This window comes from Schistocerca piceifrons, unplaced genomic scaffold (genome assembly GCF_021461385.2).
Source record: "Schistocerca piceifrons isolate TAMUIC-IGC-003096 unplaced genomic scaffold, iqSchPice1.1 HiC_scaffold_1542, whole genome shotgun sequence".
Taxonomy (NCBI): domain Eukaryota; kingdom Metazoa; phylum Arthropoda; class Insecta; order Orthoptera; family Acrididae; genus Schistocerca; species Schistocerca piceifrons.
In genome coordinates this window covers 180,830-252,918 of record NW_025727394.1, presented here as the reverse complement: position 1 = coordinate 252,918, position 72,089 = coordinate 180,830, and positions in this window count along the sequence as shown.

Here is a 72,089-nt window from a genome sequence, read left to right as displayed (position 1 = left end):
TGTTCTTGTACTTAAGTCGGCATTGTGCCTTTTGTATTTAATTCCGATGCAATTTCTGTGTTTCTTCGTCAATAAGAAGGTCAGAGGCATACAGTAAACCTGAAGTGAAGCATCGGATTCTATAACTAGTGTCACAGGAATGGTTCAAACATAGAGAAGTAAGAAGAGTCAGTTTTCTTGTACTTAAGTCGGGATTATGTCTTTTGTATTTAATTCCGATGCAATTTCTGTGTTTCATCGTCAATAAGAAGGTCAGAGGGATACAGTAAACCTGAAGTGAAGCATCGGAATCTATAACTAGTGTCACAGGAATGGTTTAAAACATAGTCAGTAAGAAGAGTCAGTCTTGTTGCAATTAAGTCGGCATTGTGCCCTTTGTATTTAATTCCGATGCAATTTCTGTGTTTCATCGTCAATAAGAAGGTCCAAGGGATACAGTAAAACTGAAGTCAAGCATCGGAATCTATAACTAGTGTCACAGGATGGTTCAAAACATAGCCAGTAAGAAGAGTCAGTCTTCTTGTACTTAAGTAGGCATTGTGGCGTTTCTATTTAATTCCGATGCAATTTCTGTGTTTCATCGTCAATAAGAAGGTCAGAGGAATACAGTAAACCTGAAGTGAAGCATCGGAATCTATAACTAGTGTCACAGGAATGGTTCAAATCATAGACAGTAAGAAGAGTCAGTTTTCCTGTACTTAGCTCGGCATTGTGCCTTTTGTATGCAATTCCGATGCAATTTCTGTGTTTCATCGTCAATAAGAAGGTCAGAGGGATACAGTAAACCTGAAGTGAAGCATTGGAATCTATAATTAGTGTCACATGAATGGTTCAAAACATAGACAGTGAGAAGAGTCAGTTTTCTTGTATTTAAATCAGCATTGTGCTTTTTGTATTTAATTTCGATGCAATTTCTTTGTTTCATCGTCAATAAGAAGGTCAGAGGGATACAGTATACTTGAAGTGAAGCATCAGAATCTATATCTAGTGTCGCAGGAATGGTTCAAAACATAGACAGTAAGAATAGTCAGTTTTCTTGTACTTAAGTCGGCATTGTGCCTTTTGTATTTAATTCGGATGCAAATTCTGTGTTTCATCGTTAATAGGAGGTCACAGGTATACAGTAAACCTGAAGTGAAGCATCGGAATCGATAACTAGTGTCACAGGAATGGTTCAAAACATAGACAGTAAGAAGAGTCAGTTTTCTTGTACTTAAGTCGGCATTGTGCCTTTTGTTTTTAATCCGATGCAATTTCTGTGTTTCATCGTCAATAAGAGGGTCGGAGGGGTACGGTAAACCTGAAGTGAAGCATCAGAATCTATAACTAGTGTCACAGGAATTGTTCAAACCATAGGCAGTAAGAAGAGTCAGTCATCTTGTACTTATGTCGGCATGGTGCCTCTTGTATTTAATTCCGATGCAATTTCTGTGTTTCATCGTCAATAAGAAGGTCCGAGGCATACAGTAAACCTGCAGTGAAGCATCGGAATCTATTACTAGTGTCACATGAATGGTTCAAATCATAGACAGTAAGAAGAGTCAGTTTTCTCGTACCTATGTCGGCATTGTGCATTTTGTATTTAATTCCGATGCAATTTCTGTGTTTCATCGTCAAAAAGAAGGTCAGAGGGATACAGTAAACCTGAAGTGAAGCATCGGAATCTATAACTAGTGTCACTGGAATGGTCCAAAACATAGACAGTAAGAAGTGTCAGTTATCTTGTACTTAAGTCGGCATTGTGCCTTTTGTATTTAATTCCGAAGCAATTTCTGTGTTTCATCGTCAATAAGAAGGTCAGAGGGATACAGTAAATCTGAAGTAAAGCATCGGAATCTATAATGAGTTTCACATGAATGGATCAAAACATAGACAGTAAGAAGAGTCAGTTTTCTTGTACATAAGTCGGCATTGTGCTTTTGCATTTAATTCCGATGCAATTTCTGTGTTTCATCGTCAATAAGAAGGTCAGAGGGATACAGTAAACCTGAAGTGAAGCAACGGAATCTATAAATAGTGTTACATGAATGGTTCAAAGCATAGACAGTAGGAAGAGTCACTTTTCTTGTATTTAAATCAGCATTGAGCCTTTTGTATGTAATTCCGATGCAATTTCTGTGTTTCGTCACCAATAAGAAGATCAGAGGGATACAGTAAACCTGAAGTGAAGCATCGGAATCTATAATTAGTGTCACATGAATGGTTTAAAACATAGACAGTAAGAAGAGTCAGTTTTATTGCATTTAAATCTGCATTGTGCCTTTTGTATTTAATTTCGATGCAATTTCTGTGTTTCATCGTCAATAAGATGGTCAGAGGGATACAGTAAACCTGAAGTGAAGCATCGGACTCTATAACTAGTGTCACAGGAATGGTTCAAAGCATAGACAGTAAGAAGGGTCAGTTTTCTTGTACTTAAGTCGGCATTGTGCCTTTTGTATTTAATTCCGATGCAAATTCTGTGTTTCATCGTCAATAAGAAGGTCAGAGGAATACAGTAAACCTGAAGTGAAGCATCGGAATCTATAACTAGTGTCACAGGAATGGTTCAAAACATAGACTGTAAGAAGAGTCAGTTTTCTTGTACTTAAGTCGGCATTGTGAATTTTGTATTTAATTCCGATGCAATTTCTGTGTTTCATCGTCAATAAGAAGGTCAGAGGGATACAGTAAACCTGAAGTGAAGCATCGGAATCTATAATTAGTGTCACATGAATGGTTCAATTCATAGAAAGTAAGAAGAGTCAGTTTTCCTGTATTTAAATCAGCATTGTGCCTTTTGTATTTATTTTCGATGCATTTTCTGTGTTTCATCGTCAATAAGAAGGTCAGAGGGATACAGTAAACCTGAAGTGAAGCATCGGAATCCATTACTAGTGTCATAGGAGTGGTTTAAAACATAGACAGTAAGAAGAGTCAGTTTTCTTGTACTTAAGTCGGGATTCTGCCTTGTGTATTTAATTCCGATGGAAATTCTGTGTTTCATCGTCAATAAGAAGGTCACAGGTATACAGTAAACCTGAAGTGAAGCATCAGAATCTATAACTAGTGTAACAGGAATGGTTAAAAACATAGACAGTAAGAAGAGTCAGTTTTTTTGTACTTAAGTCGGCATTGTGATTTTGTATTTAATTCCGATGCAATTTCTGTGTTTCATTGTCAATACGAAGGTCAGAGGGATACAGTAAACATGAAGTGAAACATCAGAATCTATAACTCTTGTCACAGGAATGGTTCAAAACATAGACAGTAAGAGGAGTCAGTTTTCTTGTACTTAAGTCGGCATTGTGCCTTTTGTATTTAATTCCGATGCAATTTCTGTGTTTCTTCGTCAATAAGAAGGTCAGAGGCATACAGTAATCCGTAGGTGAAGCATCGGATTCTATAACTAGTGTCACAGGAATGGTTAAAACATAGACAGTAAGAAGAGTCAGTTTTCTTGTACTTAAGTCGGGATTATGCCTTTTGTATTTAATTCCGATGCAATTTCTGTGTTTCATCGTCAATAAGAAGGTCAGAGGGATACAGTAAACCTGAAGTGAAGCATCGGAATCTATAACTAGTGTCACATAAATGGTTCAAAACATAGACAGTAAGATGAGTCAGTTTTCTTGTACTTAAGTCGGCATTGTGCCTTTTTTATTTTATTCCGAAGCAATTTCTGTGTTTCATCGTCAATAAGATGGTCAGCGGGATACAGTAATCCGGAAGTGAAGCATCGGAATCTATAACTAGTGTCACACGAATGGTTCAAACATAGACAGTAAGAGGAGTCAGTATTCTTGTACTTAAGTCGGAATTGTGCCTTTTGTATTTAATTCCGATGCAATTTCTGTGTTTCATCGTCAATAAGAAGGTCAGAGGAATACAGTAAACCTGAAGTGAACCATCGGAATCTATAACTAGTGTCACAGGAATGGTTCAAAACATAGACAGTAAGAAGAGTCAGTTTTCTTGTACTTAAGTCGGCATTGTGAATTTTATATTTAATTCCGATGCAATTTCTGTGTTTCATCGTCAATAAGAAGGTCAGAGGGATACAGTAAACCTGAAGTGAAGCATCGGAATCCATAACTAGTGTCATAGGAATGGTTTAAAACATAGACAGTAAGAAGAGTCATTTTTCTTGTACTTAAGTCTGGATTATGCCTTTTGTATTTAATTAAGATGCAAATTCTGTGCTTCATCGTCAATAAGAAGGTCAGAGGGATACAGTATACTTGAAGTGAAGCATCGGAATCTATATCTAGTGTCGCAGGAATGGTTCAAAACATAGACAGTAAGAATAGTCAGTTTTCTTGTACTTAAGTCGAGATTGTGCCTTTTGTATTTAATTCCGATGCAAATTCCGTGTTTCATCGTCAATAGGAGGTCAAAGGTATACAGTAAACCTGAAGTGAAGCATCGGAATCTATAACTAGTGTCACAGGAATGGTTCAAAACATAGACTGTAAGAAGAGTCAGTTTTCTTGTACTTAAGTCGGCATTGTGCCTTTTGTTTTTAATCCGATGCAATTTCTGTGTTTCATCGTCATTAAGAAGGTCGGAGGGATACGGTAAACCTGAAGTGAAGCATCGGAATCTATAACAGGTGTCACAGGAATAGTTCAAAGCATAGACAGTAAGAAGAGTCAGTTATCTTGTACTTATGTCGGCATTGTGCCTCTTGTATTTAATTCCGATGCAATTTCTGTGTTTCATCGTCAATAAGAAGGTCAGAGGGATACAGTATACTTGAAGTGAAGCATCGGAATCTATATCTAGTGTCGCAGGAATGGTTCAAAACATAGACTGTAAGAAGAGTCAGTTTTCTTGTACTTAAGTCGGCATTGTGAATTTTATATTTAATTCCGATGCAATTTCTGTGTTTCATCGTCAATAAGAAGGTCAGAGGGATACAGTAAACCTGAAGTGAAGCATCGGAATCCATAACTAGTGTCATAGGAATGGTTTAAAACATAGACAGTAAGAAGAGTCAGTTTTCTTGTACTTAAGTCGGGATTATGTCTTTTGTATTTAATTAAGATGCAAATTCTGTGTTTCATCGTCAATAAGAAGGTCACAGGTATACAGTAAACCTGAAGTGAAGCATCAGAATCCATAACAAGTGTAACAGGAATGGTTCAAAACATAGACAGTAAGAAGAGTCAGTTTTATTGTACTTAAGTCGGCATTGTGCCTTTTGTATTTAATTCCGATGGAATTTCAGTGTTTCATCGTCAATAAGAAGGTCAGAGGGATACAGTGATCCTGAAGTGAAGCATCGGAATCTATAACTAGTGTCACAGGATTGGTTCAAAGCATAGACAGTAAGAAGAGTCAGTTTTCTTGTACTTAAGTCGGCGTTGTGATTTTGTATTTAATTCCGATGCAATTTCTGTGTTTCATCGTCAATACGAAGGTCAGAGGCATACAGTAAACATGAAGTGAAGCATCAGAATCTATAACTGGTGTCACAGGAATGGTTCAAAACATAGACAGTAAGAGGAGTCAGTTTTCTTGTACTTAAGTCGGCATTGTGCCTTTTGTATTTAATTCCGATGCAATTTCTGTGTTTCTTCGTCAATAAGAAGGTCAGAGGCATACAGTAATCCTGAAGTGAAGCATCGGATTCTATAACTAGTGTCACAGGAATGGTTAAAACATAGACAGTAAGAAGAGTCAGTTTTCTTGTACTTAAGTCGGGATTATGCCTTTTGTATTTAATTCCGATGCAATTTCTGTGTTTCATCGTCAATAAGAAGGTCAGAGGGATACAGTAAACCTGAAGTGAAGCATCGGAATCTATAACTAGTGTCACAGGAATGGTTCAAACATAGACAGTAAGAAGAGTCACTTTTCTTGTACTTAAGTCGGCATTGGGCCTTTTGTATTTAATTCCGATGCAATTTCTGTGTTTCATCGTCAATACTAAGGTCAGAGGGATACAGTAAACCTGAAGTAAAGCATCGGAATCAATAACTAGTGTCACAGGAAAGGTTCAAAACATAGTCAGTAAGAAGAGTCAGTTTTCTTGTATTTAAATCAGCATTGTGCCTTTTGTATTTAATTCCGATGCAATTTCTGTGATTCATCGTCACTAAGAAGGTCAGAGGCATACAGTAAACCTGAAGTGAAGCATCGGAATCTATAACTAGTGTCGCTGGAACGGTTTAAACATAGACAGTAAGAAGAGTCAGTTTACTTGTACTTAAGTCAGCATTGTGCCTTTTCTATTTAATTCCGATGGAATTTCAGTGTTTCATCGTCAATAAGAAGGTCAGAGGGATACAGTGAAACTGAAGTGAGGCATCGGAATCTATAACTAGTGTCACAGGAATGGTTCAAACCATAGACAGTAAGAAGAGTCAGTTTTCTTGTACTTAAGTCGGCATTGTGCCTTTTGTATTTAATCCGTTGCAATTTCTGTGTTTCATCGTCAATAAGAAGGTCGGAGGGATACGGTAAACCTGAAGTAAAGCATCGGAATCTATAACTAGTGTCACAGGAAAGGTTCAAAACATAGACAGTAAGAAGAGTCAGTTTTCTTGTATTTAAATCAGCATTGTGCCTTTTGTATTTAATTTCGAGGCAATTTCTGTGTTTCATCGTCAATAAGAAGGTCAGAGTGATACAGTATACTTGAAGTGAAGCATCGGAATCTATATCTGGTGTCGCAGGAATGGTTCAAACATAGACAGTAAGAATTGCAGTTTTCTTGTACTTAAGTCGAGATTGTGCCTTTTGTATTTAATTCCGATGCAAATTCTGTGTTCCATCGTCAATAGGAGGTAAAAGGTATACAGTAAACCTGAAGTGAAGCATCGAAATCTACAACTAGTGTCACAGGAATGGTTCAAAACATAGACAGTAAGAAGAGTCAGTTATCTTGTACTTATGTCGGCATTGTGCCTCTTGTATTTAATTCCGATGCAATTTCTGTGTTTCATCGTCAATAAGAAGGTCCGAGGGATACAGTAAACCTGAAGGGAAGCATCGGAATCTATAAGTAGTGTCACAGGAATGGTTCAAAACATAGACAGTAAGAAAAGTCAGTTTTCTTGTACTTAAGTCGGCATTGTGCCTTTTGTATTTAATTCCGATGCAATTTCTGTGAATCATCGTCAATAAGAAGGTCACAGGCATACAGTAAACCTGAAGTGAAGCATCGGAATCTATATCTAGTGTCGCAGGAACGGTTTAAACATAGACAGTAACAAGAGTCAGTTTACTTGTACTTAAGTCAGCTTTGTGCCTTTTCTATTTAATTCCGATGGAATTTCAGTGTTTCATCGTCAATAAGAAGGTCAGAGGGATACAGTGAAACTGAAGTGAAGCATCGGAATCTGTAAGTAGTGTCACAGGAATGGTTCAAAACATAGACAGTAAGAAGAGTCATTTTTCTTGTACTTAAGTCGGGATTGTGCCTTTTGTATTTAATTCCGATGCAAATTCTGTGTTTCATCGTCAATAAGAAGGTCAGAGGTATACAGTAAACCTGAAGTGAAGTATCGGAACCTATAACTAGTGTCACAGGAATGGTTCAAAACATAGACAGTGAGAAGAGTCAGTTTTATTGTACTTAAGTCGGCATTGTGCCTTTTGTATTTAATGCCGATGGAATTTCAGTGTTTCATCGTCAATAAGAAGGTCAGAGGGATACAGTGAACCTGAAGTGAAGCATCGGAATCTATAACTAGTGTCATAGGATTGGTTCAAAACATAGACAGTAAGAAGAGTCAGTTTTATTGTACTTAAGTCGGCATTGTGCCTTTTGTATTTAATTCCGATGCAATTTCTGTGTTTCATCGTCAATACGAAGGTCAGAGCGATACTGTCAACATGAAGTGAAGCGTCGGAATGTATAAGTGGTGTCATTGGAATGATTCAAAACGTAGACAGTAAGAGGAGTCAGTTTTCTTGTACTTAAGTCGGCATTGTGCATTTTGTATTTAATTTCGATGCAAAATCTGTGTTCCTTCGTCAATAAGAATGTCAGAAGGATACAGTAAACCTGAAGTGAAGCATCGGAATCTATAACTAGTGTCACATGAACGGTTCAAAACATAGACAGTAAGAAGAGTCAGTTTTCTTGTACTTAAGTCAGCATTTTGCCTTTTGTATTGCATTCCGATGCAATTTCTGTGTTTCATCGTCAATAAGATGGTCAGAGATATACAGTAAACCTGAGGTGATGCATCGGAATCTATAACTAGTGTCACAGGTATGGTTCAAAGCATAGGCAGTAAGAAGAGTCAGTTTTCCTGTACTTAAGTCGGCATTGTGCCTTTTAGTATTTAATTCCGATGCAATTTCTGTGTTTCATAGTCAGTAAGAAGGTGCGAGGGATACAGTAAACCTGAAGTGAAGCATCGGAATCTAAAACCGGTCTCACAGGAAAGTTTCAAAACATAGATAGTAAGAAGAGCCAGTCTTCTTCTACTGGAGTCTGCATTGTGCCTTTTGTATTTAATTCCGACGCAATTTCTGTGTTTCATCGTCAATAAGAAGTTCAGAGGGATACAGTAAACCTGAAATGAAGCATCGGAATCTATAACTAGTTTCAAATGAATGGTTCAAAACATAGACAGTAAGAGGAGTCAGTTTACTTGTACTTATGTCGGCATTGTGCCTTTTGTATTTAATTCCGATGCAATATCTGTGTTTCATCGTCAATAAGAAGGTCAGAGCAATACAGTAAACCTGAAGTGAAAAATCGATATCTATAACTAGTGTCACAGAAATGATTCAAAACATAGATAGTAATAAGAATCAGTTTTCATTTACTTAATCGGCATTGTGCTTTTTCTATTTAATTCCGATGCAATTTCTGTGTTTCATCGTCAATAAGAAGGTCAGAGGGATACAGTAAACCTGAAGCATCGGAACCTATAACTAGTGTCACATGAATGGTTCAAAACATAGACAGTAAGAAGAGTCAGTTTTCTTGTACTTACGTCGGCATAGTACCTTTTGTTTTTAATTCCGATGCAATTTCTGTGTTTCATCGTCAATAAGAATGTCAGAGGGATACAGTGAACCTGAAGTGAAGCATCGGAATTTATAACTCGTGTCACAGGAATGGTTCAAAACATAGACAGTAAGAAGAGTCAGTTTTCTTGTACTTAAGTCGGCATTGTGCTTTTTGTATTAAATTCCGATGCAATATCTGTGTTTCATCTCCAATAAGAAGGTCAGAGGGATACAGTAAACCAGAAGTGAAGCGTCGGAATCTATAACTAGTGTTACAGAAGTGGTTCAAATCATAGACAGTCAGAAGAATCAGTTTTAATGTACTTAATCGGCATTGTGCCTTTTCGATTTAATTCCGATGCGATTTCTGAGTTTCATCGTCAATAAGAAGGTCAGAGGGATACAGTAAACCTGAAGTGAAGCATCGGCATCTATAACTAGTGTCACAGGAACGGTTCAAAACACAGACAATACGAAGAGCCACTCTTCTTGTACTTGAGTTGGCATTGTGCATTTTGTATTTAATTCCGATGCAATTTCTGTGTTTCGTCATCAATAAGAAGGTCAGTGGGATACAGTAAACCTGAAGTGAAGCATTGGAATCTGTAACTAGTGTCACAATAATGGTTCAGATCATAGATAGTAAGAAGAATCAGTTCTCATGTACTTAAGTCGGCATTGTGCTTTTGTATTTAATTCCGATGCAATTTCTGTGTTTCATCGTCAATAAGAAGGTCAGAGGCATACAGTAAACCTGAAGTGAAGCTTCGGAATCTATAACTAGTGTCGCAGGAACGGTTTAAACATAGACAGTAAGAAGAGTCAGTTTACTTGCACTTAAGTCATTAATGTGCCTTTTCTATTTAATTCCGATGGAATTTCAGTGTTTCATCGTCAATAAGATGGTCAGAGGTATACAGTAAACCTGAGGTGAAGCATCGGAATCTATAACTAGTGTCACAGGTATAGTTCAAAGCATAGGCAGTAAGAAGAGTCAGTTTTCTTGCACTTAAGTCGGCATTGTGCCTTTTGTATTTAATTCCGATGCAATATCTGTGTTTCATCGTCAATAAGAAGGTCAGAGGGATACAGTAAACCTGAAGTGAAACATCGAAGTCTATAACTAGTGTCACAGAAATGGTTCAAAACATAGATAGTAATAAGAATCAGTTTTCATTTACTTAATCGCCATTGTGCTTTTTCTATTTAATTCCGCGCAATTTCTGTGTTTCATCGTCAATAAGTAGTTCAGAGGGATACAGTAAACCTGAAGTGAAGCATCGGAATCTATTACTAGTGTCACAGGAATGGTTCAAAACACAGACAGTAAGAAAAACCAGTTTTCCAGTACTTGAGATGGCATTATGCATTTTGTATTTAATTCCGATGCAATTTCTGTGTTTCATCATCAATAAGAAGGTCAGTGGGATACAGTAAACCTGAAGTGAAGCATCGGAATCTATAACTAGTGTCACAGGAGTGGTTCAAAACACAGACAGTAAAAAGTGTCAGTTCTCTTGTACTTAAGTCGGCATTGTGCTTTTCTATTTAATTCCGATGCAATTTCTGTGTTTCATCGTCAATAAGAAGGTCAGAGGGATACAGTAAACCTGACGTGAAGCATCGGAATTTATAACTAGTGTCACATGAATGGTTCGAAACATAGACAGTAAGAACAGTCAGTTTTCTTGTACTTCAGTCGGCATTGTACCTTTTGTATTTAATTCCGATGCAATTCCTGTGTTTCATCGTCAATAAGAAGGTCAGAGGGATGCAGTAAACCTGAAGCATCGGAATCTATAACTAGTGTCACAGGAATGGTTCAAAACATAGACAGTAAGAAGAGTCAGTTTCCTTGTACTTAAGTCGGCATTGTGCCTCTTGAATTTAGTTCCGATGAAATTTCTGTGTTTCATCGTCAATAAGAAGGTCAGAGGGATACAGTAAACCTGAAGCATCGGGATCTATAACTTGTGTCACATGAATGGTTCAAAACATAGACAGTAAGAAGAGACAGTATTCTTGTACTTAAGTCGGCATAGTACCTTTTGTTTTTAATTCCGATGCAATTTCTGTGTTTCATCGTCAATAAGAAGGTCAAAGGGATACAGTGAACCTGAAGTGAAGCATCGGAATTTATAACTAGTGTCACAGGAATGATTCAAAACATAGACAGTAAGAAGAGTCAGTTTTCTTGTACTTAAGTCGGAATTGTGCTTATTGTATTTAATTCCGATGCAATATCTGTGGTTCATCTCCAATAAGAAGGTCAGAGGGATACAGTAAACCAGAAGTGAAGCATCGGCATCTATAACTAGTGTCACAGGAATGGTTCAGAACACAGAAAATAAGAAGAGCCAATCTTCTTGTACTTGAGTTGGCATTGTGCATTTTGTATTTAATTCCGATGCAATTTCTGTGTTTCGTCATCAATAAGAAGGTCAGTGGGATACAGTAAACCTGATCTGAAGCATCGGAATCTGTAACTAGTGTCACAGAAATGGTTCGGAACATAGACAGTAAGAAGAATCAGTTCTCATGTACTTAAGTCGGCATTGTGCTTTTGTATTTAATTCCGATGCAATTTCTGTGTTTCATCGTCAATAAGGAGCTCAGAGTGATACAGTAAACCTGAAGTGAAACATCGGAATCTATAACTAGTGTCACGGGAATGCTTCAAAATATAGACAGTAAGAAGAGTCAGTTTTCTTGTACTTAAGTCGGCATTGTGCCTTTTCTATTTAATTCCGATGCAATTTCTGTGTTTCATCGTCAATAACAAGGTCAGAGGGATGCAGTAAACCTGAAGTGAAGCATCGGAATCTGTAACTAGTGTCACAGGAATGGTTCAAACATAGACAGTAAGAAGAGCCAGTCTTCTTGTACTTGAGTCGGCATTGTGCCTATGTATTTAATACCGATGCAATTTCTGTGTTTCTTCGTCAATAAGACTGTCAGAGGGATACAGTAAACCCGAAGTGAAGCATCGGAATCTATAACTAGTGTCACAGGAATGGTTCAAACCATAGACAGTAAGAAAAGTCAGTTTTCTTGTACTTAAGTCGGCATTGTGCCTTTTGTATTTAATTCCGATGGAATTTCTGTGAATCATCGTCAATAAGAGGGTCAGAGGAATACAGTAAACCTGAAGTGAAGCATCTTAATCTATAACTAGTGTCACAGGAACGGTTTAAACATAGACAGTAAGAAGAGTCAGTTTACTTATACTTAAGTCAGCATTGTGCTTTTTCTATTTATTCCGAAGGAATTTCAGTGTTCCATCGTCAATAAGAAGGTCAGAGGGATACAGTGGAACTGAAGTGAAGCATCGGAAACTATAACTTGTGTCACAGGAATGGTTCAAATCATAGCCAGTAAGAAGAGTCAGTTTTCTTGTACTTAAGTCGGCATTGTGCCTTTTGTATTTAATTCCGATGCAATTTTTTGTGTTTCATCGTCAATTAGAAGGTCAGAGGAATACAGTAAACCTGAAGTGAAGCATCGGAATCTATAACTAGTGTCACAGGAATGGTTCAAATCATAGACAGTAAGAAGAGTCAGTTTTCTTGTACTTAAGTCGGGATTGTGCCCTTTGAATTTAATTCCGATGCAATTTCTGTGTTTCATCGTTAATAAGAAGGTCAGAGGGATACAGTAAACCTGAAGTGAAGCAACGGAATCTATAATTAGTGTCACATGAATGGTTCAAAGCATAGACAGTAGGAAGAGTCAGTTTTCTTGTGTTTAAATCAGCATTGTGCCTTTTGTATTGAATTTCGATGTAATTTCTGTTTCATCGTCAATAAGAAGGTCAGAGGGATACAGTGAACCTGAAGTGAAGCATCGGAATCTATAACTAGTGTCACAGGATTGGTCAAAACATAGACAGTAAGAAGAGTCCGTTTTCTTGTATTTAAATCAGCATTGTGCCTTTTGTATTTAATTTCGATGCAATTTCTGTTTCATCGTCAAAAAGAAGGTCAGAGGGATACAGTGAACCTGAAGTGAAGCATCGGAATCTATAACTAGTGTCACAGGATTGGTTCAAAACATTGACAGTAAGAAGAGTCAGTTTTCTTGTAGTTAAGTCGGCATTGTGCCTTTTGTATTTAATTCCGATGCAACTTCTGTGTTCCTTCGTCAATAAGATAGTCAGAGGGATACAGTAAACGTGAAGTGAAGCATCGGAATCTATAACTAGTGTCACAGGAATGGTTCAAAACATAGACAGTAAGAACAGTCAGTTTTCTTGTACTTAAGTCGGCATTGTGCCTTTTGTATTTAATCCGATGCAATATCTGTGTTTCATCGTCAATAAGAAGGTCGGAGGGATACGGTAAACCTGAAGTGAAGCATCGGAATCTATAACTAGTGTCACAGGAATTGTTCAAAGCATAGACAGTAAGAAGAGTCAGTTATCTTGTACTTATGTCGGCATTGTGCCTCTTGTATTTAATTCCGATGCAATTTCTGTGTTTCATCATCAATAAGAAGGTCAGAGGGATAAAGTAAACCTGAAGTGAAGCATCGGAATCTATAATGAGTTTCACATGAATGGATCAAAACTTAGACAGTAAGAAGAGTCAGTTTTCTTGTACATAAGTCGGCATTGTGCCTTTTGTATTTAATTCAGATGCAACTTTTGTGTTTCATCGCCAATAAGAAGGTCAGAGAGATACAGTAAACCTGAAGTGAAGCATCGGAATCTATAACTAGTGTCACAGGAATGATTCAAATCATAGATAGTAAGAAAAGTAAGTTTTCTTGTACTTAAGACGGCATTGTGCCTTTTGTATTTAATTCCGATGCAATTTCTGTGTTTCATCGTCAATAAGAAGGTCAGAGGGATACAGTAAACCTGAAGTGAAACATCGGAATCTATAACTAGTGTCACTGGAATGGTTCAAAACATAGACAGTAAGAAGTGTCAGTTATCTTGTACTTAAGTCGGCATTGTGCCTTTTGTATTTAATTCCGAAGCAATATCTGTGTTTCATCGTCAATAAGAAGGTCAGAGGGATACAGTAAACCTGAAGTAAAGCATCGGAATCTATAATGAGTTTCACATGAATGGATCAAAACATAGACAGTAAGAAGAGTCAGTTTTCTTGTACATAAGTCGGCATTGTGCCTTTTGTATTTAATTCCGATGCAATTTCTGTGTTTCATCGCCAATAAGAAGGTCAGAGGGATACAGTAAACCTGAAGTGAAGCATCGGAATCTATAACTAGTGTCACAGGAATGGTTCAAAACATAGACTGTAAGAAAAGTCAGTTTTCTTGTACTTAAGTCGGCATTGTGCCTTTTGTATTTAATTCCGATGCAATTTCTGTGATTCATCGTCACTAAGAAGGTCACAGGCATACAGTAAACCTGAAGTGAAGCATCGGAATCTATATCTAGTGTCGCAGGAACGGTTTAAACATAGACAGTAAGAAGAGTCAGTTTACTTGTACATAAGTCAGCTTTGTGCCTTTTCTATTTAATTCCGATGGAATTTCAGTGTTTCATCGTCAATAAGAAGATCAGAGGGATACAGTGAAACTGAAGTGAAGCATCGGAATCTGTAACTAGTGTCACAGGAATGGTTCAAAGCATAGACAGTAAGAAGAGTCATTTTTCTTGTACTTAAGTTGGGATTGTGCCTTTTGTATTTAATTCCGATGCAAATTCTGTGTTTCATCGTCAATAAGAAGGTCAGAGGTATACAGTAAACCTGAAGTGAAGTATCGGAACCTATAACTAGTTTCAGAGGAATGGTTCAAAACATAGACAGTGAGAAGAGTCAGTTTTATTGTACTTAAGTCGGCATTGTGCCTTTTGTATTTAATGCCGATGGAATTTCAGTGTTTCATCGTCAATAAGAAGGTCAGAGGGATACAGTGAACCTGAAGTGAAGCATCGGAATCTATAACTAGTGTCACAGGATTGGTTCAAAACATAGACAGTAAGAAGAGTCAGTTTTCTTGTACTTAAGTCGGCATTGTGCCTTTTGTATTTAATTCCGATGCAATTTCTGTGTTTCATCGTCAATACGAAGGTCAGAGCGATACAGTCAACATGAAGTGAAGCGTCGGAATGTATAAGTGGTGTCATTGGAATGATTCAAAACGTAGACAGTAAGAGGAGTCAGTTTTCTTGTACTTAAGTCGGCATTGTGCATTTTGTATTTAATTTCAATGCAATTTCTGTGTTCCTTCGTCAATAAGAATGCCAGAGGGATACAGTAAACCTGAAGTGAAGCATCGGAATCTATAACTAGTGTCACATGAACGGTTCAAATCATAGACAGTAAGAAGAGTCAGTTTTCTTGTACTTAAGTCAGCATTGTGCCTATTGTATTGCATTCCGATGCAATTTCTGTGTTTCATCGTCAATAAGATGGTCAGAGGTATACAGTAAACCTGAGGTGATGCATCGGAATCTATAACTAGTGTCACAGGTATGGTTCAAAGCATAGGCAGTAAGAAGAGTCAGTTTTCCTGTACTTAAGTCGGCATTGTGCCTTTTAGTATTTAATTCCGATGCAATTTCTGTGTTTCATAGTCAGTAAGAAGGTCCGAGGGATACAGTAAACCTGAAGTGAAGCATCGGAATCTAAAACCGGTCTCACAGGAAAGTTTCAAATCATAGACAGTAAGAAGAGCCAGTCTTCTTCTACTTGAGTCTGCATTGTGCCTTTTGTTTTTAATTCCGACGCAATTTCTGTGTTTCATCGTCAATAAGAAGTTCAGAGGGATACAGTAAACCTGAAATGAAGCATCGGAATCTATAACTAGTTTCAAATGAATGGTTCAAAACATAGACAGTAAGAAGAGTCAGTTTTCTTGTACTTAAGTCGGCATTGTGCCTTTTCTATTTAATTCCGATGCAATTTCTGCGTTTCATCGTCAATAAGAAGCTCAGAGGGATACAGTAAACCTGAAGTTAAGCATCGGAATCTATAACTGGTGTCTCAGGAATGGTTCAAAGCATAGACAGTAAGAAAAGTCAGTTTTCTTGTACTTAAGTCGGCATTGTGCCTTTTGTATTTAATTCCGACGCAATTTCTGTGTTTCATCGTCAATAAGAAGGTCAGAAGGATACAGTACACCTGAAGTGAAACATCGAAATCTATAACTAGTGTCACAGAAATGGTTCAAAACATAGATAGTAATAAGAATCAGTTTTCATTTACTTAATCGCCATTGTGCTTTTTCTATTTAATTCCGCGCAATTTCTGTGTTTCATCGTCAATAAGAAGTTCAGAGGGATACAGTAAACCTGAAGTGAAGCATCGGAATCTATTACTAGTGTCACAGGAATGGTTCAAAACACAGACAGTAAGAAAAACCAGTTTTCCAGTACTTGAGATGGCATTATGCATTTTGTATTTAATTCCGATGCAATTTCTGTGTTTCATCATCAATAAGAAGGTCAGTGGGATACAGTAAACCTGAAGTGAAGCATCGGAATCTATAACTAGTGTCACAGGAGTGGTTCAAAACACAGACAGTAAAAAGTGTCAGTTCTCTTGTACTCCAGTCGGCATTGTGCTTTTCTATTTAATTCCGATGCAATTTCTGTGTTTTAACGTCAATAAGAAGGTCAGAGGGATACAGTAAACCTGACGTGAAGCATCGGAATCTATAACTAGTGTCACATGAATGGTTCGAAACATAGACAGTATGAACAGTCAGTTTTCTTGTACTTCAGTCGGCATTGTACCTTTTGTATTTAATTCCGATGCAATTCCTGTGTTTCATCGTCAATAAGAAGGTCAGAGGGATGCAGTAAACCTGAAGCATCGGAATCTATAACTAGTGTCACAGGAATGGTTCAAAACATAGACAGTAAGAAGAGTCAGTTTTCTTGTACTTAAGTCGGCATTGTGCTTCTTGAATTTAATTGCGATGAAATTTCTGTGTTTCATCGTCAATAAGAAGGTCAGAGGGATACAGTAAACCTGAAGCATCGGGATCTATAACTAGTGTCACATGAATGGTTCAAAACATAGACAGTAAGAAGAGACAGTATTCTTGTACTTAAGTCGGCATAGTACCTTTTGTTTTTAATTCCGATGCAATTTCTGTGTTTCATCGTCAATAAGAAGGTCAAAGGGATACAGTGAACCTGAAGTGAAGCATCGGAATTTATAACTAGTGTCACAGCAATGATTCAAAACATAGACAGTAAGAAGAGTCAGTTTTCTTGTACTTAAGTCGGAATTGAGCTTATTGTATTTAATTCCGATGCAATATCTGTGTTTCATCTCCAATAAGAAGGTCAGAGGGATACAGTAAACCAGAAGTGAAGCATCGGCATCTATAACTAGTGTCAAAGGAATGGTTCAGAACACAGAAAATAAGAAGAGCCAGTCTTCTTGTACTTGAGTTGGCATTGTGCATTTTGTATTTAATTCCGATGCAATTTCTGTGTTTCGTCATCAATAAGAAGGTCAGTGGGATACAGTAAACCTGAAGTGAAGCATCGGAGTCTGTAACTAGTGTCACAGAAATGGTTCGGAACATAGACAGTAAGAAGAATCAGTTCTCATGTACTTAAGTCGGCATTGTGCTTTTGTATTTAATTCCGATGCAATTTCTGTGTTTCATTGTCAATAAGAAGGTCAGAGGGATCCAGTAAACCAGAAGTGTAGCATCGGAATCCATTACTAGTGTCACAGGAATGGTTCAAAACATAGACAGTAGGAAGAGTCAGTGCTCTTGTACTTAGGTCGGCATTGATCTTTTGTATTTAATTCCGATGCAATTTCTGTGTTTCATCGTCAATAAGGAGCACAGAGTGACACAGTAAACCTGAAGTGAAACATCGGAATCTATAACTAGTGTCACGGGAAGGCTTCAAAACATAGACAGTAAGGAGAGTCAGTTTTCTTGTACTTAAGTCGGCATTGTGCCTTTTCTATTTAATTCCGATGCAATTTCTGTGTTTCATCGTCAATAACAAGGTCAGAGGGATGCAGTAAACCTGAAGTGAAGCATCGGAATCTGTAACTAGTGTCACAGGAATGTTTCAAACATAGACAGTAAGAAGAGCCAGTCTTCTTGTACTTGAGTCGGCATTGTGCCTATGTATTTAATACCGATGCAATTTCTGTGTTTCTTCGTCAATAAGACTGTCAGAGGGATACAGTAAACCCGAAGTGAAGCATCGGAATCTATAACTAGTGTCACAGGAATGGTTCAAAACATAGACAGTAGGAAGAGCCAGTCTCCTTGTCCTTGATTTGGCATTGTGCCTTTTGTATTTAATTAAGATGCAATTTCTGTGTTTCATCGTCAATAAGATGGTCAGAGGCATACAGCAAACCTGAAGTGAAGCATCGGAATCTATAACTAGTGTCACAGGAATAGTTCAAAACATAGACAGTAAGAAGAGTCAGTCTTCTTGTACTTAAGTCGGCATTGTGCCTTTTGTATTTAATTCCCACGCAATTTCTGTGTTCCATCGTCAATAAGAAGGTCAGAGGGATACAGTAAACCTGAAGTGAAGCATCGGAATCTATAACTAGTGTCACAGGAATGCTTCAAAACATAGACAGTAGGAAGAGTCAGTTTTCTTGTACTTAATTCGGCATTGTGCCTTTTCTATTTAATTCCGATGCAATCTCTGTGTTTCATCGTCAATAAGAAGGTCAGAGCGATACAGTAAACCTGAAGTGAAGCATCGGAATCGATAACTAGTGTCACAGGAATGGTACAAAACGTAGACAGTAAGAAGAGTCAGATTTCTTGTACCTAAGTCGGCATATTGCCTTTTGTATTTAATTCCGATACGATTTCTGTGTTTCATCATCAATAAGAAGGTCAGAGGGATACAGTAAACCTGAAGTGATGCATCGGAATCTATAACGAGTGTCACAGGAATGGTTCAAAACATAGACAGTAAGAAGAGTCAGTTTTCTTGTACTTAAGTCGGCATTGTGCATCTTGTATTTAATTCCGATGCAATTTCTGTGTTTCATCGTCAATAAGAAGGTCAGAGGGATACAGTAAACCTGAAGTGAAGCATCGGAATCTATAACTAGTGTCACATGAATGGTTCAAAACATAGACAGTAAGAAGAGTCAGAATTCTTGTACTTCAGTCGGCATAGTACCTTTTGCATTTAATTCCGATGCAATTCCTGTGTTTCATCGTCAATAAGAAGGTCAGAGGGATACAGTAAACCTGAAGAGAAGCATCGGGATCTATAACTAGTGTCACACGAATCGTTCAAAACATAGACACTAAGAAGAGTCAGTTTTCTTGTACTTAAGTCGGCATTGTGCCTTTTGTATTTTATTCCGATGCAATATCTGTGTTTCATCGTCAATAAGAAGGTCAGAGGGATACAGTAAACCGGAAGTGAAGCATCGAAATCCATAACTAGTGTCACAGGAATGGTTCAGACATAGACAGTAAGAAGAGTCAGTTTTCTCGTATTTATGTGGGCATTGTGCCTTTCGTATTTAGTTCCGATACAATTTCTGTGTTTCATCGTCAATAAGAAGGTCAGAGGTATACAGTAAACCTGAAGTGAAGCATCGGAACCTATAACTAGTGTCACAGGAATGGTTCAAAACACAGACAGTAAGAAGAGTCAGTTTTCTTGTACTTAAGTCGGCATTGTACCTTTTGTATTTAATTCCGATGCAATTTCTGTATTTCATCGTCAATAAGAAGGTCAGAGGGATACAGTAAACCTGAAGTGAAGCATCGGAATCTAAAACCGGTCTCACAGAAAAGTTTCAAAACATAGACAGTAAGAGGAGGCAGTCCTCTTGTACTTGAGTCGGCATTGTGCCTTTGTATTGAATTCCGATGCAATTTCTGTGTTTCACCGTCAATAAAAAGGTCAGAGGGATACAGTGAACCTGAAGTGAAGCATCGGAATTTATAACTAGTGTCACATGAATGGTTCAAAACATAGACTGTAAGATGAGTTAGTTTTCTTGTACTTAAGTCGGCATTGTGCCTTTTGTATTTAATTCCGATGCAATATCTGTGCTTCATCTCCAATAAGAAGGTCAGAGGGTTACAGTAAACCAGAAGTGAAGCATCGGAATCTATAACTAGTGTTACAGAAGTGGTTCAAAACATAGACAGTCAGAAGAATCAGTTTTAATGTACTTAATCGGCATTGTGTCTTTTCTATTTAATTCCGATGCGATTTCTGTGTATCATCGTCAATATGAAGGTCAGAGGGATACAGTAAACCTGAAGTGAAGCATCGGAATCTATAACTAGTGTCACAGGAATAGTTCAAAGCATAGACAGTAAGAAGAGTCAGTCTTTTTGTACTTAAGTCGGCATTGTGCCTTTTGTATTTAATTCCCATGCAATATCTGTGTTCCATCGTCAATAAGAAGGTCAGAGGGATACAGTAAACCTGAAGTGAAGCATCGGAATCTGTAACTAGTATCACAGGAATGGTTAAAAACATAGACAGTAGGAAGAGTCAGTTTTCTTGTACTTAATTCGCCATTGTGCCTTTTGTATTTAATTCCGATACGATTTCTGTGTTTCATCATCAAAACGAAGGTCAGAGGGATACAGTAAACCTGAAGTGAAGCATCGGAATCTATAACTAGTGTCACATGAATGGTTCAAAGCATAGACAGTAAGAAGAGTCAGTTTTCTTGTACTTAAGTCGTCATAGTACCTTTTGCTTTTAATTCCGTCGCAATTCCTGTGTTTCATCGTCAATAAGAAGGTCAGAGGGATACAGTAAACCTGAAGTGAAACATCGGAATCTATAACTAGTGTCACAGGAATCGTTCAAAACATAGACAGTAAGAAGAGTCAGTTTTCTTGTACTTAAGTCGGCATTGTGCATTTTGTATTTTATTCCGATGCAATATCTGTGTTTCATCGTCAATTAGAAGGTCAGAGGGATACAGTAAACCTTAAGTGAAGCATCGGAATCCATAACTAGTGTCACAGGAATGGTTCAGACATAGACAGTAAGAAGAGTCAGTTTTCTTGTACTTAAGTCGGCATAGTACCTTTTGCTTTTAATTCCGATGCAATTCCTGTGTTTCATCGTCAATAAGAAGGTCAGAGGGATACAGTAAACCTGAAGTGAAGCATCGGAATCTATAACTAGTGTCACAGGAATCGTTCAAAACATAGACAGCAAGAAGAGTCAGTTTTCTAGTACTTAAGTCGGCATTGTGCCTTTTGTATTTAATTCCGATGCAATATATGTGTTTCATCTCCAATAAGAAGGTCAGAGGGATACAGTAAACCAGAAGTGAAGCATCGGAATCTATAACTAGTGTTACAGAAGTGGTTCAAAACATAGACAGTCAGAAGAATCAGTTTTAATGTACTTAATCGGCATTCTGTCTTTTCTATTTAATTCCGATGCGATTTCTGTGTTTCATCGTCAATATAAAGGTCAGAGGGACACAGTAAACCTGAAGTGAAGCATCGGAATCTATAACTAGTGTCACAGGAATAGTTCAAAGCATAGACAGTAAAAAGAGTCAGTCTTTTTGTACTTAAGTCGGCAAAGTACCTTTTGTATTTAATTCCCATGCAATTTCTGTGTTCCATCGTCAATAAGAAGGTCAGAGGGATACAGTAAACCTGAAGTGAAGCATCGGAATCTGTAACTAGTGTCACAGGAATGGTTCAAAACATAGACAGTAGGAAGAGTCAGTTTTCTTGTACTTAAGTCGGCATTGTACCTTTTGTATTTAATTCCGATGCAATTTCTGTATTTCATCGTCAATAAGAAGGTCAGAGGGATACAGTAAACCTGAAGTGAAGCATCGGAATCTAAAACCGGTCTCACAGAAAAGTTTCAAAACATAGACAGTAAGAGGAGGCAGTCCTCTTGTACTTGAGTCGGCATTGTGCCTTTGTATTGAATTCCGATGCAATTTCTGTGTTTCACCGTCAATAAAAAGGTCAGAGGGATACAGTGAACCTGAAGTGAAGCATCGGAATTTATAACTAGTGTCACATGAATGGTTCAAAACATAGACTGTAAGATGAGTTAGTTTTCTTGTACTTAAGTCGGCATTGTGCCTTTTGTATTTAATTCCGACGCAATATCTGTGCTTCATCTCCAATAAGAAGGTCAGAGGGTTACAGTAAACCAGAAGTGAAGCATCGGCATCTATAACTAGTGTCACAGGAATGGTTCAGAACACAGAAAATAAGAAGAGCCAGTCTTCTTGTACTTGAGTTGGCATTGTGCATTTTGTATTTAATTCCGATGCAATTTCTGTGTTTCGTCATCAATAAGAAGGTCAGTGGGATACAGTAAACCTGAAGTGAAGCATCGGAATCTGTAACTAGTGTCACAGAAATGGTTCGGAACATAGACAGTAAGATGAATCAGTTCTCATGTACTTAAGTCGGCATTGTGCTTTTGTATTTAATTCCGATGCAATTTCTGTGTTTCATTGTCAATAAGAAGGTCAGAGGGATCCAGTAAACCAGAAGTGTAGCATCGGAATCCATTACTAGTGTCACAGGAATGGTTCAAAACATAGACAGTAGGAAGAGTCAGTTCTCTTGTACTTAGGTCGGCATTGTTCTTTTGTATTTAATTCCGATGCAATTTCTGTGTTTCATCGTCAATAAGGAGCACAGAGTGACACAGTAAACCTGAAGTGAAACATCGGAATCTATAACTAGTGTCACGGGAATGCTTCAAAACATAGACAGTAAGAAGAGTCAGTTTTCTTGTACTTAAGTCGGCATTGTGCCTTTTCTATTTAATTCCGATGCAATTTCTGTGTTTCATCGTCAATAACAAGGTCAGAGGGATGCAGTAAACCTGAAGTGAAGCATCGGAATCTGTAACTAGTGTCACAGGAATGGTTCAAACATAGACAGTAAGAAGAGCCAGTCTTCTTGTACTTGAGTCGGCATTGTGCCTATGTATTTAATACCGATGCAATTTCTGTGTTTCTTCGTCAATAAGACTGTCAGAGGGATACAGTAAACCCGAAGTGAAGCATCGGAATCTATAACTAGTGTTACAGGAATGGTTCAAAACATAGACAGTAGGAAGAGCCAGTCTTCTTGTTCTTGATTTGGCATTGTGCCTTTTGTATTTAATTAAGATGCTATTTCTGTGTTTCATCGTCAATAAGATGGTCAGAGGGATACAGCAAACCTGAAGTGAAGCATCGGAATCTATAACTAGTGTCACAGGAATAGTTCAAAACATAGACAGTAAGAAGAGTCAGTCTTCTTGTACTTAAGTCGGCATTGTGCCTTTTGTATTTAATTCCCACGCAATTTCTGTGTTCCATCGTCAATAAGAAGGTCAGAGGGATACAGTAAACCTGAAGTGAAGCATCGGAATCTATAACTAGTGTCACAGGAATGCTTCAAAACATAGACAGTAGGAAGAGTCAGTTTTCTTGTACTTAATTCGGCATTGTGCATTTTCTATTTAATTCCGATGCAATCTCTGTGTTTCATCGTCAATAAGAAGGTCAGAGCGATACAGTAAACCTGAAGTGAAGCATCGGAATCGATAACTAGTGTCACAGGAATGGTACAAAACGTAGACAGTAAGAAGAGTCAGATTTCTTGTACCTAAGTCGGCATATTGCCTTTTGTATTTAATTCCGATACGATTTCTGTGTTTCATCATCAATAAGAAGGTCAGAGGGATACAGTCAACCTGAAGTGATGCATCGGAATCTATAACGAGTGTCACAGGAATGGTTCAAAACATAGACAGTAAGAAGAGTCAGTTTTCTTGTACTTAAGTCGGCATTGTGCATCTTGTGATTAATTCCGATGCAATTTCTGTGTTTCACCGTCAATAAGAATGTCAGAGGGATACAGTAAACCTGAAGTGAAGCATCGGAATCTATAACTAGTGTCACATGAATGGTTCAAAACATAGACAGTAAGAAGAGTCAGTTTTCTTGTACTTAAGTCGGCATAGTACCTTTTGCATTTAATTCCGATGCAATTCCTGTGTTTCATCGTCAATAAGAAGGTCAGAGGGATACAGTAAACCTGAAGAGAAGCATCGGAATCTATAACTAGTGTCACACGAATCGTTCAAAACATAGACACTAAGAAGAGTCAGTTTTCTTGTACTTAAGTCGGCATTGTGCCTTTTGTATTTTATTCCGATGCAATATCTGTGTTTCATCGTCAATAAGAAGGTCAGAGGGATACAGTAAACCGGAAGTGAAGCATCGAAATCCATAACTAGTGTCACAGGAATGGTTCAGACATAGACAGTAAGAAGAGTCAGTTTTCTTGTATTTATGTGGGCATTGTGCCTTTCGTATTTAGTTCCGATACAATTTCTGTGTTTCATCGTCAATAAGAAGGTCAGAGGTATACAGTAAACCTGAAGTGAAGCATCGGAATCTATAACTAGTGTCACAGGAATGGTTCAAAACACAGACAGTAAGAAGAGTCAGTTTTCTTGTACTTAAGTCGGCATTGTACCTTTTGTATTTAATTCCGATGCAATTTCTGTATTTCATCGTCAATAAGAAGGTCAGAGGGATACAGTAAACCTGAAGTGAAGCATCGGAATCTAAAACCGGTCTCACAGAAAAGTTTCAAAACATAGACAGTAAGAGGAGGCAGTCCTCTTGTACTTGAGTCGGCATTGTGCCTTTGTATTGAATTCCGATGCAATTTCTGTGTTTCACCGTCAATAAGAAGGTCAGAGGGATACAGTGAACCTGAAGTGAAGCATCGGAATTTATAACTAGTGTCACATGAATGGTTCAAAACATAGACTGTAAGATGAGTTAGTTTTCTTGTACTTAAGTCGGCATTGTACCTTTTGTATTTAATTCCGATGCAATATCTGTGCTTCATCTCCAATAAGAAGGTCAGAGGGATACAGTAAACCAGAAGTGAAGCATCGGAATCTGTAACTAGTGTTACAGAAGTGGTTCAAAACATAGACAGTCAGAAGAATCAGTTTTAATGTACTTAATCGGCATTGTGTCTTTTCTATTTAATTCCGATGCGATTTCTGTGTTTCATCGTCAATATGAAGGTCAGAGGGATACAGTAAACCTGAAGTGAAGCATCGGAATCTATAACTAGTGTCACAGGAATAGTTCAAAGCATAGACAGTAAGAAGAGTCAGTCTTTTTGTACTTAAGTCGGCATTGTGCCTTTTGTATTTAATTCTTATGCAATATCTGTGTTCGATCGTCAATAAGGTCTGAGGGATACAGTAAACCTGAAGTGAAGCATCGGAATCTGTAACTAGTGTCACAGGAATGGTTCAAAACATAGACAGTAGGAAGAGTCAGTTTTCTTGTACTTAATTCGCCATTGTGCCTTTTGTATTTAATTCCGATACGATTTCTGTGTTTCATCATCAATACGAAGGTCAGAGGGATACAGTAAACCTGAAGTGAAGCATCGGAATCTATAACTAGTGTCACATGAATGGTTCAAAGCATAGACATTAAGAAGAGTCAGTTTTCTTGTACTTAAGTCGTCATAGTACCTTTTGCTTTTAATTCCGATGCAATTCCTGTGTTTCATCGTCAATAAGAAGGTCAGAGGGATACAGTAAACCTGAAGTGAAACATCGGAATCTATAACTAGTGTCACAGGAATCGTTCAAAACATAGACAGTAAGAAGAGTCAGTTTTCTTGTACTTAAGTCGGCATTGTGCATTTTGTATTTTATTCCGATGCAATATCTGTGTTTCATCGTCAATTAGAAGGTCAGAGGGATACAGCAAACCTTAAGTGAAGCATCGGAATCCATAACTAGTGTCACAGGAATGGTTCAGACATAGACAGTAAGAAGAGTCAGTTTTCTTGTACTTAAGTCGGCATAGTACCTTTTGCTTTTAATTCCGATGCAATTCCTGTGTTTCATCGTCAATAAGAAGGTCAGAGGGATACAGTAAACCTGAAGTGAAGCATCGGAATCTATAACTAGTGTCACAGGAATCGTTCAAAACATAGACAGTAAGAAGAGTCAGTTTTCTAGTACTTAAGTCGGCATTGTGCCTTTTGTATTTAATTCCGATGCAATATATGTGTTTCATCTCCAATAAGAAGGTCAGAGGGATACAGTAAACCAGAAGTGAAGCATCGGATTCTATAACTAGTGTTACAGAAGTGGTTCAAAACATAGACAGTCAGAAGAATCAGTTTTAATGTACTTAATTGGCATTCTGTCTTTTCTATTTAATTCCGATGCGATTTCTGTGTTTCATCGTCAATATAAAGGTCAGAGGGATACAGTAAACCTGAAGTGAAGCATCGGAATCTATAACTAGTGTCACAGGAATAGTTCAAAGCATAGACAGTAAGAAGAGTCAGTCTTTTTGTACTTAAGTCGGCATAGTACCTTTTGTATTTAATTCCCATGCAATTTCTGTGTTCCATCGTCAATAAGAAGGTCAGAGGGATACAGTAAACCTGAAGTGAAGCATCGGAATCTGTAACTAGTGTCACAGGAATGGTTCAAAACATAGACAGTAGGAAGAGTCAGTTTTCTTGTACTTAATTCGCCATTGTGCCTTTTGTATTTAATTCCGATACGATTTCTGTGTTTCATCATCAATAAGAAGGTCAGAGGGATACTGTAAACCTGAAGTGAAGCATCGGAATCTATAACTAGTGTCACAGGAATGGTTCAAAAGATAGACAGTAAGAAGAGTCAGTTTTCTTGTACTTAAGTCGGCATTGTGCCTCTTGTATTTAATTCCGAAGCAATTTCTGTGTTTCATCGTCAATAAGAAGGTCAGAGGGATACAGTAAACCTGAAGTGAAGCATCGGAATCTATAACTAGTGTCACATGAATGGTTCATAACATAGACAGTAAGAAGAGTCAGTTTTCTTGTACTTAAGTCGTCATTGTGCCTTTCTATTTAATTCCGATGCAATTTCTGTGTTTCATCGTCAATAACAAGGTCAGAGGGATGCAGTAAACCTGAAGTGAAGCATCGGAATCTATAACTAGTGTCACAGGAATGGTTCAAAAACATAGACAGTAGGAAGAGCCAGTCTTCTTGTTCTTGATCAGGCATTGTGCCTTTTGTATTTAATTAAGATGCACTTTCTGTGTTTCATCGTCAATAAGATGGTCAGAGGAATACAGCAAACCTGAAGTGAAGCATCGGAATCCAAAACTAGTGTCACAGGAATAGTTCAAAACATAGACAGTAAGAAGAGTCAGTCTTCTTGTACTTAAGTCGGCATTGTGCTTTTGTATTTAATTCCCATGCAATTTCTGTGTTCCATCGTCAATAAGAAGGTCAGAGGGATACAGTAAACCTGAAGTGAATCATCGGAATCTATAACTAGTGTCACAGGAATGGTTCAAAACATAGACAGTAGGAAGAGTCAGTTTTCTTGTACTTAAGTCGGCATTGTGCTTTTGTATTTAATTCCCATGCAATTTCTGTGTTCCATCGTCAATAAGAAGGTCAGAGGGATACAGTAAACCTGAAGTGAAGCATCGGAATCTATAACTAGTGTCACAGGAATGGTTCAAAACATAGACAGTAGGAAGAGTCAGTTATCTTGTACTTAAGTCGGCATTGTGCCTTTTCTATGTAATTCCAATGCAATTTCTTTGTTTCGTCGTCAATAAGATGATCCAAGGGATACAGTAAACCTGAAGTCAAGCATCGGTATTTAAAACCGATCTCACAGGAAAGTTTCAAAACATAGACAGTAAGAAGAGCCAGTCTTCTTGTACTTGAGTCGGCATTGTGCCTTTTGTATTTAATTCCGATTTAATTTCTGTGTTTCATCGTCAATAAGATGGTCAGAGAGATATAGTATACCTGAATTGAAGCATTGGAATCTATAACTAGTGTCACAGGAGTGTTTCAAAATATACGCAGTAAGAAGAGTCAGTTTTCTTGTACTTACGTCCGCATTGTGCCTTTTCTATTTCATTCCGATGCAATTTCTGTGATCCATGGTCAATAAGAAGGTCGAAGGGATACAGTATACATATAGTGAAGCATCGGAATCTAAAACTGTTCTCACAGGAAATGTTGAAATCATAGTCAGTAGGAAGAGTCAGTCTTCTTGTCCTTAAGTCAGCATTGTGACATTTGTATGTAATTCTAATGCAATTTCTGGGTTTCATCGTCAATAAGAATGTCAGAGGGATACAGTAAACCTGAAGTGAAGCATCGGAATCTATAACTAGTGTCACAGGAATGGTTCAAAACATAGACAGTAGGAAGAGTCAGTTTTCTTGTACTTAAGTCGGCATTGCGCCTTTTCTATTTAATTCCAATGCAATTTCTTTGTTTCGTCGTCAATAAGATGATCCAAGGGATACAGTAAACCTGAAGTGAAGCATCGGTATCAAAAACCGGACTCACAGGAAAGTTTCAAAACATAGACAGTAAGAAGAGCCAGTCTTCTTGCACTTGAGTCGGCATTGTGCCTTTTGTATTTAATTCCGATTTAATTTCTGTGTTTCATCGTCAATAAGGAGGTCAGAGAGATATAGTATACCTGAAGTGAAGCATCGGAATCTATAACTAGTTTCACGGGAATGCCTCAAAACATAGACAGTAAGAAGAGTCAGTCTTCTTGTACTTAAGTAGGCATTGTGCCTTTTGTATTTAATTCTCAAGCAATTTCTGTGTTTCATCGTCAATAAGAAGGTCATAGCGATACAGTATACCTGAAGTGAAGCATCGGAATCGATAACTAGTGTCACAGAAATGGTTCAATGCATAGACAGTAAGAAGAGTCAGATATCTTGTACTTAACTCGGCATTGTGCCATTTGTATTTTAGTCCGATGCAATTTCTGTGTTTACTCGTCAATAAGAAGGTCAGAGGGATACAGTAAACTTTAAGTGAAGCATCGAAATCTATAACTAGTGTCACAGGAATGGCTCACAACAAAGACAGTAAGAAGAGTCAGTTTTCTTGTACTTAAGTCGGCATTTTGCCTTTTGTATTTAATTCCGATGCAGTTTCTGTGTTTAATCGTCAGTAATAAGGTCCAAGGGATACAGTAAACAAATAGTGAATCATCGGAATCTAAAACTGGTATAACAGGAAAGGTTCAAAACATTGTCAGTAAGGAGAGTCAGTCTTCTTGTACTTAAGTCGGATTTGTGCCTCTTGTATTTAATTCCGATGCAATTTCTGTGTTTCATCGTCAATAAGAAGGTGCAAGGGATACAGTAAACCTGAAGTGAAGCATCGGACCCTAAAACTGGTCCCACAGGAAGGTTCAAAACATAGACAGTAAGAAAAGTTAGTTTTCTTGTAGTTAAGTCAGCATTGTGCCTTTTCTATTTAATTCTGATTCTATTTCTGTGTTTCATCGTCAATAAGAAGGTCAGAGGGATACAGAAAACATGAAGTGAAGCATCGGAATCTATAACTAGTGTCACAGGATTGGTTCAAAACATAGACAGTAGGAAGAGCCAGTCTTCTTGTACTTAAGTCGGCATTGTGCCTTTTGTATTTAATTCCGATGCAATTTCTGTGTTTCATCGTCAATAAGAAGGTCAGAGGGTAACAGTAAACCTGAAGTGAAGCATCGGAATCTATAACTAGTGTCACAGGAATGGTTCAAAACATAGAAAGTAAGAAGAGTTAGTTTTCTTGTACTTAAGTCGGCATTGTACCTCATGTATTTAATTCCGATGCAATTTCTGTGTTTCATCGTCAATAAGTAGGTCAGAGGGATACAGTAAACCTGAAGAGAAGCATTGGAATCTATAACTAGTGTCACATGAATGTTTCAATCATAGACGGTAAGAAGAGTCACTTTTCTTGTACTTATGTCGGCATTGTGACTTTTGTATTTAATTCCCATACAATTTCTGTGTTTCATCGTCAATAAGTAGGTCAGAGGGATACAGTAAACCTGAAGTGAAGTATCGGAATCTAAAATCGGTCTCACACGAAAGTTTCAAAACATAGACAGTAAGAAGAGCGAGTCCTCTCGTACTTAAGTCGGCATTGTGCCTTCTGTATTTAATTCCGTTTTAATTTCTGTGTTTCATCGTCAATAAGAAGGTCAGGGAAATAAAGTATACCTGAAGTTAAGCATCAGAGTCTATAACTAGTGTCTCGGGAATGGTTCAAAACATATGCAGTAAGAAGAGTCAGTTTTCTTGTACTTAAGTCTGCATTGTGCCTTTTGTATCTAATTCCGATGCAATTTCTGTGTTCCATCGTCAATAAGAAGGTCCAAGGGATACAGTAAATATATAGTGAAGCATCGGAATCTAAAACTGGTCTCACAGGAAATGTTGAAATCATAGTCTGTGGGAGAGTCAGTCTTCTTGTACTTAAGTCAGCATTGTGCCTTGTGTATTTAATACTGATGCAATTTCTGTGTTTCATCGTCAATAAGAAGGACCAAGGGATACAGTAAACATATAGTGAAGCATCGGAATCTAAAACTGGTCTCACAGGAAATGTTCAAAAGATAGTCAGTAAGAAGAGTCAGTCTTCTTGTACTTAAGTCGGCGTTGTGCCTTTTGTATTTAATTCCGATGCAATTTCTGTGTTTCATCGTCAATAAGAAGGTCCAAGGGATACAGTAAACATATAGTGAAGCATCGGAATCTAAAACTGATATAACAGGAAATGTTCAAAAGATAATCAGTAAGAAGAGTCAGTCTTCTAGTACTTAAGTCGGCATTGTGCCATTTCTTTTTAATTCCGAGCAAATTTTTGTGTTTCATCGTCAATACGAAGGTCTGATGGATATAGTAGACCTGAAGTGAAGCATCGGAAGCTATAACTAGTGTCACATGAATGGTTCAAAACATAGACAGTAAGAAGAGTCAGTTTTCCTGTACTTAAGTCAGCATTGTGCTTTTTGTAATTGATTTCGATGCGATTTCTGAGATTCATCGTCAATAAGAATGTCAGAGGGATACAGTAAACCTGAAGTGAAGCATCGGAATCTAAAATCGGTCTCACAGGAAAGTTTCAAAACATAGACAGTAAGAAGAGCGAGTCCTCTCGTACTTGAGTCGGCATTGTGCCTTCTGTATTTAATTCCGTTTTTATTTCTGTGTTTCATCGTGAATAAGAAGGTCAGGGAGATAAAGTATACCTGTTTTAAGCATCAGAATCTATAACTAGTGTCTCGGGAATGGTTCAAAACATATGCAGTAAGAAGAGTCAGTTTTCTTGTACTTAAGTCTGCATTGTGCCTTTTGTATCTAATTCCGATGCAATTTCTGTGTTCCATCGTCAATAAGAAGGTCCAAGGGATACAGTAAATATATAGTGAAGCATCGGAATCTAAAACTGCTCTCACAGGAAATGTTGAAATCATAGTCTGTGGGAGAGTCAGATTTCTTGTACTTAAGTCGGCATTGTGCCTTTTGTATTTAATTCCGATGCAATTTCTGTGTTTCATCGTCAATAAGAAGGTCAGAGGGATACAGTAAACCTGAAGTGAAGCATCGGAATCAATAACTAGTGTCACAGGAATGGTTCAAACATAGACAGTACCAAGAGTCAGTTTTCTTGTACTTCAGTCGGCATTGTGCATTTTGTATTTAATTCCGATACAATTCAGTGTTTCATCGTCAATAAGAAGGTCAGAGGGATACAGTACAGCAGAATTGCAGCATCGGAATCTATAACTAGTGTCACAGGAATGGTTCAAATCTTAGATAGTAAGAAGAGTCAGATTTCTTGTACTTAAGTCGGCATTGTGACTTTTGTATTTAATTCCGATGCAATTTCTGTGTTTCTTCGTCAATAAGAAGGTCAGAGGGATGCAGTATACTTGAAGTGAAGCATCGGAATCTATATCTAGTGTCGCAGGAATGGTTCAAAACATAGACAGTAAGAATAGTCAGTTTTCTTGTACATAAGTCGGCATTGTGCCTTTTGTATTTAATTCCGAATCAATATCTGTGTATCATCGTCAACAAGAAGGTCCGAGGGATACAGTAACCCTGAAGTGAAGCATCGGAATCTATAACTAGTGTCACAGGGATGGTTCAAAGCATAGACAGTAAGAAGAGTCAGCTTTCTTGTACTTAAGTCGGCATTGTGCATTTTATATTTAATTCCGTTGCAATTTCTGTGTTTCACCGTCAATAAGAAGGTCAGAGGGATACAGTAAACCTGAGGTGAAGCATCGGAATCTTTAACTAGTGTCACAGGAATGGTTCAAAACATAGACAGTAAGAAGAGTCAGTTTTCTTGTACTTAAGTCGACATTGTGCCTTTTCTATTTAATTCCGATGCAATTTCCGTGTTTCATCGTCAATATCGAGGTCAGAGGGATACTGTAAACCTGAAGTGAGGCATCGGAATCTATAACTAGTGTCACAGGAATGATTCAAAACATAGACAGTAAGAAGAGTCAGATTTCTTGTACTTAAGTCGGCATTGTGCCTTTTGTATTTAATTCCGATGAAATTTCTGTGTTTCATCGCCAATAAGAAGGTCAGAGGGATACAGTAAACCTGAAGTGAAGCATCGGAATCTATAACTAGTGTCACAGGAATGGTTCAAAGCATTGACAGTAAGAAGAGTCAGTTTTCTTGTACTTAAGTCGGCATTGTGACTTTTGTATTTAATTCCGATGCAATTTCTGTGTTTCTTCGTCAATAAGAAGGTCAGAGGGATACTTAAAAATGAAGTGAAGCATCGGTATCTATATCTAGTGTCACAGGAGTATTTCAAAACATAGGCAATAAGAAGAGTCAGTTTTCTTGTACATAAGTCGGCATTGTGCCTTTTGTATTTAACTCCGATGCAATTTCTGTGTTTCTTCGTCAATAAGAGGGTCAGAGGGATACAGTTAAATGTAGTGAAGCATCGGAATCTATAACTAGTGTCACAGGAATGGTTCAAAACATGGACAGTAAGAAGAGTCTGTTTTCTTGTACTTAAGTCGGCATTGTGCCTTTTGTATTTAATTCCGATGCAATTTCTGTGTTTCATCGTCAATAAGAAGGTCAGAGGTATACAGTAAACCTGAAGTGAAGCATCGGAATCTATAACTAGTGTCACAGGAATGCTTCAAAACATAGACAGTAAGAAGAGTCAGTTTTCTTGTACATATGTCTGCTTTGTGCCTTTTGTATTTCATTCCGATGTAATTTCCGTGTTTCACCTTCAATAAGAAGGTCAGAGGGATACAGTAAACCTGAAGTGAATCATCGGAATCTATAACTAGTGTCAGAGAAATGGTTCAAAACACAGACAGTAAGAAGAGTCAGTTTTCTTGTACTTAAGTCGGCATCGTTCCTTTTCTATTTAATTCCGATGCAATTTCTATGTTTCATCGTCAATAAGGAGGTCAGAGGGATACAGTATACCTGAAGTGAAGCATCGGAATCTATAACTAGTGTCACAGGAATGGATGAAAACATTGACAGTAAGAAGAGTCAGTTTTCTTGTACTTAAGTCTGCTTTGTGCCTTTTGTATTTAATTCCAAAGCAATTTCTGTGTTTCATCGTCAATAAGAACGTCAGAGGAATGCAGTGAACCTGAAGTCAAGCATCGGAATCTATAACTAGTGTCACAGTTATGGTTCAAATTATAGACAGTAAGAAGAGTCAGTTTTCTTGTACTTAAGTCGGCATTGTGCCTTTCGTATTTAATTACGATGCAATTTCTGTGTTTCATCGTCATTGGGAAGGTCAGGGGGATACAGTAAACGTGAAGTGAAGCATCGGAATCTATAACTAGTGTCACAGGAATGGTTCAAGACGTAGACAGTAAGCAGAGTCAGTTTTCTTGTACTTAAGTCCGCATTGTGCCTTTTGTGTTTAATTCCGATGCAATTTCTGTGTTTCATCGTCAATAAGAAGGTCAGAGGGATACAGTAACCCTAAAGTGAAGCATCGGGATATATAACTACTGTCACAGGAATGGTTTAAGACGTAGACAGTAAGAAGAGTCAGTTTTCTTGTACTTAAGTCGGCATTGTGCCTTTTGTATTTAATTCCGATGCAATTTCTGTGTTTCATCGTCAATAAGAAGGTCAGAGGGATACAGTAAACCTGAAGTGAAGCATCGGAAACTATAACTTGTGTCACACGAATGGTTCAACACATAGACAGTAAGAAGAGTCAGTTTTCTTGTACTTAAGTCGGTATTGTGCTTTTTGTATTTAATTCCGATGCAATTACTGTGTTCATCGTCAATAAGAAAGTCAGAGGGATACAGTAAACCTGAAGTGAAGCATCGGAATCTATAACTAGTGTCACACGAGTGGTTCAAATCATAGACCGTAAGAGGAGTCAGTCTTCTTGTACTTAAGTCTGCATTGTGCATTTTGTATTTAATTCCGATGCATTTTCTGTGTTTCATCGTCGATAAGAAGTTCAGAGGGATACAGTAAACCTGAAGTGAATCATCGGAATCTATAACTAGTGTCACACGAATGGTTCAAACCATTGACTGTAAGAGGAGTCAGTTTTCTTGTACTTAAGTCGGCATTGTGCCTTTGGAATATAACTCCGATGCAATTCCTGAGTTTCATCGTCAAGAAGAAGGTCAGAGGGATACAGTAAACCTGAAGTGAAGCTGCAGAATCTATAACTAGTATCACAGAAATGGTTCAAAACATAGACAGGAAGAAGAGTCAGTTTTCTTGTACTAAAGTCTGCATTGTGCTTTTTGTATTTAATTTCGATGCATTGTCTGTGTTTCATCGTCAATAAGAAGGTCAGAGGGATACAGTAAACATGAAGTGAAGCATCGGAATCTATAACTAGTGTCAAAGGAATGGTTCAAAACATAGACAGTAAGAAGAGTCAGTGTTCTTGTACTTAAGTCTGCATTGTGCTTTTTGTATTTAATTCCGATGCATTGTCTGTGTTTCATCGTCAATAAGAAGGTCAGAGGGATACAGTAAACCTGAAGTGAAGCATCGTAATCTATAACTAGTGTCACAGGAATGGTTCAAAACATAGACTGTAAGTGGAGTCAGTTTTCTTTTACTTAAGTTGCATTGTGCTTTTTGTATTTAATTCCGATGCGTTTTCTGTGTTTCATCGTCAATAAGAAGGTCAGAGGGATACAGTAAACCTGAAGTGAAGCATCGGAATCTAAATCTAGTGTCACAGGAACGGTTCAAAGCATAGACATTAAGAAGAGTCAGTTTTCTTGTACTTAAGTCGGCATTGTGCCTTTTGTATTTAATTCCGAAGCAATATCTGTGTATTATCGTCAACAAGAAAGTCAGAGGGATACAGTAAACCTGTAGTAAAGCATCGGAATCTATAACTAGTGTCACATGAATGGTTCAAAGCATAGACATTAAGAAGAGTCAGTTCTCTTGTACTTAAGTCGGCATTGTGCCTTTTGTATTAAATTCGGATGCAATTTCTGTGTTTCATCGTCAATAAGAAGGTCAGAGCGATACAGTAAACATGAAGTGAAGCATCGGAATCCATAACTAGTGTCACAGGAAAGGTTGAGAGCATAGACAGTAAGAAGAGTCAGTTTTCTTGTACTTAAGTCAGCATTGTACCTTTTGAATTTAACTCCCATGCAATTTCTGTGTTTCATCGTCAATAAGAAGGTCAGAGGATTACAGTAAACCTGAAGTGAAGCATCGGAATCTATAACTAGTGTCACAGGAATGGTTCAAAACATAGATAGTAAGAAGAGTCAGTTTTCTTGTACTTAAGTCGGCATTGTGCCTTTTGTATTTAATTCCGATGCATTTTTTGTGTTTCATCGTCAATAAAATGGTCAGAGGGATACAGTAAACCTGAAGTGAAGCATCGGAATCTATAACTAGTGTCACAGGAATGGTTCAAAACATAGACTGTAAATGGAGTCAGATTTCTTTTACTTAAGTCTTCATTGTGCATTTTGTATTAAATTCCGTTGCATTTTCTGTGTTTCATCGTCAATAAGAAGGTCAGAGGGATACAGTAAACCTGAAGTGAAGCATCGAAATCTAAATCTAGTGTCACAGGAACGGTTCAAAGCATAGACAGTAAGAAGAGTCAGTTTTCTTGTACTTAAGTCGGCATTGTGCCTTTTGTATTTAATTCCGAAGCAATATCTGTGTATCATCGTCAACAAGAAGGTCAGAGGGATACAGTAAATCTGTAGTAAAGCATCGGAATCTATAACTAGTGCCACATGAATGGTTCAAAACATAGACTGTAAGAAGAGTCAGTTTTCTTGTACTTAAGTCGGCATTGTGCCTTTTGTATTAAATTCCGATTCAATTTCTGTGTTTCATCGTCAATAAGAAGATGAGAGAGATGCAGTAAACATGAAGTGAAGCATCGGAATCCATAACTAGTGTCACAGGAATGGTTGAAAACATAGACAGTAAGAAGAGTCAGTTTTCTTGTACTTAAGTCGGCATTGTACCTTTTGAATTTAACTCCGATGCAATTTCTGTGTTTCATCGTCAATAAGAAGGTCAGAGGAATACAGTAAACCTGAAGTGAAGCATCTTAATCTATAACTAGTGTCACAGGAATGGTTCAATACATAGACAATAAGAAGAGTCAGTTTTCTTGTACTTAAGTCGGCATTGTGCCTTTTGTATTAAATTCCGATTCAATTTCTGTGTTTCATCGTCAATAAGAAGATCAGAGGGATACAATAAACCTGAAGTGAAGCATCGGAATCTATAACTAGTGTCACACTAATGGTTCAAAACATAGACCGTAAGAGTAGTCAGTCTTCTAGTACATAAGTCTGCATTGTGTTTTTGTGTTTAATTCCGATGCATTTTCTGTGTTTCATCGTCGATAAGATGGACAGAGGGATACAGTAAACCTGAAGTGAAGCATCGAAATCTATAACTTGTGTCACACGAATGGTTCAAACCATTGACTGTAAGAGGAGTCAGTTTTCTTGTACTTAAGTCGGCATTGTGCCTTTTTAATATAACTCCGATGCAATTTCTGAGTTTCATCGTCAAGAAGAAGGTCAGAGGGATACAGTAAACCTGAAGTGAAGCAGCAGAATCTATAACTAGTCTCACAGGAATGGTTCAAATCATAGACAGTAATAAGAGTCACTTTTCTTGTAATTAAGTCTGCATTGTGCTTTTTGTATTTAATTCCGATGCATTGTCTGTGTTTCATCGTCAATAAGAAGGTCAGAGGGATACAGTAAAATGAAGTGAAGCATCGGAATCTATAACTAGTGTCAAACGAATGGTTCAAAACATAGACAGTAAGAAGAGTCAGTTTTCTTGTACTTATGTCGGCGTTGTGCCTTTTTTATTTCATTCCGATGCAACTTCTATGTTTCAACGTCAATAAGAAGGTCAGAGGGATACAGTAAACCTGAAGTGAAGCATCGGAATCTATAACTAGTGTCACAGGAATGTTTTCAAACATAGACAGCAAGAAGAGTCAGTTTTCTTGTCCTTAAGTCGGCATTGTGCCTTTTGTATTAAATTCCGATGCAATTTCTGTGTTTCATCGTCAATAAGGTGGTCAGAGGGATACAGCAAACCTGAAGTGAAGCATCGGAATCTATAACTAGTGTCACAGAAATGGTTCAAATCACAGCCAGTAGGAAGAGTCAGTTTTCTTGTACTGAAGTCGGCATTGTGCCTTTTGTATTTAATTCCGATGCAATTTCAGTGTTTCATCGTCAATACGAAGGTCAGAGGGATCTAGTGTACATGAAGTGAAGCATCGGAATCTATAACAAGTGTCACAGGAATGGTTCAAAACATAGACAGTAAGAAGAGTCAGTTTTCTTGTACTTAAGTCGGCATTGTGCCTTTTGAATTTAATTCCGATGCAATTTCTGTGTTTCATCGTCAATGGGAAGGTCAGGGGGATACAGTAAACGTGAAGTGAAGCATTGGAATCTATAACTAGTGTCGCAGGAATGGTTCAAGACGTAGACGGTAAGCAGAGTCAGTTTTCTTGTACTTAAGTCGGCATTGTGCCTTTTGCATTTAATTCCGATGCAATTTCTGTGTTCATCGTCAATAAGAAGGTCAGAGGGATACAGTAAACCTGAAGTGAAGCATCGGAATCTATAACTAGTGTCACACGAATGGTTCAAATCATAGACCGTAAGAGGAGTCAGTCTTCTTGTACTTAAGTCTGCATTGTGCTTTTTGTATTTATATCCGATGCATTTTCTGTGTTTCATCGTCAATAAGAAGGTCAGAGGGATACAGTAAACCTGAAGTGAAGCATCGGAATCTATAACTAGTGTCACACGAATGGTTCAAACCAGTGACTGTTAGAGGAGTCAGTTTTCTTGTACTTAAGTCGGCATTGTGCCTTTTTAATATAACTCCGATGCAATTCCTGAGTTTCATCGTCAAGAAGAAGGTCAGAGGGATACAGTAAACCTGAAGTGAAGCTGCAGAATCTATAACTAGTGTCACAGAAATGGTTCAAAACATAGACAGTAAGAAGAGTCAGTTTTCTTGTACTTAAGTCTCCATTGTGCCTTTTGTATTTAATTCCGATGCATTGTCTGTGTTTCATCGTCAATAAGAAGGTAAGAGGGATACAGTAAACATGAAGTGAAGCATCGGAATCTATAACTAGTGTCAAAGGAATGGTTCAAAACATAGACAGTAAGAAGAGTCAGTTTTCTTGTACTTAAGTCTGCATTGTGCTTTTTGTATTTAATTCCGATGCATTGTCTGTGTTTCATCGTCAATAAGAAGGTCAGATGGATACAGTAAACCTGAAGTGAAGCATCGGAATCTATAACTAGTGTCACAGGAATGGTTCAAAACATAGACTGTAAGTGGAGTCAGTTTTCTTTTACTTAAGTCTGCATTGTGCTTTTTGTATTTAATTCCGATGCATTTTCTGTGTTTCATCGTCAATAAGAAGGTCAGAGGGATACAGTAAACCAGAAGTGAAGCACCGGAATCTAAAACTAGTGTCACAGAAACGGTTCAAAGCATAGACATTAAGAAAAGTCTGTTTTCTTGTAATTAAGTCGGCATTGTGCCTTTTGTATTTAATTCCGAAGCAATATCTGTGTATCATCGTCAACAAGAAGGTCAGAGGGATACAGTAAAGCTGTAGTAAAGCATCGGAATCGATAACTAGGGTCACATGAATGGTTCAAAGCATAGACAGTAAGAAGAGTCAGTTTTCTTGTACTTAAGTCGGCATTGTGCCTTTTGTATTAAATTCGGATGCAATTTCTGTGTTTCATCGTCAATAAGAAGGTCAGAGGGATACAGTAAACATGAAGTGAAGCATCGGAATCCATAACTAGTGTCACAGGAATGGTTGAGAGCATAGACAGTAAGAAGAGTCAGTTTTCTTGTACTTAAGTCGGCATTGTGCCTTTTGTATTTAATTCCGATGCAATTTCTATGTTTCATCGTCAATAAGAAGGTCAGAGGGATACAGTAAACCTGAAGTGAAGCATCGGAATCTATAACTAGTGTCACAGGAATGGTTCAAACATAGGCAGTAAGAAGAGTCAATTTTCTTGTACGTAAGTCGGCATTGTGCCTTTTGTATTTAATTCCGATGCAATTTCTGTGTTTCATCGTCAATAAGATGGTCAGAGGGATACAGTAAACCTGAAGTGAAGCATCGGAATCTATAACTAGTGTCACAGAAATGGTTCAAATCACAGCCAGTAAGAAGAGTCAGTTTTCTTGTACTGATGTCGGCATTGTGACTTTTGTATTTGATTCCCGTGCAATTTCTGTGTTCATCGTCAATAAGAAGGTCAGAGGCATACAGTAAACCTGAAGTGAAGCATCGGAATCTATAACTAGTGTCACAGGAATGGTTCAAAACATAGACTGTAAGTGGAGTCAGTTTTCTTTTAGTTAAGTCTTCATTGTGCATTTTGTATTTAATTCCGATGCATTTTCTGTGTTTCATCGTCAATACGAATGTCAGAGGGATACAGTAAACCTGAAGTGAAGCATCGGAATCTAAATCTAGTGTCACAGGAACGGTTCAAAGCATAGACAGTAAGAAGAGTCAGTTTTCTTGTACTTAAGTCGGCATTGTGGATTTTGTATTTAATTCCGAAGCAATATCTGTGTATAATCGTCAACAAGAAGGTCAGAGGGATACAGTAAACCTGTAGTAAAGCATCGGAATCTATAACTAGTGTCACACGAATGGTTCAAAACATAGACAGTAAGAAGAGTCAGTTTTCTTGTACTTAAGTCTGCATTGTGCCTTTTGTATTAAATTCCGATTCAATTTCTGTGTTTCATCGTCAATAAATAGGTCATAGGGATACAGTAAACATGAAGTGAAGCATCGGAATCCATAACTAGTGTCACAGGAATGGTTGAAATAATAGACAGTAAGAAGAGGCACTTTTCTTGTACTTAAGTCGGCATTGTACCTTTTGAATTTAACTCCGATGCAATTTCTGTGTTACATCGTCAATAAGAAGGTCAGAGGAATACAGTAAACCTGAAGTGAAGCATCATAATCTATAACTAGTGTCAAAGGAATGGTTCAAAACATAGACAGTAAGAAGAGTCAGTTTTCTTGTACTTGAGTCGGCATTGTGCCTTTTGTATTTAATTCCGATGCAATTTCGGTGTTCATCGTCAATAAGAAGGTCAGAGGGATACAGTAAACCTGAAGTGAAGCATCGGAATCTATAACTAGTGTCACACTAATGGTTCAAAACATAGAACGTAAGAGTAGTCAGTCTTCCAGTACTTAAGTCTGCATTGTGTTTTTGTACTTAATTCCGATGCATTTTCTGTGTTTCATCGTCGATAAGATGGTCAGAGGGATACAGTAAACCTGAAGTGAAGCATCGAAATCCATAACTAGTGTCACACGAATGGTTCAAACCATTGACTGTAAGAGGAGTCAGTTTTCTTGTACTTAAGTCGGCATTGTGCCTTTTTAATATAACTCCGATGCTATTTCTGAGTTTCATCGTCAAGAAGAAGGTCAGAGGGATACAGTAAACCTGAAGTGAAGCAGCAGAATCTATAACTAGTGTCACAGGAATGGTTCAAAACATAGACAGTAAGATGAGTCACTTTTCTTGTACTTAAGTCTGCATTGTGCTTTTTGTATTTAATTCCGATGCATTGTCTGTGTTTCATCGTCAATAAGAAGGTCAGAGCGATACAGTAAACATGAAGTGAAGCATCGGAATCTATAACTAGTGTCAAAGGAATGGTTCAAAACATAGACAGTAAGAAGAGTCAGTTTTCTTGTACTTAAGTCGGCGTTGTGTCTTTTTTATTTAATTCCGATGCAATTTCTATGTTTCAACGTCAATAAGAAGGTCAGAGGGATACAGTAAACCTGAAGTGAAGCATCGGAATCTATAACTAGAGTCACAGGAATGGTTCAAACATAGACAGTAAGAGGAGACAGTTTTCTTGTACTTAAGTCGGCATTGTGCCTTTTGTATTTAATTCCGATGCAATTTCTGTGTTTCATCGTCAATAAGGTGGTCAGAGGGATACAGCAAACCTGAAGTGAAGCATCGGAATCTATAACTAGTGTCAATGAAATGGTTCAAATCACAGCCAGTAAGAAGAGTCAGTTTTCTTGTACTGAAGTCGGCATTGTGCCTTTTGTATTTAATTCCGATGCAATTTCAGTGTTTCATCGTCAATACGTAGGTCAGAGGGATCTAGTGAACCTGAAGTGAAGCATCGGAATCTATAACTAATGTCACAGGAATGGTTCAAAGCATAGACAGTAAGAAGAGTAAGTTTTCTTGTACTTAAGTCGGCATTGTTCCTTTTGTATATAATTCCGATGCAATTTCTGTGTTTCATCGTCAATGGGAAGGTGAGGGGGATACAGTAAACGTGAAGTGAAGCATCGGAATCTATAACTAGTGTCACAGGAATGATTCAAGACGTAGACTGTAAGCAGAGTCAGTTTTCTTGTACTTAAGTCGGCATTGTGCCTTTTGTATTTAATTCCGATGCAATTTCTGTGTTTCATCGTCAATAAGAAGGTCGGAGGGATACAGTAAACCTGAAGTGAAGCAACGGAATCTATAACTAGTGTCACACGAATGGCTCAATACATAGACAGTAAGAAGAGTCAGTTTTCTTGTACATAAGTCGGCATTGTGCCTTTTGTATTTAATTCCGATGCAATTTCGGTGTTCATCGTCAATAAGAAGGTCAGAGGGATACAGTAAACCTGAAGTGAAGCATCGGAATCTATAACTAGTGTCACAGGAATGTTTTCAAACATAGACAGTAAGAAGAGTCAGTTTTCTTGTCCTTAAGTCGGCATTATGCCTTTTGTATTAAATTCCGATGCAATTTCTGTGTTTCATCGTCAATAAGGTGGTCAGAGGGATACAGCAAACCTGAAGTGAAGCATCGGAATCTATAACTAGTGTCACAGAAATGGTTCAAGTCACAGCCAGTAGGAAGAGTCAGTTTTCTTGTACTGAAGTCGGCATTGTGCCTTTTGTATTTAATTCCGATGCAATTTCAGTGTTTCATCGTCAATACGAAGGTCAGAGGGATCTAGTGAACATGAAGTGAAGCATCGGAATCTATAACTAGTGTCACAGGAATGGTTCAAAACATAGACAGTAAGAAGAGTCAGTTTTCTTGTACTTAAGTCGGCATTGTGCCTTTTGAATTTAATTCCGATGCAATTTCTGTGTTTCATCGTCAATGGGAAGGTCAGGGGGATACAGTAAACGTGAAGTGAAGCATTGGAATCTATAACTAGTGTCACAGGAATGGTTCAAGACGTAGACGGTAAGCAGAGTCAGTTTTCTTGTACTTAAGTCGGCATTGTGCATTTTAGTAATTAATTCCGATGCAATTTCTGTGTTCATCGTCAATAAGAAGGTCAGAAGGATACAGTAAACCTGAAGTGAAGCATCGGAATCTATAACTAGTGTCACACGAATGGTTCAAATCATAGACCGTAAGAGGAGTCAGTCTTCTTGTACTTAAGTCTGCATTGTGCTTTTTGTATTTATATCCGATGCATTTTCTGTGTTTCATCGTCAATAAGAAGGTCAGAGGGATACAGTAAACCTGAAGTGAAGCATCGGAATCTATAACTAGTGTCACACGAATGGTTCAAACCAGTGACTGTAAGAGGAGTCAGTTTTCTTGTACTTAAGTCGGCATTGTGCCTTTTTAATATAACTCCGATGCAATTCCTGAGTTTCATCGTCAAGAAGAAGGTCAGAGGGATACAGTAAACCTGAAGTGAAGCTGCAGAATCTATAACTAGTGTCACAGAAATGGTTCAAAACATAGACAGTAAGAAGAGTCAGTTTTCTTGTACTTAAGTCTCCATTGTGCCTTTTGTATTTAATTCCGATGCATTGTCTGTGTTTCATCGTCAATAAGAAGGTAAGAGGGATACAGTAAACATGAAGTGAAGCATCGGAATCTATAACTAGTGTCAAAGGAATGGTTCAAAACATAGACAGTAAGAAGAGTCTGTTTTCTTGTACTTAAGTCTGCATTGTGCTTTTTGTATTTAATTCCGATGCATTGTCTGTGTTTCATCGTCAATAAGAAGGTCTGATGGATACAGTAAACCTGAAGTGAAGCATCGGAATCTATAACTAGTGTCACAGGAATGGTTCAAAACATAGACTGTAAGTGGAGTCAGTTTTCTTTTACTTAAGTCTGCATTGTGCTTTTTGTATTTAATTCCGATGCATTTTCTGTGTTTCATCGTCAATAAGAAGATCAGAGGGATACGGTAAACCAGAAGTGAAGCATCGGAATCTAAAACTAGTGTCACAGGAACGGTTCAAAGCATAGACATTAAGAAAAGTCAGTTTTCTTGTACTCAAGTCGGCATTGTGCCTTTTGTATTTAATTCCGAAGCAATATCTGTGTATCATCGTCAACAAGAAGGTCAGAGGGATACAGTAAAGCTGTAGTAAAGCATCGGAATCGATAACTAGTGTCACATGAATGGTTCAAAGCATAGACAGTAAGAAGAGTCAGTTTTCTTGTACTTAAGTCGGCATTGTGCCTTTTGTATTAAATTCGGATGCAATTTCTGTGTTTCATCGTCAATAAGAAGGTCAGAGGGATACAGTAAACTTGAAGTGAAGCATCGGAATCCATAACTAGTGTAACAGGAATGGTTGAGAGCATAGACAGTAAGAAGAGTCAGTTTTCTTGTACTTAAGTCGGCATTGTGCCTTTTGTATTTAATTCCGATGCAATTTCTGTGTTTCATCGTCAATAAGATGGTCAGAGGGATACAGTAAACCTGAAGTGAAGCATCGGAATCTATAACTAGTGTCACAGAAATGGTTCAAATCACAGCCAGTAAGAAGAGTCAGTTTTCTTGTACTGATGTCGGCATTGTGACTTTTGTATTTGATTCCCGTGCAATTTCTGTGTTCATCGTCAATAAGAAGGTCAGAGGCATACAGTAAACCTGAAGTGAAGCATCGGAATCTATAACTAGTGTCACAGGAATGGTTCAAAACATAGACTGTAAGTGGAGTCAGTTTTCTTTTAGTTAAGTCTTCATTCTGCATTTTGTATTTAATTCCGAAGCATTTTCTGTGTTTCATCGTCAATACGAATGTCAGAGGGATACAGTAAACCTGAAGTGAAGCATCGGAATCTAAATCTAGTGTCACAGGAACGGTTCAAAGCATAGACAGTAAGAAGAGTCAGTTTTCTTGTACTTAAGTCGGCATTGTGGATTTTGTATTTAATTCCGAAGCAATATCTGTGTATAATCGTCAACAAGAAGGTCAGAGGGATACAGTAAACCTGTAGTAAAGCATCGGAATCTATAACTAGTGTCACACGAATGGTTCAAAACATAGACAGTAAGAAGAGTCAGTTTTCTTGTACTTAAGTCGGCATTGTACCTTTTGAATTTAACTCCGATGCAATTTCTGTGTTACATCGTCAATAAGAAGGTCACAGGAATACAGTAAATTTGAAGTGAAGCATCATAATCTATAACTAGTGTCAAAGGAATGGTTCAAAACATAGACAGTAAGAAGAGTCAGTTTTCTTGTACTTAAGTCGGCATTGTGCCTTTTGTATTTAATTCCGATGCAATTTCGGTGTTCATCGTCAATAAGAAGGTCAGAGGGATACAGTAAACCTGAAGTGATGCATCGGAATCTATAACTAGTGTCACACTAATGGTTCAAAACATAGAACGTAAGAGTAGTCAGTCTTCTAGTACTTAAGTCTGCATTGTGTTTTTGTACTTAATTCCGATGCATTTTCTGTGTTTCATCGTCGATAAGATGGTCAGAGGGATACAGTAAACCTGAAGTGAAGCATCGAAATCCATAACTAGTGTCACACGAATGGTTCAAACCATTGACTGTAAGAGGAGTCAGTTTTCTTGTACTTAAGTCGGCATTGTGCCTTTTTAATATAACTCCGATGCTATTTCTGAGTTTCATCGTCAAGAAGAAGGTCAGAGGGATACAGTGAACCTGAAGTGAAGCAGCAGAATCTGTAACTAGTGTCACAGGAATGGTTCAAAACATAGACAGTAAGATGAGTCACTTTTCTTGTACTTAAGTCTGCATTGTGCTTTTTGTATTTAATTCCGATGCATTGTCTGTGTTTCATCGTCAATAAGAAGGTCAGAGCGATTCAGTAAACATGAAGTGAAGCATCGGAATCTATAACAAGTGTCAAAGGAATGGTTCAAAACATAGACAGTAAGAAGAGTCAGTTTTCTTGTACTTAAGTCGGCGTTGTGCCTTTTTTATTTAATTCCGATGCAATTTCAGTGTTTCATCGTCAATACGAAGGTCAGAGGGATCTAGTGAACCTGAAGTGAAGCATCGGAATCTATAACTACTGTCACAGGAATGGTTCAAAGCATAGACAGTAAGAAGAGTCAGTTTTCTTGTACTTAAGTCGGCATTGTGCCTTTTGTATATAATTCCGATGCAATTTCTGTGTTTCATCGTCAATGGGAAGGTCAGGGGGATACAGTAAACGTGAAGTGAAGCATCGGAATCTATAACTAGGGTCACAGGAATGGTTCAAGACGTAGACTGTAACCAGAGTCAGTTTTCTTGTACTTAAGTCGGCATTGTGCCTTTTGTATTTAATTCCGATGCAATTTCTGTGTTTCATCGTCAATAAGAAGGACGGAGGGATACAGTAAACCTGAAGTGAAGCATCGGAATCTATAACTAGTGTCACACGAATGGCTCAATACATAGACAGTAAGAAGAGTCAGTTTTCTTGTACATAAGTCGGCATTGTGCCTTTTGTATTTAATTCCGATGCAATTTCGGTGTTCATCGTCAATAAGAAGGTCAGAGGGATACAGTAAACCTGAAGTGAAGCATCGGAATCTATAACTAGTGTCACACGAATGGTTCAAATCATAGACCGTAAGAGGAGACAGTCTTCTTGTACTTAAGTCTGCATTGTGCTTTTTGTATTTAATTCCGATGCATTTTCTGTGTTTCATCGTCGATAAAAAGGTCAGAGGGATACAGTAAACCTGAAGTGAATCATCGGAATCTATAACTAGTGTCACACGAATGGTTCAAACCATTGACTGTAAGAGGAGTCAGTTTTCTTGTACTTAAGTCGGCGTTGTGCCTTTTGAATATAACTCGGATGCAATTCCTGAGTTTCATCGTCAAGAAGAAGGTCAGAGGGATACAGTAAACCTGAAGTGAAGCTGCAGAATCTATAACTAGTGCCACAGAAATGGTTCAAATCATAGACAGTAAGAAGAGTCAGTTTTCTTGTACTTAAGTCTGCATTGTGCTTCTTGTATTTAATTCCGATGCATTGTCTGTGTTTTATCGTCAATAAGAAGGTCAGAGGGATACAGTAAACATGAAGTGAAGCATCGGAATCTATAACTAGTGTCAAAGGAATGGTTCAAAACATAGACAGTAAGAAGAGTCAGTTTTCTTGTACTTAAGTCTGCATTGTGCTTTTTGTATTTAATTCCGATGCATTGTCTGTGTTTCATCGTCAATAAGAAGGTCAGAGGGATACAGTAAACCTGAAGTGAAGCATCGGAATCTATAACTAGTGTCACAGGAATGGTTCAAAACATAGACTGAAAGTGGAGTCAGTTTTCTTTTACTTAAGTCTGCATTGTGCTTTTTGTATTTAATTCCGATGCATTTTCTGTGTTTCATCGTCAATAAGAAGGTCAGAGGGATACAGTAAACCTGAAGTGAAGCATCGGAATCTAAATCTAGTGTCACAGGAACGGTTCAAAGCATAGACATTGAGAAGAGTCAGTTTTCTTGTACTTAAGTCGGCATTGTGCCTTTTGTATTTAATTCAGAAGCAATATCTGTGTATCATAGTCAACAAGAAGGTCAGAGGGATACAGTAAACCTGTAGTAAAGCATCGGAATCTATAACTAGTGTCACATGAATGGTTCAAAGCATAGACTGTAAGACGAGTCAGTTTTCTTGTACTTAAGTCGGCATTGTACCTTTTGAATTTAACTCCGATGCAATTTCTGTGTTTCATCGTCAACAAGAAGGCCAGAGGATTACAGTAAACCTCAAATGAAGCATCGGAATCTATAACTAGTGTCACAGGAATGGTTCAAAACATAGTCAGTAAGAAGAGTCAGTTTTCTTGTACTTAAGTCGGCATTGAGCCTTTTGTATTTATTTCCGATGCAATTTCGGTGTTCATCGTCAATAAGAAGGTCAGAGGGATACAGTAAACCTGAAGTGAAGCATCGGAATCTATAACTAGTGTCACACGAATGGTTCAAAACAAAGACCGTAAGAGGAGTCAGTCCTCTAGTACTTAAGTCTGCATTGTGCTTTTTGTATTTAATTCCGATGCAATTTCTGTGTTTCATCGTCAATAAGAAGGTCACAGGAATACAGTAAACCTGAAGTGAAGCATCCTAATCTATAACTAGTGTCAAAGGAATGGTTCAAAACATAGACAGTAAGAAGAGTCAGTTTTCTTGTACTTAAGTTGGCATTGTGCCTTTTGTATTTAATTCCGATGCAATTTCTGTGTTTCATCGTCAATAAGGTGGTCAGAGGGATACAGCAAACCTGAAGTGAAGCATCGGAATCTATAACTAGTGTCAATGAAATGGTTCAAATCACAGCCAGTAAGAAGAGTCAGTTTTCTTGTACTGAAGTCGGCATTGTGCCTTTTGTATTTAATTCCGATGCAATTTCAGTGTTTCATCGTCAATACGAAGGTCAGAGGGATCTAGTGAACCTGAAGTGAAGCATCGGAATCTATAACTACTGTCACAGGAATGGTTCAAAGCATAGCCAGTAAGAAGAGTCAGTTTTCTTGTACTTAAGTCGGCATTGTTCCTTTTGTATATAATTCCGATGCAATTTCTGTGTTTCATCATCAATGGGAAGGTCAGGGGGATACAGTAAACGTGAAGTGAAGCATCGGAATCTATAACTAGTGTCACAGGAATGGTTCAAGACGTAGACTGTAAGCAGAGTCAGTTTTCTTGTACTTAAGTCGGCATTGTGCCTTTTGTATTTAATTCCGATGCAGTTTCTGTGTTTCATCGTCAATAAGAAGGTCGGAGGGATACAGTAAACCTGAAGTGAAGCATCGGAATCTATAACTAGTGTCACACGAATGGCTCAATAGATAGACAGTAAGAAGAGTCAGTTTTCTTGAACATAAGTCGGCATTGTGCCTTTTGTATTTAATTCCGATGCAATTTCGGTGTTCATCGTCAATAAGAAGGTCAGAGGGATACAGTAAACCTGAAGTGAAGCATCGGAATCTATAACTAGTGTCACAGGAATGTTTTCAAACATAGACAGTAAGAAGAGTCAGTTTTCTTGTCCTTAAGTCGGCATTGTGCCTTTTGTATTAAATTCCGATGCAATTTCTGTGTTTCATCGTCAATAAGGTGGTCAGAGGGATACAGCAAACCTGAAGTGAAGCATCGGAATCTATAACTAGTGTCACAGAAATGGTTCAAATCACGGCCAGTAGGAAGAGTCAGTTTTCTTGTACTGAAGTCGGCATTGTGCCTTTTGTATTTAATTCCGATGCAATATCAGTGTTTCATCGTCAATACGAAGGTCAGAGGGATCTAGTGAACATGAAGTGAAGCATCGGAATCTGTAACTAGTGTCACAGGAATGGTTCAAAACATAGACAGTAAGAAGAGTCAGTTTTCTTGTACTTAAGTCGGCATTGTGCCTTTTGAATTTAATTCCGATGCAATTTCTGTGTTTCATCGTCAATGGGAAGGTCAGGGGGATACAGTAAACGTGAAGTGAAGCATTGGAATCTATAACTAGTGTCACAGGAATGGTTCAAGACGTAGACGGTAAGCAGAGTCAGTTTTCTTGTACTTAAGTCGGCATTGTGCCTTTTGTATTTAATTCCGATGCAATTTCTGTGTTCATCGTCAATAAGAAGGTCAGAAGGATACAGTAAACCTGAAGTGAAGCATCGGAATCTATAACTAGTGTCACACGAATGGTTCAAATCATAGACCGTAAGAGGAGTCAGTCTTCTTGTACTTAAGTCTGCATTCTGCATTTTGTATTTATATCCGATGCATTTTCTGTGTTTCATCGTCAATAAGAAGGTCAGAGGGATACAGTAAACCTGAAGTGAAGCATCGGAATCTATAACTAGTGTCACACGAATGGTTCAAACCAGTGACTGTAAGAGGAGTCAGTTTTCTTGTACTTAAGTCGGCATTGTGCCTTTTTAATATAACTCCGATGCAATTCCTGAGTTTCATCGTCACGAAGAAGGTCAGAGGGATACAGTAAACCTGAAGTGAAGCTGCAGAATCTATAACTAGTGTCACAGAAATGGTTCAAAACATAGACAGTAAGAAGAGTCAGTTTTCTTGTACTTAAGTCTCCATTGTGCCTTTTGTATTTAAATCCGATGCATTGTCTGTGTTTCATCGTCAATAAGAAGGTAAGAGGGATACAGTAAACATGAAGTGAAGCATCGGAATCTATAACTAGTGTCAAAGGAATGGTTCAAAACATTGACAGTAAGAAGAGTCAGTTTTCTTGTACTTAAGTCTGCATTGTGCTTTTTGTATTTAATTCCGATGCATTGTCTGTGTTTCATCGTCAATAAGAAGGTCAGATGGATACAGTAAACCTGAAGTGAAGCATCGGAATCTATAACTAGTGTCACAGGAATGGTTCAAAACATAGACTGTAAGTGGAGTCAGTTTTCTTTTACTTAAGTCTGCATTGTGCTTTTTGTATTTAATTCCGATGCATTTTCTGTGTTTCATCGTCAATAAGAAGGTCAGAGGGATACGGTAAACCAGAAGTGAAGCATCGGAATCTAAAACTAGTGTCACAGGAACGGTTCAAAGCATAGACATTAAGAAAAGTCAGTTTTCTTGTACTTAAGTCGGCATTGTGCCTTTTGTATTTAATTCCGATGCAATTTCTGTGTTTCATCGTCAATAAGATGGTCAGAGGGATACAGTAAACCTGAAGTGAAGCATCGGAATCTATAACTAGTGTCACAGAAATGGTTCAAATCACAGCCAGTAAGAAGAGTCAGTTTTCTTGTACTGATGTCGGCATTGTGACTTTTGTATTTGATTCCCGTGCAATTTCTGTGTTCATCGTCAATAAGATGGTCAGAGGCATACAGTAAACCTGAAGTGAAGCATCGGAATCTATAACTAGTGTCACAGGAATGGTTCAAAACATAGACTGTAAGTGGAGTCAGTTTTCTTTTAGTTAAGTCTTCATTCTGCATTTTGTTTTAATTCCGATGCATTTTCTGTGTTTCATCGTCAATACGAATGTCAGAGGGATACAGTAAACCTGAAGTGAAGCATCGGAATCTAAATCTAGTGTCACAGGAACGGTTCAAAGCATAGACAGTAAGAAGAGTCAGTTTTCTTGTACTTAAGTCGGCATTGTGGATTTTGTATTTAATTCCGAAGCAATATCTGTGTATAATCGTCAACAAGAAGGTCAGAGGGATACAGTAAACCTGTAGTAAAGCATCGGAATCTATAACTAGTGTTACACGAATGGTTCAAAACATAGACAGTAAGAAGAGTCAGTTTTCTTGTACTTAAGTCTGCATTGTGCCTTTTGTATTAAATTCCGATTCAATTTCTGTGTTTCATCGTCAATAAGAAGGTCATAGGGATACAGTAAACATGAAGTGAAGCATCGGAATCCATAACTAGTGTCACAGGAATGGTTGAAATCATAGACAGTAAGAAGAGTCACTTTTCTTGTACTTAAGTCGGCATTGTACCTTTTGAATTTCACTCCGATGCAATTTCTGTGTTACATCGTCAATAAGAAGGTCACAGGAATACAGTAAACCTGAAGTGAAGCATCATAATCTATAACTAGTGTCAAAGGAATGGTTCAAAACATAGACAGTAAGAAGAGTCAGTTTTCTTGTACTTAAGTCGGCATTGTGCCTTTTGTATTTAATTCCGATGCAATTTCGGTGTTCATCGTCAATAAGAAGGTCAGAGGGATACAGTAAACCTGAAGTGATGCATCGGAATCTATAACTAGTGTCACACTAATGGTTCAAAACATAGAACGTAAGAGTAGTCAGTCTTCTAGTACTTAAGTCTGCATTGTGTTTTTGTACTTAATTCCGATGCATTTTCTGTGTTTCATCGTCGATAAGATGGTCAGAGGGATACAGTAAACCTGAAGTGAAGCATCGAAATCCATAACTAGTGTCACACGAATGGTTCAAACCATTGACTGTAAGAGGAGTCAGTTTTCTTGTACTTAAGTCGGCATTGTGCCTTTTTAATATAACTCCGATGCTATTTCTGAGTTTCATCGTCAAGAAGAAGGTCAGAGGGATACAGTAAACCTGAAGTGAAGCAGCAGAATCTATAACTAGTGTCACAGAAATGGTTCAAAACATAGACAGTAAGATGAGTCACTTTTCTTGTACTTAAGTCTGCATTGTGCTTTTTGTATTTAATTCCGATGCATTGTCTGTGTTTCATCGTCAATAAGAAGGTCAGAGCGATACAGTAAACATGAAGTGAAGCATCGGAATCTATAACTAGTGTCAAAGGAATGGTTCAAAACATAGACAGTAAGAAGAGTCAGTTTTCTTGTACTTAAGTCGGCGTTGTGCCTTTTTTATTTAATTCCGATGCAATTTCTATGTTTCAACGTCAATAAGAAGGTCAGAGGGATACAGTAAACCTGAAGTGAAGCATCGGAATCTATAACTAGTGTCACAGGAATGGTTCAAACATAGACAGTAAGAAGAGACAGTTTTCTTGTACTTAAGTTGGCATTGTGCCTTTTGTATTTAATTCCGATGCAATTTCTGTGTTTCATCGTCAATAAGGTGGTCAGAGGGATACAGCAAACCTGAAGTGAAGCATCGGAATCTATAACTAGTGTCAATGAAATGGTTCAAATCACAGCCAGTAAGAAGAGTCAGTTTTCTTGTACTGAAGTCGGCATTGTGCCTTTTGTATTTAATTCCGATGCAATTTCAGTGTTTCATCGTCAATACGAAGGTCAGAGGGATCTAGTGAACCTGAAGTGAAGCATCGGAATTTATAACTACTGTCACAGGAATGGTTCAAAGCTTAGACAGTAAGAAGAGTCAGTTTTCTTGTACTTAAGTCGGCATTGTGCCTTTTGTATATAATTCCGATGCAATTTCTGTGTTTCATCGTCAATGGGAAGGTCAGGGGGATACAGTAAACGTGAAGTGAAGCATCGGAATCTATAACTAGTGTCACAGGAATGGTTCAAGATGTAGACTGTATTCAGAGTCATTTTTCTTGTACTTAAGTCGGCATTGTGCCTTTTGTATTTAATTCCGATGCAATTTCTGTGTTTCATCGTCAATAAGAAGGACGGAGGGATACAGTAAACCTGAAGTGAAGCATCGGAATCTATAACTAGTGTCACACGAATGGTTCAAAACATTGACAGTAAGAAGAGTCAGTTTTCTTGTACTTAAGTCTGCATTGTGCTTTTTGTATTTAATTCCGATGCATTGTCTGTGTTTCATCGTCAATAAGAAGGTCAGATGGATACAGTAAACCTGAAGTGAAGCATCGGAATCTATAACTAGTGTCACAGGAATGGTTCAAAACATAGACTGTAAGTGGAGTCAGTTTTCTTTTACTTAAGTCTGCATTGTGCTTTTTGTATTTAATTCCGATGCATTTTCTGTGTTTCATCGTCAATAAGAAGGTCAGAGGGATACGGTAAACCAGAAGTGAAGCATCGGAATCTAAAACTAGTGTCACAGGAACGGTTCAAAGCATAGACATTAAGAAAAGTCAGTTTTCTTGTACTTAAGTCGGCATTGTGCCTTTTGTATTTAATTCCGATGCAATTTCTGTGTTTCATCGTCAATAAGATGGTCAGAGGGATACAGTAAACCTGAAGTGAAGCATCGGAATCTATAACTAGTGTCACAGAAATGGTTCAAATCACAGCCAGTAAGAAGAGTCAGTTTTCTTGTACTGATGTCGGCATTGTGACTTTTGTATTTGATTCCCGTGCAATTTCTGTGTTCATCGTCAATAAGATGGTCAGAGGCATACAGTAAACCTGAAGTGAAGCATCGGAATCTATAACTAGTGTCACAGGAATGGTTCAAAACATAGACTGTAAGTGGAGTCAGTTTTCTTTTAGTTAAGTCTTCATTCTGCATTTTGTTTTAATTCCGATGCATTTTCTGTGTTTCATCGTCAATACGAATGTCAGAGGGATACAGTAAACCTGAAGTGAAGCATCGGAATCTAAATCTAGTGTCACAGGAACGGTTCAAAGCATAGACAGTAAGAAGAGTCAGTTTTCTTGTACTTAAGTCGGCATTGTGGATTTTGTATTTAATTCCGAAGCAATATCTGTGTATAATCGTCAACAAGAAGGTCAGAGGGATACAGTAAACCTGTAGTAAAGCATCGGAATCTATAACTAGTGTTACACGAATGGTTCAAAACATAGACAGTAAGAAGAGTCAGTTTTCTTGTACTTAAGTCTGCATTGTGCCTTTTGTATTAAATTCCGATTCAATTTCTGTGTTTCATCGTCAATAAGAAGGTCATAGGGATACAGTAAACATGAAGTGAAGCATCGGAATCCATAACTAGTGTCACAGGAATGGTTGAAATCATAGACAGTAAGAAGAGTCACTTTTCTTGTACTTAAGTCGGCATTGTACCTTTTGAATTTCACTCCGATGCAATTTCTGTGTTACATCGTCAATAAGAAGGTCACAGGAATACAGTAAACCTGAAGTGAAGCATCATAATCTATAACTAGTGTCAAAGGAATGGTTCAAAACATAGACAGTAAGAAGAGTCAGTTTTCTTGTACTTAAGTCGGCATTGTGCCTTTTGTATTTAATTCCGATGCAATTTCGGTGTTCATCGTCAATAAGAAGGTCAGAGGGATACAGTAAACCTGAAGTGATGCATCGGAATCTATAACTAGTGTCACACTAATGGTTCAAAACATAGAACGTAAGAGTAGTCAGTCTTCTAGTACTTAAGTCTGCATTGTGTTTTTGTACTTAATTCCGATGCATTTTCTGTGTTTCATCGTCGATAAGATGGTCAGAGGGATACAGTAAACCTGAAGTGAAGCATCGAAATCCATAACTAGTGTCACACGAATGGTTCAAACCATTGACTGTAAGAGGAGTCAGTTTTCTTGTACTTAAGTCGGCATTGTGCCTTTTTAATATAACTCCGATGCTATTTCTGAGTTTCATCGTCAAGAAGAAGGTCAGAGGGATACAGTAAACCTGAAGTGAAGCAGCAGAATCTATAACTAGTGTCACAGAAATGGTTCAAAACATAGACAGTAAGATGAGTCACTTTTCTTGTACTTAAGTCTGCATTGTGCTTTTTGTATTTAATTCCGATGCATTGTCTGTGTTTCATCGTCAATAAGAAGGTCAGAGCGATACAGTAAACATGAAGTGAAGCATCGGAATCTATAACTAGTGTCAAAGGAATGGTTCAAAACATAGACAGTAAGAAGAGTCAGTTTTCTTGTACTTAAGTCGGCGTTGTGCCTTTTTTATTTAATTCCGATGCAATTTCTATGTTTCAACGTCAATAAGAAGGTCAGAGGGATACAGTAAACCTGAAGTGAAGCATCGGAATCTATAACTAGTGTCACAGGAATGGTTCAAACATAGACAGTAAGAAGAGACAGTTTTCTTGTACTTAAGTTGGCATTGTGCCTTTTGTATTTAATTCCGATGCAATTTCTGTGTTTCATCGTCAATAAGGTGGTCAGAGGGATACAGCAAACCTGAAGTGAAGCATCGGAATCTATAACTAGTGTCAATGAAATGGTTCAAATCACAGCCAGTAAGAAGAGTCAGTTTTCTTGTACTGAAGTCGGCATTGTGCCTTTTGTATTTAATTCCGATGCAATTTCAGTGTTTCATCGTCAATACGAAGGTCAGAGGGATCTAGTGAACCTGAAGTGAAGCATCGGAATTTATAACTACTGTCACAGGAATGGTTCAAAGCTTAGACAGTAAGAAGAGTCAGTTTTCTTGTACTTAAGTCGGCATTGTGCCTTTTGTATATAATTCCGATGCAATTTCTGTGTTTCATCGTCAATGGGAAGGTCAGGGGGATACAGTAAACGTGAAGTGAAGCATCGGAATCTATAACTAGTGTCACAGGAATGGTTCAAGATGTAGACTGTATTCAGAGTCATTTTTCTTGTACTTAAGTCGGCATTGTGCCTTTTGTATTTAATTCCGATGCAATTTCTGTGTTTCATCGTCAATAAGAAGGACGGAGGGATACAGTAAACCTGAAGTGAAGCATCGGAATCTATAACTAGTGTCACACGAATGGCTCAATACATAGACAGTAAGAAGAGTCAGTTTTCTTGTACATAAGTCGGCATTGTGCCTTTTGTATTTAATTCCGATGCAATTTCGGTGTTCATCGTCAATAAGAAGGTCAGAGGGATACAGTAAACCTGAAGTGAAGCATCGGAATCTATAACTAGTGTCACACGAATGGTTCAAATCATAGACCGTAAGAGGAGACAGTCTTCTTGTACTTAAGTCTGCATTGTGCTTTTTGTATTTAATTCCGATGCATTTTCTGTGTTTCATCGTCGATAAAAAGGTCAGAGGGATACAGTAAACCTGAAGTGAATCATCGGAATCTATAACTAGTGTCACACGAATGGTTCAAACCATTGACTGTAAGAGGAGTCAGTTTTCTTGTACTTAAGTCGGCGTTGTGCCTTTTGAATATAACTCGGATGCAATTCCTGAGTTTCATCGTCAAGAAGAAGGTCAGAGGGATACAGTAAACCTGAAGTGAAGCTGCAGAATCTATAACTAGTGCCACAGAAATGGTTCAAATCATAGACAGTAAGAAGAGTCAGTTTTCTTGTACTTAAGTCTGCATTGTGCTTCTTGTATTTAATTCCGATGCATTGTCTGTGTTTTATCGTCAATAAGAAGGTCAGAGGGATACAGTAAACATGAAGTGAAGCATCGGAATCTATAACTAGTGTCAAAGGAATGGTTCAAAACATAGACAGTAAGAAGAGTCAGTTTTCTTGTACTTAAGTCTGCATTGTGCTTTTTGTATTTAATTCCGATGCATTGTCTGTGTTTCATCGTCAATAAGAAGGTCAGAGGGATACAGTAAACCTGAAGTGAAGCATCGGAATCTATAACTAGTGTCACAGGAATGGTTCAAAACATAGACTGAAAGTGGAGTCAGTTTTCTTTTACTTAAGTCTGCATTGTGCTTTTTGTATTTAATTCCGATGCATTTTCTGTGTTTCATCGTCAATAAGAAGGTCAGAGGGATACAGTAAAACTGAAGTGAAGCATCGGAATCTAAATCTAGTGTCACAGGAACGGTTCAAAGCATAGACATTAAGAAGAGTCAGTTTTCTTGTACTTAAGTCGGCATTGTGCCTTTTGTATTTAATTCAGAAGCAATATCTGTGTATCATAGTCAACAAGAAGGTCAGAGGGATACAGTAAACCTGTAGTAAAGCATCGGAATCTATAACTAGTGTCACATGAATGGTTCAAAGCATAGACTGTAAGACGAGTCAGTTTTCTTGTACTTAAGTCGGCATTGTACCTTTTGAATTTAACTCCGATGCAATTTCTGTGTTTCATCGTCAACAAGAAGGCCAGAGGATTACAGTAAACCTCAAATGAAGCATCGGAATCTATAACTAGTGACACAGGAATGGTTCAAAACATAGTCAGTAAGAAGAGTCAGTTTTCTTGTACTTAAGTCGGCATTGTGCCTTTTGTATTTATTTCCGATGCAATTTCGGTGTTCATCGTCAATAAGAAGGTCAGAGGGATACAGTAAACCTGAAGTGAAGCATCGGAATCTATAACTAGTGTCACACGAATGGTTCAAATCATAGACCGTAAGAGGAGTCAGTCCTCTAGTACTTAAGTCTGCATTGTGCTTTTTGTATTTAATTCCGATGCATTTTCTGTGTTTCATCGTTGATAAGAAGGTCAGAGGGATACAGTAAACCTGAAGTGAAGCAACCGAATCTATAACTAGTGTCACACGAATGGTTCAAACCACTGACTGTAAGAGGAGTCAGTTTTCTTTTACTTAAGTCAGTATTGTGGCTTTTTAATATAACTCCGATGCAATTTCTGAGTTTCATCGTCAAGAAGAAGGTCAGAGGGATACAGTAAACCTGAAGTGAAGCAGCAGAATCTATAACTAGTGTCACAGGAATGGTTCAAAACATAGACAGTAAGAAGAGTCACTATTCTTGTACTTAAGTCTGCATTGTGCTTTTTGTATTTAATTCCGATGCATTGTCTGTGTTTCATCGTCAATAAGAAGGTCAGAGGGATGCAGTAAACATGAAGTGAAGCATCAGAATCTATAACTAGTGTCAAAGGAATGGTTCAAAATATAGACAGCAAGAAGAGTCAGTTTTCTTGTACTTAAGTCGGCGTTGTGCCTTTTTTATTTAATTCCGATGCAATTTCTATGTTTAAACGTCAAGAAGAAGGTCAGAGGGATACAGTAAAACTGAAGTGAAGCATCGGAATCTATAACTAGTGTCACAGGAATGGTTCAAACATAGACAGTAAGAAGAGTCAGTTTTCTTGTACTTAAGTCGGCATTGTGCCTATTGTATTTAATTCCGATGCAATTTCTGTGTTTCATCGTCAATAAGGTGGTCAGAGGGATACAGCAAACCTGAAGTGAAGCATCGGAATCTATAACTAGTGTCACAGGAATGGTTCAATGCATAGACTGTAAGACGAGTCAGTTTTTTTGTACTTAAGTCGGCATTGTGCCTTTTGTATTTAATTCCGAAGCAATTTATGTGTATCATCGTCAACAAGAAGGTCAGAGAGATACAGTAAACCTGTAGCAAAGCATCGGAATCTATAATTAGTGTCACATGAACGGTTCAAAGCATAGACAGTAAGAAGAGTCAGTTTTCTTGTACTTAAGTCGGCATTGTGCCTTTTGTATTAAATTCCGATGCAATTTCTGTGTTTCATCGTCAATAAGAAGAACAGAGGGATACAGTAAACCTGAAGTGAAGCATCGGAATCTGTAACTAGTGTCACAGGAATGGTTCAAAGCATAGACAGTAAGAAGAGTCAGTTTTCTTGTACTTAAGTCGGCATTGTGCCTTTTGTATTTAATTCCGATGCAATATCTGTGTTTCATCGTCAATAAGAAGGTCAGAGGGATACAGTAAACATGAAGTGTAGCATCGGAATCCATAACTAGTGTCACAGGAATGGTTGAGAGCATAGACAGTAAGAAGAGTCAGTTTTCTTGTACTTATGTCGGCATTGTACCTTTTGAATTTAACTCCGATGCAATTTCTGTATTTCATCGTCAATAAGAAGGCCAGAGGATTACAGTAAACCTGAAATGAAGCATCGGAATCTATAACTAGTGTCACAGGAATGGTTCAAAACATAGACAGTAAGAAGAGTCAGTTTTCTTGTACTTAAGTCGACATTGTGCCTTTTGTATTTAATTCCGATTCAATTTCTGTGTTTCATCGTCAATAAGAAGGTCGGAGGGATACAGTGAACCTGAAGTGAAGCATCGGAATCTATAACTAGTGTCACACGAATGGCTCAATACATAGACAGTAAGAAGAGTCAGTTTTCTTGTACATAAGTCGGCATTGTGCCTTTTGTATTTAATTCCGATGCAATTTCGGTGTTCATCGTCAATAAGAAGGTCAGAGGGATACAGTAAACCTGAAGTGAAGCATCGGAATCTATAACTAGTGTCACACGAATGGTTCAAATCATAGACCGTAAGAGGAGTCAGCTTTCTTGTACTGAAGTCGGCGTTGTGCCTTTTGAATATAACTCGGATGCAATTCTTGAGTTTCATCGTCAAGAAGAAGGTCAGAGGGATACCGTAAACCTGAAGTGAAGCTGCAGAATCTATAACTAGTGCCATAGAAATGGTTCAAATCATAGACAGTAAGAAGAGTCAGTTTTCTTGTACTTAAGTCTGCATTGTGCTTCCTGTATTTAATTCCGATGCATTGTCTGTGTTTTATCGTCAATAAGAAGGTCAGAGGGATACAGTAAACATGAAGTGAAGCATCGGAATCTATAACTAGTGTCAAAGGAATGGTTCAAAACATAGACAGTAAGAAGAGTCAGTTTTCTTGTACTTAAGTCTGCATTGTGCTTTTTGTATTTAATTCCGATGCATTGTCTGTGTTTCATCGTCAATAAGAAGGTCAGAGGGATACAGTAAACCTGAAGTGAAGCATCGGAATCTATAACTAGTGTCACAGGAATGGTTCAAAACATAGACTGAAAGTGGAGTCAGTTTTCTTTTACTTAAGTCTGCATTGTGCTTTTTGTATTTAATTCCGATGCATTTTCTGTGTTTCATCGTCAATAAGAAGGTCAGAGGGATACAGTAAACCTGAAGTGAAGCATCGGAATCTAAATCTAGTGTCACAGGAACGGTTCAAAGCATAGACATTAAGAAGAGTCAGTTTTCTTGTACTTAAGTCGGCATTGTGCCTTTTGTATTTAATTCAGAAGCAATATCTGTGTATCATAGTCAACAAGAAGGTCAGAGGGATACAGTAAACCTGTAGTAAAGCATCGGAATCTATAACTAGTGTCACATGAATGGTTCAAAGCATAGACTGTAAGACGAGTCAGTTTTCTTGTACTTAAGTCGGCATTGTACCTTTTGAATTTAACTCCGATGCAATTTCTGTGTTTCATCGTCAACAAGAAGGCCAGAGGATTACAGTAAACCTCAAATGAAGCATCGGAATCTATAACTAGTGTCACAGGAATGTTTCAAAACATAGTCAGTAAGAAGAGTCAGTTTTCTTGTACTTAAGTCGGCATTGTGCCTTTTGTATTTAATTCCGATGCAATTTCGGTGTTCATCGTCAATAAGAAGGTCAGAGGGATACAGTAAACCTGAAGTGAAGCATCGGAATCTATAACTAGTGTCACAGGAATGGTTCAAAACATAGACAGTAAGAAGAATCAGTTTTATTGTACTTAAGTCGGCATTGTGCCTTTTGTATTTATTTCCGATGCAATTTCGGTGTTCATCGTCAATAAGAAGGTCAGAGGGATACAGTAAACCTGAAGTGAAGCATCGGAATCTATAACTAGTGTCACACGAATGGTTCAAATCATAGACCGTAAGAGGAGTCAGTCCTCTAGTACTTAAGTCTGCATTGTGCTTTTTGTATTTAATTCCGATGCATTTTCTGTGTTTCATCGTTGATAAGAATGTCAGAGGGATACAGTAAACCTGAAGTGAAGCAACCGAATCTATAACTAGTGTCACACGAATGGTTCAAACCACTGACTGTAAGAGGAGTCAGTTTTCTTTTACTTAAGTCAGCATTGTGGCTTTTTAATATAACTCCGATGCAATTTCTGAGTTTCATCGTCAAGAAGAAGGTCAGAGGGATACAGTAAACCTGAAGTGAAGCAGCAGAATCTATAACTAGTGTCACAGGAATGGTTCAAAACATAGACAGTAAGAAGAGTCACTATTCTTGTACTTAAGTCGGCATTGTGCTTTTTGTATTTAATTCCGATGCATTGTCTGTGTTTCATCGTCAATAAGAAGGTCAGAGGGATGCAGTAAACATGAAGTGAAGCATCAGAATCTATAACTAGTGTCAAAGGAATGGTTCAAAATATAGACAGCAAGAAGAGTCAGTTTTCTTGTACTTAAGTCGGCGTTGTGCCTTTTTTATTTAATTCCGATGCAATTTCTATGTTTAAACGTCAAGAAGAAGGTCAGAGGGATACAGTAAAACTGAAGTGAAGCATCGGAATCTATAACTAGTGTCACAGGAATGGTTCAAACATAGACAGTAAGAAGAGTCAGTTTTCTTGTACTTAAGTCGGCATTGTGCCTATTGTATTTAATTCCGATGCAATTTCTGTGTTTCATCGTCAATAAGGTGGTCAGAGGGATACAGCAAACCTGAAGTGAAGCATCGGAATCTATAACTAGTGTCACAGGAATGGTTCAATGCATAGACTGTAAGACGAGTCAGTTTTTTTGTACTTAAGTCGGCATTGTGCCTTTTGTATTTAATTCCGAAGCAATTTATGTGTATCATCGTCAACAAGAAGGTCAGAGAGATACAGTAAACCTGTAGCAAAGCATCGGAATCTATAATTAGTGTCACATGAACGGTTCAAAGCATAGACAGTAAGAAGAGTCAGTTTTCTTGTACTTAAGTCGGCATTGTGCCTTTTGTATTAAATTCCGATGCAATTTCTGTGTTTCATCGTCAATAAGAAGAACAGAGGGATACAGTAAACCTGAAGTGAAGCATCGGAATCTGTAACTAGTGTCACAGGAATGGTTCAAAGCATAGACAGTAAGAAGAGTCAGTTTTCTTGTACTTAAGTCGGCATTGTGCCTTTTGTATTTAATTCCGATGCAATATCTGTGTTTCATCGTCAATAAGAAGGTCAGAGGGATACAGTAAACATGAAGTGAAGCATCGGAATCCATAACTAGTGTCACAGGAATGGTTGAGAGCATAGACAGTAAGAAGAGTCAGTTTTCTTGTACTTATGTCGGCATTGTACCTTTTGAATTTAACTCCGATGCAATTTCTGTATTTCATCGTCAATAAGAAGGCCAGAGGATTACAGTAAACCTGAAATGAAGCATCGGAATCTATAACTAGTGTCACACGAATGGTTCAAAACATAGACAGTAAGAAGAGTCAGTTTTTTTGTACTTAAGTCGACATTGTGCCTTTTGTATTTAAATTCCGATGCAATTTCTGTGTTTCATCGTCAATAAGAAGGTCGGAGGGATACAGTAAACCTGAAGTGAAGCATCGGAATCTATAACTAGTGTCACATGAATAGTTCAAAGCATAGACTGTAAGACGAGTCAGTTTTCTTGTACTTAAGTCGGCATTGTACCTTTTGAATTTAACTCCGATGCAATTTCTGTGTTTCATCGTCAACAAGAAGGCCAGAGGATTACAGTAAACCTCAAATGAAGCATCGGAATCTATAACTAGTGTCACAGGAATGGTTCAAAACATAGACAGTAAGAAGAGTCAGTTTTCTTGTACTTAAGTCGGCATTGTGCCATTTGTATTTAATTCCGATGCAATTTCGGTGTTCATCGTCAATAAGAAGGTCAGAGGGATACAGTAAACCTGAAGTGAAGCATCGGAATCTATAACTAGTGTCACACGAATGGTTCAAAACATAGACCGTAAGAGGAGTCAGTCCTCTAGTACTTAAGTCTGCATTGTGCTTTTTGTATTTAATTCCGATGCATTTTCTGTGTTTCATCGTTGATAAGAAGGTCAGAGGGATACAGTAAACCTGAAGTGAAGCAACCGAATCTATAACTAGTGTCACACGAATGGTTCAAACCACTGACTGTCAGAGGAGTCAGTTTTCTTTTACTTAAGTCGGCATTGTGGCTTTTTAATATAACTCGGATGCAATTCCTGAGTTTCATCGTCAAGAAGAAGGTCAGAGGGATACAGTAAACCTGAAGTGAAGCTGCAGAATCTATAACTAGTGCCACAGAAATGGTTCAAATCATAGACAGTAAGAAGAGTCAGTTTTCTTGTACTTAAGTCTGCATTGTGCTTCTTGTATTTAATTCCGATGCATTGTCTGTGTTTTATCGTCAATAAGAAGGTCAGAGGGATACAGTAAACATGAAGTGAAGCATCGGAATCTATAACTAGTGTCACAGGAATGGTTCAAAACATAGACAGTAAGAAGAGTCAGTTTTCTTGTACTTAAGTCGACATTGTGCCTTTTGTATTTAATTCCGATGCAATATCTGTGTTTCATCGTCAATAAGAAGGTCGGAGGGATACAGTAAACCTGAAGTGAAGCATCGGAATCTATAACTAGTGTCACACGAATGGCTCAATACATAGACAGTAAGAAGAGTCAGTTTTCTTGTACATAAGTCGGCATTGTGCCTTTTGTATTTAATTCCGATGCAATTTCGGTGTTCATCGTCAATAAGAAGGTCAGAGGGATACAGTAAACCTGAAGTGAAGCATCGGAATCTATAACTAGTGTCACACGAATGGTTCAAATCATAGACCGTAAGAGGAGTCAGTTTTCTTGTACTTAAGTCAGCGTTGTGCCTTTTGAATATAACTCGGATGCAATTCCTGAGTTTGATCGTCAAGAAGAAGGTCAGAGGGATACAGTAAACCTGAAGTGAAGCTGCAGAATCTATAACTAGTGCCATAGAAATGGTTCAAATCATAGACAGTAAGAAGAGTCAGTTTTCTTGTACTTAAGTCTGCATTGTGCTTCTTGTATTTAATTCCGATGCATTGTCTGTGTTTTATCGTCAATAAGAAGGTCAGAGGGATACAGTAAACATGAAGTGAAGCATCGGAATCTATAACTAGTGTCAAAGGAATGGTTCAAAGCATAGACAGTAAGAAGAGTCAGTTTTCTTGTACTTAAGTCTGCATTGTGCTTTTTGTATTTAATTCCGATGCATTGTCTGTGTTTCATCGTCAATAAGAAGGTCAGAGGGATACAGTAAACCTGAAGTGAAGCATCGGAATCTATAACTAGTGTCACAGGAATGGTTCAAAACATAGACTGAAAGTGGAGTCAGTTTTCTTTTACTTAAGTCTGCATTGTGCTTTTTGTATTTAATTCCGATGCATTTTCTGTGTTTCATCGTCAATAAGAAGGTGTGAGGGATACAGTAAACCTGAAGTGAAGCATCGGAATCTAAATCTAGTGTCACAGGAACGGTTCAAAGCATAGACATTAAGAAGAGTCCGTTTTCTTGTACTTAAGTCGGCATTGTGCCTTTTGTATTTAATTCAGAAGCAATATCTGTGTATCATAGTCAACAAGAAGGTCAGAGGGATACAGTAAACCTGTAGTAAAGCATCGGAATCTATAACTAGTGTCACATGAATGGTTCAAAGCATAGACTGTAAGACGAGTCAGTTTTCTTGTACTTAAGTCGGCATTGTACCTTTTGAATTTAACTCCGATGCAATTTCTGTGTTTCATCGTCAACAAGAAGGCCAGAGGATTACAGTAAACCTCAAATGAAGCATCGGAATCTATAACTAGTGTCACAGGAATGGTTCAAAACATAGTCAGTAAGAAGAGTCAGTTTTCTTGTACTTAAGTCGGCATTGTGCCATTTGTATTTAATTCCGATGCAATTTCGGTGTTCATCGTCAATAAGAAGGTCAGAGGGATACAGTAAACCTGAAGTGAAGCATCGGAATCTATAACTAGTGTCACACGAATGGTTCAAAACATAGACCGTAAGAGGAGTCAGTCCTCTAGTACTTAAGTCTGCATTGTGCTTTTTGTATTTAATTCCGATGCATTCTCGGTGTTTCATCGTTGATAAGAAGGTCAGAGGGATACAGTAAACCTGAAGTGAAGCAACCGAATCTATAACTAGTGTCACACGAATGGTTCAAACCACTGACTGTAAGAGGAGTCAGTTTTCTTTTACTTAAGTCGGCATTGTGGCTTTTTAATATAACTCCGATGCAATTTCTGAGTTTCATCGTCAAGAAGAAGGTCAGAGGGATACAGTAAACCTGAAGTGAAGCAGCAGAATCTATAACTAGTGTCACAGGAATGGTTCAAAACATAGACAGTAAGAAGAGTCACTATTCTTGTACTTAAGTCTGCATTGTGCTTTTTGTATTTATTTCCGATGCATTGTCTGTGTTTCATCGTCAATAAGAAGGTCAGAGGGATGCAGTAAACATGAAGTGAAGCATCAGAATCTATAACTAGTGTCAAAGGAATGGTTCAAAATATAGACAGCAAGAAGAGTCAGTTTTCTTGTACTTAAGTCGGCGTTGTGCCTTTTTTATTTAATTCCGATGCAATTTCTATGTTTAAACGTCAAGAAGAAGGTCAGAGGGATACAGTAAATCTGAAGTGAAGCATCGGAATCTATAACTAGTGTCACAGGAATGGTTCAAACATAGACAGTAAGAAGAGTCAGTTTTCTTGTACTTAAGTCGGCATTGTGCCTATTGTATTTAATTCCGATGCAATTTCTGTGTTTCATCGTCAATAAGGTGGTCAGAGGGATACAGCAAACCTGAAGTGAAGCATCGGAATCTATAACTAGTGTCACAGGAATGGTTCAATGCATAGACTGTAAGACGAGTCAGTTTTCTTGTACTTAAGTCGGCATTGTGCCTTTTGTATTTAATTCCGAAGCAATTTATGTGTATCATCGTCAACAAGAAGGTCAGAGAGATACAGTAAACCTGTAGCAAAGCATCGGAATCTATATTTAGTGTCACATGAACGGTTCAAAGCATAGACAGTAAGAAGAGTCAGTTTTCTTGTACTTAAGTCGGCATTGTGCCTTTTGTATTAAATTCCGATGCAATTTCTGTGTTTCATCGTCAATAAGAAGAACAGAGGGATACAGTAAACCTGAAGTGAAGCATCGGAATCTGTAACTAGTGTCACAGGAATGGTTCAAAGCATAGACAGTAAGAAGAGTCAGTTTTCTTGTACTTAAGTCGGCATTGTGCCTTTTGTATTTAATTCCGATGCAATTACGGTGTTCATCGTCAATAAGAAGGTCAGAGGGATACAGTAAACCTGAAGTAAAGCATCGGAATCTATAACTAGTGTCACACGAATGGTTCAAAACATAGACCGTAAGAGGAGTCAGTCCTCTTGTACTTAAGTCTGCATTGTGCTTTTTGTATTTAATTCCGATGCATTTTCTGTGTTTCATCGTTGATAAGAGGGTCAGAGGGATACAGTAAACCTGAAGTGAAGCAACCGAATCTATAACTAGTGTCACACGAATGGTTCAAACCATTGACTGTAAGAGGAGTCAGTTTTCTTTTACTTAAGTCGGCATTGTGGCTTTTTAATATAACTCCGAAGCAATTTCTGAGTTTCATCGTCAAGAAGAAAGTCAGAGGGATACAGTAAACCTGAAGTGAAGCAGCAGAATCTATAACTAGTGTCACAGGAATGGTTCAAAACATAGACAGTAAGTAGAGTCAGTTTTCTTGTACTTAAGACTGCATTGTGCTTTATGTATTTAATTCCGATGCATTGTCTGTCTTTCATCGTCAATAAGAAGGTCAGAGGGATACAGTAAACATGAAGTGAAGCATCGGAATCTATAACTAGTGTCACAGGAATGGTTCAAAGCATAGACAGTAAGAAGAGTCAGTTTTCTTGTACTTAAGTCGGCATTGTGCCTTTTAAATTTAATTCCGATGCAATATCTGTGTTTCATCATCAATAAGAAGGTCAGAGGGATACGGTAAACCTGAAGTGAAGCATCGGAATCTATGACTAGTGTCACAGGAATGGTTCAAAACATAGACTGTTAGAAGAGTTTGTTTTCTTGTACTTAAGTCGGCATTGTGCCTTTTGTATTTAATTCGGATGCAATTTCTGTGTTTCATCGTCAATCAGACGGTTAGTGGGATACAGTAAACCTGAAGTGAAACATCGGAATCTATAACTAGCGTCACAGGAATGGTTCAAAGCACAGACAGTAGGAAGAGTCAGTTACCTTGTACTTAAGTTGGCATTGTGCCTTTTTTATTTAATTCCGAAGCAATTTCAGTGTTTCATCGTCAATAAGAAGGTCAGAGGAATACAGTAAACCTGAAGAGAAGCATCGGAATCTATAACTAGTGTCACACGAATGGTTCAAAACATACTCTGTAAGAAGAGTCAGTTTTCTTGTACTTAAGTAGGCATTGTACCTTTTGAATTTAACTCCGATGCAATTTCTGTGTTTCATTGTCAATAAGAAGGTCAGAGGGATACAGTAAACCTGAAGTGAAGCATCGGAATCTATAACTAGTGTCACAGGAATGGTTCAAAACATAGACAGTAAGAAGAGTCAGTTTTCTTGTACTTAAGTCGGCATTGTGCCTTTTGTATTTAATTCCGATGCAGTTTCTGTGTTCATCGTCAATAAGAAGGTCAGAGGGATACAGTAAACCTGAAGTGAAGCATCGGAATCTATAACTAGTGTCACACGAATGGTTCAAAACATAGACCGTAAGAGGAGTCAGTCTTCTTGTACTTAAGTCTGCATTGTGCTTTTTGTATTTAATTCCGATGCATTTTCCGTGCTTCATCGTCGATAAGAAGGTCAGAGTGATACAGTAAACCTGAAGTGAAGCATCGTAATCTATAACTAGTGTCACACGAATGGTTCAAACTATTGACTGTAAGAGGAGTCAGTTTTCTTGTACTTAAGTCGGCATTGTGCCTTTTGAATGTAACCCCGATGCAATTTCTGAGTTTCATCGTCAAGAAGAAGGTCAGAGGGATACAGTAAACCTGAAGTGAAGCAGCAGAATCTATAACTAGTGTCGCAGGAATGGTTCAAAACATAGACAGTAAGAAGAGTCAGTTTTCTTGTACTTAAGTCTGCATTGTGCTTTTTGTATTTAATTCCGATGCATTGTCTGTGTTTCATCGTCAATAAGAAGGTCAGAGGGATACAGTAAACATGAAGTGAGGCATCGGAATCTATAACTAGTGTCAAAGGAATGGTTAAAAACATAGACAGTTAGAAGAGTCAGTTTTCTTGTACTTAAGTCGGCGTTGTGCCTTTTGTATTTAATTCCGATGCAATTTCTATGTTTCATCCTCAATAAGAAGGTCAGAGGGATACAGTAAACATGAAGTGAAGCATCGGAATCTATAACTAGTGTCACAGGAATGGTTCAAACATAGACAGTAAGAAGAGTCAGTTTTCTTGTACTTAAATCGGCATTGTGCCTTTTGTATTTAATTCCAATGCAATTTCTGTGTTTCATCGTCAATAAGAAGGTCAGAGGGATACAGTAAACCTGAAGTGAGGCATCGGAATCTAAATCTAGTGTCACAGGAACGGTTCAAAGCATAGACATTAAGAAGAGTCAGTTTTCTTGTACATAAGTCGGCATTGTGCCTTTTGTATTTAATTCAGAAGCAATATCTGTGTATCATAGTCAACAAGAAGGTCAGAGGGATACAGTAAACCTGTAGTAAAGCATCGGAATCTATAACTAGTGTCACATGAATAGTTCAAAGCATAGACTGTAAGACGAGTCAGTTTTCTTGTACTTAAGTCGGCATTGTACCTTTTGAATTTAACTCCGATGCAATTTCTGTGTTTCATCGTCAACAAGAAGGCCAGAGGATTACAGTAAACCTCAAATGAAGCATCGGAATCTATAACTAGTGTCACAGGAATGGTTCAAAACATAGACAGTAAGAAGAGTCAGTTTTCTTGTACTTAAGTCGGCATTGTGCCATTTGTATTTAATTCCGATGCAATTTCGGTGTTCATCGTCAATAAGAAGGTCAGAGGGATACAGTAAACCTGAAGTGAAGCATCGGAATCTATAACTAGTGTCACACGAATGGTTCAAAACATAGACCGTAAGAGGAGTCAGTCCTCTAGTACTTAAGTCTGCATTGTGCTTTTTGTATTTAATTCCGATGCATTTTCTGTGTTTCATCGTTGATAAGAAGGTCAGAGGGATACAGTAAACCTGAAGTGAAGCAACCGAATCTATAACTAGTGTCACACGAATGGTTCAAACCACTGACTGTCAGAGGAGTCAGTTTTCTTTTACTTAAGTCGGCATTGTGGCTTTTTAATATAACTCGGATGCAATTCCTGAGTTTCATCGTCAAGAAGAAGGTCAGAGGGATACAGTAAACCTGAAGTGAAGCTGCAGAATCTATAACTAGTGCCACAGAAATGGTTCAAATCATAGACAGTAAGAAGAGTCAGTTTTCTTGTACTTAAGTCTGCATTGTGCTTCTTGTATTTAATTCCGATGCATTGTCTGTGTTTTATCGTCAATAAGAAGGTCAGAGGGATACAGTAAACATGAAGTGAAGCATCGGAATCTATAACTAGTGTCACAGGAATGGTTCAAAACATAGACAGTAAGAAGAGTCAGTTTTCTTGTACTTAAGTCGACATTGTGCCTTTTGTATTTAATTCCGATGCAATATCTGTGTTTCATCGTCAATAAGAAGGTCGGAGGGATACAGTAAACCTGAAGTGAAGCATCGGAATCTATAACTAGTGTCACACGAATGGCTCAATACATAGACAGTAAGAAGAGTCAGTTTTCTTGTACATAAGTCGGCATTGTGCCTTTTGTATTTAATTCCGATGCAATTTCGGTGTTCATCGTCAATAAGAAGGTCAGAGGGATACAGTAAACCTGAAGTGAAGCATCGGAATCTATAACTAGTGTCACACGAATGGTTCAAATCATAGACCGTAAGAGGAGTCAGTTTTCTTGTACTTAAGTCAGCGTTGTGCCTTTTGAATATAACTCGGATGCAATTCCTGAGTTTGATCGTCAAGAAGAAGGTCAGAGGGATACAGTAAACCTGAAGTGAAGCTGCAGAATCTATAACTAGTGCCATAGAAATGGTTCAAATCATAGACAGTAAGAAGAGTCAGTTTTCTTGTACTTAAGTCTGCATTGTGCTTCTTGTATTTAATTCCGATGCATTGTCTGTGTTTTATCGTCAATAAGAAGGTCAGAGGGATACAGTAAACATGAAGTGAAGCATCGGAATCTATAACTAGTGTCAAAGGAATGGTTCAAAGCATAGACAGTAAGAAGAGTCAGTTTTCTTGTACTTAAGTCTGCATTGTGCTTTTTGTATTTAATTCCGATGCATTGTCTGTGTTTCATCGTCAATAAGAAGGTCAGAGGGATACAGTAAACCTGAAGTGAAGCATCGGAATCTATAACTAGTGTCACAGGAATGGTTCAAAACATAGACTGAAAGTGGAGTCAGTTTTCTTTTACTTAAGTCTGCATTGTGCTTTTTGTATTTAATTCCGATGCATTTTCTGTGTTTCATCGTCAATAAGAAGGTGTGAGGGATACAGTAAACCTGAAGTGAAGCATCGGAATCTAAATCTAGTGTCACAGGAACGGTTCAAAGCATAGACATTAAGAAGAGTCCGTTTTCTTGTACTTAAGTCGGCATTGTGCCTTTTGTATTTAATTCAGAAGCAATATCTGTGTATCATAGTCAACAAGAAGGTCAGAGGGATACAGTAAACCTGTAGTAAAGCATCGGAATCTATAACTAGTGTCACATGAATGGTTCAAAGCATAGACTGTAAGACGAGTCAGTTTTCTTGTACTTAAGTCGGCATTGTACCTTTTGAATTTAACTCCGATGCAATTTCTGTGTTTCATCGTCAACAAGAAGGCCAGAGGATTACAGTAAACCTCAAATGAAGCATCGGAATCTATAACTAGTGTCACAGGAATGGTTCAAAACATAGTCAGTAAGAAGAGTCAGTTTTCTTGTACTTAAGTCGGCATTGTGCCATTTGTATTTAATTCCGATGCAATTTCGGTGTTCATCGTCAATAAGAAGGTCAGAGGGATACAGTAAACCTGAAGTGAAGCATCGGAATCTATAACTAGTGTCACACGAATGGTTCAAAACATAGACCGTAAGAGGAGTCAGTCCTCTAGTACTTAAGTCTGCATTGTGCTTTTTGTATTTAATTCCGATGCATTCTCGGTGTTTCATCGTTGATAAGAAGGTCAGAGGGATACAGTAAACCTGAAGTGAAGCAACCGAATCTATAACTAGTGTCACACGAATGGTTCAAACCACTGACTGTAAGAGGAGTCAGTTTTCTTTTACTTAAGTCGGCATTGTGGCTTTTTAATATAACTCCGATGCAATTTCTGAGTTTCATCGTCAAGAAGAAGGTCAGAGGGATACAGTAAACCTGAAGTGAAGCAGCAGAATCTATAACTAGTGTCACAGGAATGGTTCAAAACATAGACAGTAAGAAGAGTCACTATTCTTGTACTTAAGTCTGCATTGTGCTTTTTGTATTTATTTCCGATGCATTGTCTGTGTTTCATCGTCAATATGAAGGTCAGAGGGATGCAGTAAACATGAAGTGAAGCATCAGAATCTATAACTAGTGTCAAAGGAATGGTTCAAAATATAGACAGCAAGAAGAGTCAGTTTTCTTGTACTTAAGTCGGCGTTGTGCCTTTTTTATTTAATTCCGATGCAATTTCTATGTTTAAACGTCAAGAAGAAGGTCAGAGGGATACAGTAAATCTGAAGTGAAGCATCGGAATCTATAACTAGTGTCACAGGAATGGTTCAAACATAGACAGTAAGAAGAGTCAGTTTTCTTGTACTTAAGTCGGCATTGTGCCTATTGTATTTAATTCCGATGCAATTTCTGTGTTTCATCGTCAATAAGGTGGTCAGAGGGATACAGCAAACCTGAAGTGAAGCATCGGAATCTATAACTAGTGTCACAGGAATGGTTCAATGCATAGACTGTAAGACGAGTCAGTTTTCTTGTACTTAAGTCGGCATTGTGCCTTTTGTATTTAATTCCGAAGCAATTTATGTGTATCATCGTCAACAAGAAGGTCAGAGAGATACAGTAAACCTGTAGCAAAGCATCGGAATCTATATTTAGTGTCACATGAACGGTTCAAAGCATAGACAGTAAGAAGAGTCAGTTTTCTTGTACTTAAGTCGGCATTGTGCCTTTTGTATTAAATTCCGATGCAATTTCTGTGTTTCATCGTCAATAAGAAGAACAGAGGGATACAGTAAACCTGAAGTGAAGCATCGGAATCTGTAACTAGTGTCACAGGAATGGTTCAAAGCATAGACAGTAAGAAGAGTCAGTTTTCTTGTACTTAAGTCGGCATTGTGCCTTTTGTATTTAATTCCGATGCAATTACGGTGTTCATCGTCAATAAGAAGGTCAGAGGGATACAGTAAACCTGAAGTAAAGCATCGGAATCTATAACTAGTGTCACACGAATGGTTCAAAACATAGACCGTAA